General features: G+C 39.1%; 2 protein-coding genes across 10 annotated transcripts; both read left to right on the top strand.

The window, feature by feature from the left end:
* The first annotated feature begins 19,450 nt into the window (after positions 1–19,450).
* On the top strand, positions 19,451–52,720 carry NAP1L1 (nucleosome assembly protein 1 like 1). 9 transcript variants are annotated; one of them, XM_067697388.1, is made up of 15 exons: positions 19,457–19,648; positions 30,516–30,552; positions 34,830–34,915; positions 36,630–36,732; positions 43,471–43,612; positions 43,862–43,942; positions 44,677–44,805; positions 46,095–46,166; positions 47,003–47,142; positions 47,575–47,720; positions 47,814–47,833; positions 49,345–49,467; positions 50,227–50,256; positions 50,767–50,817; positions 51,832–52,720. In XM_067697388.1, exons 2-15 carry the CDS (start codon positions 30,536–30,538, stop codon positions 51,865–51,867), a joined length of 1,176 nt encoding a protein of 391 aa, XP_067553489.1. In that variant the 5' UTR covers positions 19,457–19,648; positions 30,516–30,535; the 3' UTR covers positions 51,868–52,720. The 9 variants fall into 9 exon arrangements, 8 of the variants coding, with proteins under 8 accessions (XP_067553492.1, XP_067553489.1, XP_067553491.1 ...); XM_067697387.1 differs by lacking the exon at positions 19,457–19,648 and adding an exon at positions 19,971–20,083; XM_067697384.1 differs by lacking the exon at positions 19,457–19,648 and having other exon boundaries at positions 51,832–51,875; positions 52,593–52,720.
* Positions 52,721–56,137: 3,417 nt separating this feature from the next.
* Positions 56,138–69,424, top strand: PHLDA1 (pleckstrin homology like domain family A member 1). The gene is made up of 2 exons (XM_067697392.1): positions 56,138–68,470; positions 68,913–69,424. Exon 1 carries the CDS (start codon positions 67,299–67,301, stop codon positions 68,442–68,444), a length of 1,146 nt encoding a protein of 381 aa, XP_067553493.1. The 5' UTR covers positions 56,138–67,298; the 3' UTR covers positions 68,445–68,470; positions 68,913–69,424.
* Positions 69,425–71,889: the final 2,465 nt, after the last annotated feature.

Below are 71,889 nucleotides of genomic sequence, written 5' to 3'. Positions count from 1 at the left end.
CCTTAGTCATCTTTTGGGTATAACTTTCTGAAGTAAGAATTAATTATTTCACAAAGGCATGATCTTTGCTTATTTCTAAGGCATGATCTTTGCTTCTAAACAGAAGGTTAGGACTCTATTAGTCTCTGTCTTCTCCAAATTAATAATGCAGAGGTTAAAAGCAATGACATCATTTCAACTCAATATCCATTTTTATTATAGTAAAATTGTTTTATATACTTTCCAAAAGAATTTTAAAAACCGGAGTTCTACTGAAAGAAAAATAAATTTGAGAATAATTATAAGGTACTTCCTGATAAGTAAAAGGGACATTTATGCCTCTTATTTATTTTTGTTTTTTCTAATGAATTGATTATCAAATGATGTACAATGAAATATCAGTGTATAATAGAATTGCTGACTAATGATCACAAAGTTTACTGGCAGGGACTTTTCTTTTTTTTTTTTTGTGGTACGCTGGCCTTTCACTGTTGTGGCCTCTCCCGTTGCGGAGCACAGGCTCCGGACGCGCAGGCTCAGCGGCCATGGCTCACGGGCCCAGCCACTCCACGGCATGTGGTATCTTCCTGGACCGGGGCACGAACCTGTGTCCCCTGCATCGGCAGGCGGACTCTCAACCACTGCGCCACCAGGGGAGCCCAGGGACTTTTCTTATTAACTGGCCCATGAAGCCAGGACTATTGCCTGGCCAGGTTATGCCATCATTTATTTACCTTTTGTGGCTGTAGTCACAATTATTAATTAATTATTTGTGTTATTCTTTATATAATCTCTTTTTTCCCTATTCAACTGTGGGCTGCCTGAGGAAATTTGTCATGTTCACCACCATATTTTGCATCCCAGCTGTGAACATAGCCCCCAGTACATAATAGGCCTCATAAATACTTTTTATTTACATAAATATAAATAATCGTATGTTGAGTAAACAAATAATAACACTAAGCACGTGAGGTAGGTTCATTGTGACAGTTCAGCAATGAATTTAGCCAAGTTTCTTGGCAGTTAAGACCCAAGTCAAAACATATTGGGCTTTTGTTCTAATGGAAAATAACATGTACATGAAGAGACACTTTTCTTTGAACTGAACTCAGAGGCACCAAGTAACAGAAATGACCACATCTGTGGTTTTGCAGAACAACCAAATGCTATTCTAATGTATTATCTTACCGATGCTCCCTAAACATTTATATTTTACTAATAAGAATGTTTTTGTAGATAACAGATTACATGGCCCAGGTACATTGATACCAGTTAATCAAAGCAGAATATAGTTTGGTGTTTAATTGCTCAAACTTTGGAGTCAGAAGGATCTGGGTATGCACACTGGCTGTACATACAAGCTGTGTGATCTGGGCAATATACTCCCTCTGAGCCTTGGTTTCCATATTGTATTAAAATGTAACACTAATCCCCACTCATAAATTTGTTGTGTGAATTAAATGAGATAACTTATGCAATCCTTCTGACAAAGAGTAAATGCTCAATAAACGAGAGCAAGTATTATTAGCTAACAATACTGAAGCAAAACTAGGGGAATCTAAAAAAATTAATAGCAATCATAACGATAAAAGTTTCTTCCAATCTCAGGGGCTTAAGTAAGTATTATGAATTGCATATCACAATCAATTATTGAGTGAATTTTTCTAGTAAGTGTAGGAAATGAAGCTATTTTATGTGGACGGTTAAAGGGAGTCATCTTTTAGATACTAGGTTGTAGAGAGCAAATTTGTTCTGCTGAGAATGAGAAGATCCCAAACCTGGTATTCTGACCCAGACAGAATTTCCACTCAGTTGATCAGAAGTGCAGATGGGAAGCGTGCTTGTAAATATAGTCAAACTCTTTTATCAAAAATTTAATTAAGTACTTGATTGAGGTTCCCAAGTTCTATACCACATAAAAAGAAAGGGCAGCAGAACACTATGTGATCCTGGACTGCAGGATGAGTCAGGTAAAAGTGGCACCTCCCATGCTGCTGAATGAATTGAGGTACCTTTGGTGTCTGCCTACGGGTTCTGTTAAAATGTTGCAAACTGCCACATTTTTATAGGCATAACTCTTTGAGTTTGGGGGTAGAGGCCACCAACTAGCATCAACTAGCCAATCGGTCTGATCGATTCTTAGCACAACTTTTTCTGCATGAAACGTAAGAATGTGAACAACACAGAGGAGTCCTCACCCTCCTGTTTTCTGTAGCAGGAAAGCATTTATTCCAATCACCTATTAATCATCAGAATAAAATGGGTCTATGACATAGCTTTTATTCCTAGCTGTATTCTCAATATGGTAGAATAAAGCATTATAGTGATAATACAAGAATAAATGTTTCTGAAATTTGTAAACAGATTATGCAAGAAAGCTGACATAGTTCAAAACACTAACTGGTCCACGATTTAGGGATGAGAACAGATTGCACCGTCATTCCATCTAGGCTATTCCTGTATGGCTCATTAGAGTAAATAGTTAAGCAATTTTATTTCCTATCTGGCATTTAGGACAGGAAATTTTAAAATTATAATGCCTAGAGATTTTTCTGGGGTGTTTTCTTCAGATGTAAGTAATTGATCCGATCATCTAGAGCAGCAGTCCCCCGCTTTTTGGCACCAGGGACCGGTTTCATGGAAGACAATTTTTCCACAGTAAGGGCGCGCGTGGCTGGGTGTGCGGGAGAAGAGTTCAGGCAATAACGCGATTGATGGGGATCGGCAGGTGAAGCTTCACTCACTCCCCGCCGCTCACCTCCTGTTGTGCGGCCCGGTTCCTAACAGGCCAAGGACTGCTGGGGGACCCGAGAGCTCCAGAGCTCTGCTGTCTAATTCGGTAGTCACCAGCCACATGTGGCTATCTAAATTAAAATTAAAATATCAGTTCCTCAATCACAGCAGCCACATTTCAGGTGCTCAAGAGCTGTAATGTGGCTAGTGGCTACCACATTAAACAGTGCAGATACTGAATGCTTCAATCATTGCAGAAAGTTTTATTGGAGAGTTCTGTTCTAGAATGACTAAAATCACTGGCTGCCAATTTGGGATGGTTCCTAGGACCTTACAAAATACCAAGATCATTCTAAGCTGAACTGAGGCAAGTAATTTGTCCAACTATCAATGGAAGTCTATACTTTTGTAATTCCTCTTGTAAATGTCATGCCCTAAGTAATTCTGTCCTGACAGCTGAGAACAGTTTCTCATCCCAACAATAATGCTATGTTACCAGGTCTCTACTAAGCACAGGTTTTTTTCATTAAATCTACACACTATTTCTATGAGGAAGGTATTGTTATTTTCAAAATGCAGCTGAGGAAAGTAAAGCTCAGAGTGATAAATTTACTTGTCCCAAATCATTCAGTTGGTAAAGGGACAATAGGAATTTAAACCCTATACTATCTTAAGTCCTGAGCCCTATGTATTATTCACCACACTCTCCAGTCTCTCTATCAGAGAAAATTGTAATAGTGCTTCCTGTATATGAGCCCCTTTAGATCTTTAGATTCTTAAGTCAGATTCTCACACTTAATAGTTGTATTACCTTGAGCAAACAATTTAACTACTCTGTGCCTCAGTTTCCTCATCTGGAAAATGGGAATGATAACAGTAGCTACTTCAGAGGGTTGTGAAAGTTAGGTAGGCATATGTGAAGCATTTGGAACAGTGCCTGGCACTGGGAAGAGCTCAATAAGTGCTAGTATTTTCTCATTCAGTGATTTCTTTTTAAAAGGAGATTGAGAAAGAGCTTTTGGTACTTTGAAGTGCTAATTATTTATAGGTCTGGAAAACTCTTTTCAAACAGTATGTTTTTCAATAAATCAAACAAAGAGATTGGAAGACATACCTTTCCTCATCTCCACCCCCAAAAGTTGGCTGATTTGGGCCAATCTACTAAGGTGTCAAGAAAAAGAGAAGCTTCTCCAAAAAGCCTGAGCACTACAGCAGAAAATCCTCAGAGTGCAGAAGGTTTAACCAAAGCCTAAACAGAGCCTATTTTCACTCAACTTTTTTTTTTTTTTTTTTGAGAATGTAAGAAAGGGACATAGGATTCGGAACTTTGGGTGGAAAGAATATTATCAGAAAGGGACCATGTAAGGATTGCCATCAAATGCAGACCTTATTTAGGACCTTTCATTTTGCAGTTCTGCATCTAGAAGACTCTAGGAGAGCCTTTCTTACTGGCACCTGGGAGGTAGGATTCAGAGTTCATAAACATAGAAAACCTGATGGGTTTCTGGGGCAATATTTTTCATGAACTGGGGCAGAAAAACAGAATGTCAAAGCTGAGCAGCCCTTTACTATCCGGGACAGAAGACTCTGCATTTTATGCCTAGAAAGAAGGTTGGAAGAAACTATGCCTGCTAGCGTAAGGTTATAATAGTGATGGCCATCCACTCCACATACACAGGCAACAGCAATAGCCCCAGCCTCAGGGAAGAGGGTTCTGAACCATTCAACTAGAAATAGGAAACAAATCAAGTTCCGATAGCAGGAAAACAAACACCAAAAAACCCCAAAACACACACAACAAAATAAATGTCCAGGCCTCTTCTTTTCTTTCTCCTTAGAAGTTGTGTGGTTGTAACCTTCTGGAGTCAATTACATTGTCCAACTCTTTGGATAATTCTAGGGAAAGGGGATGATGGTGGATTTCAGGCCCCTGTAGAAATGGAATAGCCCCTCACAGTAGGCCAGAGAAGGAGAAGGAGAATTTCAGAAAGTGGGAATCTTCTGGCAAATCTAAAGCAGCATTTCATTTTCAAGTAGGATTAGTTCTCATCATGTCATCCCTTCTGCAGACTTAGGCATTTCAGGCAGGAGGACAGGAAGACGAATCAGAAGCACCAGCCAAAGGAACCAAAACCACAGCCTCATTTAATGGATTGTCAGACACAATTTAGAAACAAAAAACAAATTAGAATACATTTCCTCCTTATTGCTTTTCCAGTTTTCTCCAAAATGCCCATTATTTTAAAAAATTAAGATCATTTCTACTTCTTTCTCCCTAAAACAGTCAGTATTTTATAAAAGAAAACAATAATAACCTTCTAAATGCCTGATACGTGCCAGGCACTGTGCAAGCCACTGAAGCATGATTTCATCTCATCATCACAAACCTTGAGCAGGATTGCTAGAAAGTGGCAGAACCAGGATCACAAACCCACACCTCAGCACCCTTTAACCAGGACACTGTTCTGTCCTATGTAGAATGTAGGACACCTCACAAATACATTAGTGAAGAGTGCATCTGCCACCCCGCCTTCCCCACCCCATTACCAGCCACATGAGGCCCTTGCTTCTAAAGAATAGAAAGTTTGCTTTTGAAGGTTTTCCTTTTGAACTGTTTGTCAGCGTGGGGTCCCTCCCTATCATTTTCAGTTCAAAGGGGACTCACACCACTGTCTCTCTCTCTCTCTCTCTCTCACACACACACACACACACACACACTTTGATGTTGGTCTCCACCTAAAATTCCTTGAAAGGGTACAGCTGCTCCTACATAAATGCCGGCAGAAGGATGAATGGGGATGTGGGTGGGGCTGGTCTCACCTTCTCTATTTTCCTCACTTTATTTTCCCCTACATCCCACTGAAACCTATATAGTTGTTTCAGGCTTTCCCTAAAGCTGGGGTTTCTAAAAGAAATGATAGGGTTCACAGGAAAATAATTTTAAACTGAATGCTAAATATCACTTCTCCCATAGTCTAGACCAGAGGTTAGCAAACTTTTTCTGTAAATGGTCATACAGTAAATAGTTCAGGCTTTGAATAGTTTGTGTCTTTTGCAACAGTTCAACTCTGCTATTATACGGAAAACAGCCATAGACAATATGCAAACAAACATACTTGGCCGTGTTCCAATAAAATTTTATTTACAAAAATAGGCATTGGGCTGGGTATGGCCCGTGGGTTAAAGTTTTCTGACCCCTGGTCTAGTACAGTGATGTCAAAAGATATGTAATGCAAGCCACAAATGTGATTTTTAAATTTTTTATAGCCACATTTTAAAGAAGTAAAAAGTAATGGGTGAAATTGATTTTAGTGATATATTTTATTTAACCCAATATATCCAAAATATTATCATTTCAACATGTAATTAATATTAAAAATCATTAATGGGACTTCCCTGGTGGTCCAGTGGTTAAGAATCCGCCTTCCAATGCAAGGGATACGGGTTTGATCCCTGGTCGGGGAACTAAGATCCCACATGCCGCGGAGCAACTAAGACCACATGCTGCAACTAAAGAGACTGCGCGCCTCAACGAAAGATCCTGCACGCGGCAATGAAGAGCCTGCATGCTGCAACTAAGACCAGACACAGCCAAATAAATAAATAAGTAAATATTTTAAAAAACATTAATGAAATATCTTAAATTCTTTCTTTGTTCTGTCTTTGGAATCTGATGTGTATTTTACGCTTAGAGCACATCTTAATTCAGACCAGCCACATTTCAGCACTCAATAGCTACACATGGGTAGTGGCTATTGCATTGGGTTGGACCACTCTAGACTCTTTGCAGGTATCTCTAGTTCCTCATCTGGTTCCCCTCTTCTTAGGTTTACCTGTCTGCTTACTCATTCTCTACACACAGAGCCTGTACCAGGATCCTCATTCTTTCCCCTGAGTTTGAGTTGTTCAGCATAGAATAGCATTCTGGGATGCTGCCAATGGTCACTTCAAGTCCCATAGAACAGTGTGTATGTCTGCGGAGTGGGGTTGGTGATGTCTTAGTTCATTCAGGCTGATATAACAAAAATACTATATACTGTGTGGATTAAAGAGCAAACATTTATTTCTGACAGTTCTGGAGACTAAGGAGCCCAAGATAAGGGGTCAGAAGATTCAGTGTCTGGTGAGAACCGGCTTCCTGATTCATGGATGGCCATCTTCTTGCTGTGTCATCACATGGCACAAGGGTTGAAGGAGCTCTCCGGGGTCTCCTTCATAAGGGCACTAATCCCATTCATGAGGGATCCACCCTCATGACCTAATCACCTCACAAAGGCCCCACCTCCAAATACCATCACACTGGGGTTAGGTTTCAGCATATGAATTCTGGGGGGACATAAACATTCAGTCTATGGTGGTGTACCAGGAGAATCACCCAGCAATCCAAGTTCTGAAGGACAGCCAAAATATGTGTGTATATCCCTGTGTGATACCTTTTGAGGTTTCTCCACCAGAATGAGTTTTAGACCCTCCTCTTTATTTTTTTGTCCCATTATCCAGAGAGTAACTATTGGATCTGGATTCTCTCTGACTCTCCTGTCCCTCTCTCTGTCTCTCTCTATTTCTCTCTATCCTGGTCTCACAGTATCTCTGCCTCTGTGTCTCTGTCTCTCTCTGTCTCACACACACACATAAATACTGCTAGCTTCCACCTCACCCTACACACACACACGTGAAGGGAAAATATTTGTTCTTGAAGAATATACCACGTAGTAAATTTGCAAGGCAGAAGAGAAACACATTTTTTTCCCCCTACTTGTCCCGTAATTAGCAATGCTGCCTCACTTACTTTGGACTCAATGCTTCACCACAGCTTAAAAGAATAGTATTCATTCCTTTCCTTCATCTTTTTACCTCTCGGTTTCCAGTTTTATCTGTTTAGGGCTGCCAGAAATAAGAAGCCAACTCATCACTGAGCCACTTACTTCTTATGGCCATACTCCTAGTTACACTAAGACACATCTGAAAGATGTAAGCCCAGCTGAATCCTTCGACCACAGCTGTATTGGCTTGGATGAGACCAAACCACTATAACAGAGGCACAACACTACAGAAGCTTAAAGAGTATAGAGTCTATTTCTCTGTCATGTAATTATTATGAAGAGGGTGATCGATCCAGATCAGAGGTAGGTGTTAGGCTTCTCCATCACCTCCTGGGGCGTGTCCTCATCTGCATTGCTGAAGACACTTAGCCACCAAGCCAGGCTCTATAGCTAGAAAGTCAATGAGAATATGGAGAAGGCAAATCAAATGTCTTAAAATCCAAGCCTAGAAGCAGCACATGCCATTTCTGCTCATGTTCTATTGGCAAGAACTTGGTAACACAGTCATAACTCAATGTGCAGTGGGCTGAGGAACTTAGTCTAGGACAGTAGCCATGTACCCTGGAAGGAAACAAGACTGGATATTCGTAGGTAAGGAAAAGTCTCCACTAAGGGGTATTCTCCTCCCCAGGCTGACTGGGCTATGAGTGTGGAAATCATTCTTCTAATTTCAACTTCATTATTTTATATAATGATTATAACAGTCCTATGGGATCAAAATTATCTCCATTTTACAGATAAGGAAATTGAGACATTGGGTTATGTAACTTTCATAGAATTTTATTCCTTATTATAGTACATTTTCCTTTTATTATGTTTATTTGGGATATGTCCGCAACTAGATCATAAAGTTGTATCCCCAGTGTTACAAAATTCAACGTCTAAACATACCAATTGCTTAGTAGAACTTTGTTAGTTGAATGACTGAATTAATGATTAACATATATTTATGTGCTGATGCTTGAAACTAAGAGAAGAAGACTTCTTGCTACATAGGTAAATTATTTTGACATTTAAAAAAATTTTTTTATTTTTTTGGTGGAGCCACGCAGCATATGCAGGATCTTAGTTCCCTGACCAGGAATCAAACCCTCACCCCAATCCCTAGTCGGGGAACTGAGGTCGCACAAGCTGCACGGCGCAGCCCAAAGTAAAAACAGACAAACAAAAAAACAGATGACAGATTAACAAGAAAAAAAAAGACAGAATTTTTATTATATTTACATGCACAGGAGTTTACAGAAAATAAGTGAAACTCAAAGAAGCAATTATACTCTGGACCTTTTATACTTTTCTTAACTAAGGAAAGAAAACTTGAGATTAAAGGGATGATAAATTGTGGGGAAGTGACTAAGTAATATATGGGGGAAACTAATAGAAGATGAGGGCTATTTTAGTAAATTCTGCTTATGCAAACTCATCTTGGTGCTGACTCTCCATCTTTGATGATAGGAGTCACTCTTCTCTCCCTGGATGCATAGGGGAGGTACCTTCCTCAAAGGGAAATTTATATCCTGCTTTCAGGCAATGAGGGGAGGGCAGAGAGCTCTCCCTGCATCTGTTGACTTTCAGTTGTCTCAGCTCAAAATAATCCTTTTGCCAAAGGGGCATATTTTGGGTGGCATAGTGTTCTGATCCTCTTCAGTGTTCAGAGAGATTAAATTACTTGTCCAGGTGTACTCGGGTAGTGAGTGGAGGATTCTGGGATTTAAATCTGCCTCTGTCAGCCTCTATAGCTCTGCTTTTATAATGTAAACATTCAGAAAAAGTCTGCTTTTCCAATTTTATTTAAGATTATTTAAATAATAGTTTCATTGCAAATAATTTGTCTTTTTTACAGTAGCATGATGCTGGTTCAAAGTGCTTTTATGAAATATCTCATTTGATGGTCTAGACAGTAGGATGGCAGGACTTGATAAACTAGTTTCACAGATCAAAAAACTAAGTAACAGAGAATTTAGTGATTTGACCATGGCCAAGCAACCATTTGGGAACATTGTTGCAACCATGATCTAGGTCTTCTGAGTCTCATTACAGTGCCTTTTTTGGGCTATATCATTACTGCCTCTTCTCTAACTGACCACCCAATGAATTTAAATGGGATTATTCAATTTAACCACAGACCTCTGGGGCATAGCCTTCAGGGTAATATGAAGGTCAGTGTTCTAAAATCCCACAACCTGGGACTGAGTCCAGGTTTAGTCATTTACTGTTCTGTGGGTATAATGGAACCCGCCTTGTGGGATGAGCTTGGAAGGAGATAAGGCAGAGTATTACAAAGGGGCCTCCATTTCCCTGGCGTCAGGTTTCCTTGTAGAAGAACCTCCACCAGAGAAACCTGCTTTATTCCTTCTGACTGGATAATTTATCCCCAGGGCAGAAGGCATGATGTACCTGACTGGGGAGTTTGGGAGAAGGAACTGGGCAAACAAAGCCCAGTCCCTTCTTGGGTTCCCTTTAATTCAGAATTCATTGTCCAGGTCTGTCTTCTACCTCGCTGGGGGTACAGGAGGGCCTGTGCCTGCAGGGAGGCGGGGGGCCTGTGTTAGAGGTGAGGTCTGAGGAAATCCACTGCAAGTACAAAGCCATGTTCTCCAATTTACCCTATCCGTACTATTTTGATCTCCCTTTGGTTGCCTCCTGCATCTGTCTTTCAGTTGGTTCTAAACTCAGGCAGGGAAAATGGGTTTTATTTACTGGCTCCCTGGAACTCAACTTGCTTTCCTTGTTATATGAGCAGGTGTCCTAAATTCATTGGGAAAAAATGTGTCTGAGCAAAGTTATACATAATTTTTGATGTGTGAACCAAGTTTTAACTTGTAGGTGTGAAATGTTTTTATGTAATTATAAATCTAAATGGGTATTGCTTTTCCACTAAAATCACAGTTTTTATTCGTGGTTCTGCTGCTAAGTATTTCAGAACTTTCAATATGTCATAAGAGCAAACTAGTTACTAGAAAAGAACACCTGAAGAAATGAAATAATAATTATAATACTAATAAAATATCACTAAAGTTGGAAAAATGGAAGTGAAATCCTTCTACCTTTTTTTTTTTTACATCTTTACATCTTTTTTTTTTACATCTTTTTTTTAGATCATTTTTTTTACATCTTTTTACATCTGTACCTTTTTTTTTTTACATCTTTACATCTTTTTACATCTTTACATCTTTACATCTTTATTGGAGTATAATTGCTTTACAATGGCGTTAGTTTCTGCTTTATACCAAAGTGAATCAGTTATACATATACATATACATATGTATACATCTCTCACTTTGTCACAACTTACCCTTGCCCCTCCCCATATCCTCAAGTCCATTCTCTAGTGGGTCTGTGTCTTTATTTCCGTCTTACCCCTAGGTTCTTCATGATTTTTTTTTCTTAGATTCCATATATATGTGTTAGCATACGGTATTTGTCTTTCTCTTTCTGACTTACTTCACTCTGTATGACAGACTCTAGGTCCAGCCACCTCACTACAAACAACTCAATTTCGTTTCTTTTTATGGCTGAGTAATATTCCATTGTATATATGTGCCACATCTTCTTTATCCATTCATCTGATGATGGACACTTAGGTTGCTTCCATCTCCTGGCTATTGTAAATAGAGCTGCAATGAACATTTTGGTACATGACTCTTTTTGAATTATGGTCTTCTCAGGGTATATGCCCAGTAGTGGGATTGCTGGGTCATATGGTAGTTCTATTTGTAGTTTTTAAAGGAACCTTCATACTGTTCTCTATAGTGGCTGTACCAATTCACATTCCCACCAGCAGTGCAAGAGGGTTCCCTTTTCTCCACACCCTCTCCAGCATTTATTGTTTCTAGATTTTTTGATGATGGCCATTCTGACCAGTGTGAGATGATATCTCATTGTAGTTTTGATTTGCATTTCTCTAATGATTAATGATGTTGAGCATTCTTTCATGTGTTTGTTGGCAATCTGTATATCTTCTTTGGAGAAATGTCTGTTTAGGTCTTCTGCCCATTTTTGGATTGGGTTTTTTGTTTTTTTGTAATTGAGCTGCATGAGCTGCTTGTAAATTTTGGAGATTAATCCTTTGTCAGTTGCTTCATTTGCAAATATTTTCTCCCATTCTGAGGGTTGTCTTTTCGTCTTGTTTACGGTTTCCTTTGTTGTGCGAAAGCTTTTAAGTTTCATTAGGTCCCATTTGTTTGTTTTTATTTCCATTTCTCTAGGAGGTGGGTCAAAAAGGATCTTGCTGCGGTTTATGTCATAGAGTGTTCTGCCTATGTTTTCCTCTAAGAGTTTGATAGTTTCTGGCCTTACATTTAGGTCTTTAATCCATTTTGAGCTTATTCTTGTGTATGGTGTTAGGGAGTGTTCTAATCTCATACTTTTACATGTACCTGTCCAGTTTTCCCAGCACCACTTATTGAAGAGGCTGTCCTTTCTCCACTGTACATTCCTGCCTCCTTTATCAAAGATAAGGTGACCATATGTGCGTGGGTTTATCTCTGGGCTTTCTGTCCTGTTCCACTGATCTGTATTTCTGTTTTAGTGCCAGTACCATACTGTCTTGATTACTGTAGCTTTGTAGTATAGTCTGAAGTCAGGGAACCTGATTCCTCCAGCTCCTTTTTTTGTTCTCAAGATTGCTTTGGCTATTCAGGGTCTTTTGTGTTTCCATACAAATTGTGAAATTTTTTGTTCTAGTTCTGTGAAAAATGCCATTGGTAGTTTGATAGGGATTGCATTGAATCTGTAGATTGCTTTGGGTACTATAGTCATTTTCACAATGTTGATTCTTCCAATCCAAGAATGTGGTATATCTCTCCATCTATTTGTATTATTTTTAATTTCTTTCATCAGTGTCTTATACTTTTCTGCATACAGGTCTTTTGTCTCCTTAGGTAGGTTTATTCCTAGATATGTTATTCTTTTTGTTGCAGTGGTAAATGGGAGTGTTTTCTTAAATCCTCTACCTTTTAAGTTAGAGCCATCAAAGTGATTAGCAGTAGGAATGTTCTGGGATCCTCTTCTGGTGCTAATTTTGATACCAGAAAGTCTTAGCCCACTTGGGCTTTAAATAATGATTCTTTGAACTTGTCATATCTCTTACTGAGGTCTGGGATCTCTTTCACCAAAGGGAGTAGTGCATCAACTCTGAACAAGATTAGGCTGGTAGAAATTGCCTGATTCACCTTCCTTCTTTGGCATCTCAGGTTCTGCTCTCCTCTCCCTTTCCTCCTTCTCTAGTTCTTCCTTGCTGGCTCTTCCTCTTCTGCCACCTCTTCAAATGCTGGGGTTCCTGGTCCTCTTATTTTCTTCTTACCTTGTCTCTGGGCATCCTCATCTATACTCCTTGCACTGAGGATTTCTAAATCTGTACTTCCCATTCAGGAGTTATTCTCCTGAGTTATTCTCCTGAACTGTGTGCACATTTTCAGATTTCTAACTGCTTGAGGCATCACAGCTGTCTGAAACACGGCATGTCCAGAACTGAACTCATTTTGTGCACTCATTCTCCTAATATTGGATGATTCCATATAAAAGTCAGCTTCTGTTGAAAAATTGGAAAATCTTATAATACCGAGTCCATGTGACTACAGCTGGCTGGAGCTGAGGAGTTGTTCACAGTCCCTACCTCTCCCTTTGTCCGATACCTGGCTGACTTCACACAATATGTTCTGGCCTAGCAACTGTAGATGTTTGAGTTTGTGACCATGGTGCTGAATTAAGAAAAATATCAAAGAATCAAATAGCATCACTCTTTTGATTTTATTAAATCCTGGTTCCCCCAGGTACTAAACTAATTGCATCTTTGCATAAGTTACTCAACCTCTCTGTACCTTGGTGACCTCATCTATAAAATAGTGATATTTATAGTAGCTACCTCACAGGGTTGTTGTGAGGGTTAAATGAGATAAAATATGTAGGTAACTTAGATCAATGCCCAACACAGAGTAAGCCACAGTGTTTGCTTCTCAGCCCCTGTTCTTTGTTATCTTTTCTGGATTTCTGTGACATATTTTTCAAAACTATTTGTAAAATTGATGGCTTCATAAGATTTCAGAAAATAGATTTAATTTGGCTCATGACCTGTAAAGACTCCAACCTTAACTGTGTGGAAATATGTAAATGCATTTTCTATTACTAAGAAATCACGTTTCTGGAGTTAAGTAGAGATTCAGTTTGACAACTGAAAGTTAGCCCAAATGGAACTGACAAATACCTGAAACGAACATATTTCATGACTACATGGGAGTTTTTCTGTTTGCAAAATCCATGCCTGGCCAAAGGCAGAAGTTCTTGTTTGAGCAGTTTTGTATCCATACTGTATTTCCTGTATGACCTTGAACAACTAGACCCAAACTTCTTCCAAATGGCTGTTCTCTTGCCAGGAGTGATGTCCTGCTTTCGTCACACAGGAAGTACTTCGCCTTCAAGATTGTTTTCAGTGTCGCTTCTGATACTCTTTTCTCTTACACTGAGTCACAACTACTTGTTTACATGTCTGTTTCTCTTAGAGTGAATTGCTTGAATTCTGAGACATCTTACGCGCTTCACTAGAAAGGACATGATGACTGGCTCAGGCTTTGGTGCCAGGATGCCTGGACTCAAATCCTGGCTCTGCCACTTTTGGGCTTTGTAGCCCAGGGACAGGTCCTGGATCCCTATGAATCTCAATTTCCTCATCTACAGTAACTCACAGGGTTGTTGTGAGGATTAAATGAGCAAATATTTGTAAAACTCTATAGAACAGTATCTGGCACATGGAAGACATTTAATAAATGTTAGTGATTATTATTGTTGTTGCTGTCGACTTGATTTTTCTTTATTTCCATATTTTGTCTCTAGTTTCCTCCAACTGCTCAAATTTACTCTGCTACAACTGATAGAAATCTAATTTTACTGCTCTTTGCTTCTTCTAGTTTAAGAAATAAGCTTTCAAAATATAAATCACAATTTGATCCTGCAGAGACAGAATACTGAGAAATGAAAAATATTGAATGTCTAGTTTTGGCAAAAGGTGCATAGCCACATTCCACTCCTTTAAAAAACAAAAAAGAAAAAACAAAAAAAACTTATCCTGTGGGCTTCCCTGGTGGCGTAGTGGTTGGGAGTCCGCCTGCTGATGCAGGGGACACGGGTTCATGCCCCGGTCCGGGAAGATCCCACATGCTGCGGAGCGGCTGGGCCGGTGAGCCATGGCCGCTAAGCCTGCGCGTCCGGAGCCTGTGCTCAGCAACGGGAGAGACCGCAGCAGTGAGAGGCCCGCGTACGGCAAAAAAAAAAAAAAAAAAGAAAAGAAAAGAAAAAAAGGATTATTTAATAAAGCATTATGACTTCTGGTTTGTTTTCAATAACATTTCTTTCCTTTCTCCCTCCCTCTCTTGCTTTCCTCCTTGCTTCTTTCATTTCATCCCTCAAAAAAATATTATTGAAGGTCTTTGCCTGTAGTAGTCATTGTTCAAGCCAAGGATATACACAAAGAAGGACCCGACCCTGTAGTAGCTGACAATCTGCTGTAGTGTGTGTTGGGGGAGAAGGAAACATGGGAACAGACATACAGACATACAGGAAAGAGTTGTTTAAAAACAGGCAAGAGAGTGCAGCCAGCTGTGCCCTGGTGAGATAGGGAAGGTTCTCCAGAGGAGATAAAGATTTGAACTAGTTGTTGAAGGATTAATAAAAGGGGAGAGGGACTTCCCTGGTGGCGCAGTGGTTAAGAATCTGCCTGCCAATGCAGGAGACACCGGTTCAAGTCCTGGTCCAGGAAGATCCCACATGCCATGGAGCAACTAAGCCCGAGTGCCACAACTACTGAGCCTGCGCTCTAGAGCCCACAAGCCACAACTACTGAAGCCCGCATGCTGCAACTACTGAAGCCTGCATGCCTAGAGCCCGAGCTCCATAATGAAGAGTAGCCCCTGCTTGCCGCAACTAGAGAAAGCCCGCGCGCAGCAACAAAGACCCAACGCAGCCAAGAAAAAGAAAAAAAAAAAGGGGGGGAGAACAGAGGGCATAAAAACACTTGTCATGTTGAGGGGCTGGTGAGTAGTTCAAAAATTATAAAATTTGGGGTCCATGAAAGTGGGTAGTGGGAAGTATGGCTAGAAAAATAGGATGGATTCTGATTGGGATGGGCTTTGCAAGTCTTATTTTGTCATGTAGACATCAAAGAGCCATTGAAGGTTTTATAACAAAGTAGAGTTTATTAGACTTGTATTTTAGAACCATAACTTTGGCATATAGGTCAGAGAGGAATGAGATTGGTAATAGGGAGACCAATTGCAAGTCTATTACAAATAGTTCACATAAGAAATATTGAACATAGGAATGGCTTGTTTTCTCCCTAAGTCGTCTATGTGTGAGAAACAAGGAAAAAAAGTAAAATCTGGGAAAGTAGAACTTTATTTGGCATGTAAGTTAGAAAAGAAAAAAAAACAACACAGCCATCAAAGAGCCACATAAGGGATCCTTGCAGTGAAGGAACTGTATCCTGCCTGACATGATGATACAGAAACTGACACGTGATAACATTGTAGAGAACTAAACACACAAACACACAAGAGGATTGAAGTAAGGGGAAATCTGAATAAGATTGTGGATTGTTGTCATCATTGTGGTAAACTGCGTAAAGTTTATGTGGATCTCTGCGTTATTTTATACAATCGTGTGTGAATCTACAATCATTTTAATAAAAATTTCAACTCAAAATGATCGCAAAATTAAGATATTTTCAAACCAAATATATATTTTATATATATATATATATATATATATATATATATATATATATATATATATATATATATAAATCTCCTTTTGGATGTAGAGGAAGAGATTTAAGGCAACTTTTCCACAATTCCTCACTGGAATTTTGATTGATTTTATGTTGCAGTCATATAATACTTTGGAAAAAAAATGGAAAAAAAGAAAACCAACCAGATTCAAAACTAAGATAAGGTATTTAAATGTGTAGTTTTTTAGATGATAATTATGATTGGTTCCATATTTTACATATTGATTAATTGTGAGGGGAGAAAATAAACATTTATTTACTTACTTACTTTAAATACTTATTTACTTAAATGCAATCACTGCTCTGGGGGCTTACATATATTTTTCCATTTCATGCTGCTGAAAAGGCAAATTTTATTAGAATTATTAATGCACTTTTCAGACGGGGAAGCCTAAGTGTCAGAATGTGTAAGTACTTTTGCAAGGTCACAGTGTTAGGACTAAGCTAAGCCTGTCTGACTTTCAAGCCTATGTACCATGTAAGGTACATGTAAGGACAGTTTTCTTTCCTACCATGTAAGGACAGTTACAGACACAAGCATACTTAAGACAGCATCTCTGTCCCTGACTTCTCTGGTTGAGCTCTACAGTGTCTGTACCCAATACTAAGAAATGTGGAATATAGTACTTTTGTGGTTATCAGTGTGGATTATTTCAGCTCAGGAAAATACGTTTTCAAATTTGTGACAAGATAGCTTTGATAAAATATTTCGCAAAAAATAGAGTCAGATATAATTAGACTTCAGGGCAGTCCCTTCAACCTTTAAACAAAACAAAAACAAAAACAAAACCTCAGTAAGAGGGTTATAACATTTAACTATTATGGAGTGTTTACTATCTGTCAGGTGCCAGGTTAAGCAACTTACGTGCTGTTTAACATCGCACAATGAAATAAGGATGAAACTTGGGCTATTAGACTTCAAGGCCACACTGCTAAACCACTGGGCTATAATGCTGTAAGCATCTACCAGATGAAATTAATGGGGAATGAAGAAAAAAGGAACTCTAACGAAAAGTTTAGCATGATCCACGATCAGTGACCAGAGCCACCATTATTGTAAATTAATTACATGAGTTAACTACATTGTGTGATTTGGGGGCCTAAGGGGGTCTAAGCCATGAGAAAATCTCAGTGCTATGCTCAGATCGGTCACCTTCTACCCCTTCATGTGATTTTATTTTCTCCACAGCTCTTTCACTTACTAATACCGAAGATTATTTCATTACTTGTCTATCACTTGCCCCACATCACCAGAACACAAGTTCAATAAAATTAAGAACCATGTCTTTCTTGTTCAATGCTGTATTTCCAGTGTGTCAAGTTGTTCCTGACATATAAATATTTGTTGAATTAATGCATAAATGATTGCCCTTCCTGGGTCTTAAATGGTAGAGGTTTAGATTTACAAACTGTGGTTCAAAAGATCACATTAAAAGGCATGCCTTATTAGCAATTTATTCGTGTTTCATTCCTTAAATTGGCTAGGATAATTGAAAGAAAGGGAGGAGGAAGCCGGAGGAAGGAGCTGGAGTAAAGGAAAGAGAGAATATAAACTGGTAACGATAAAGCCTTTAAATATGGCAGTGGGGGTTGAAGAAATTAGGAGCCTCGGATCAGTGCCTGAAATTGGTGGGGCACCCTGGAGTGGGATGGAAACCATCATGAAGGCTAACTTCTTAATTTGGTCTCAGATGTTCAAACCACCAACGTGTATGGAAAGGAGGTGAAAGTTATTTACCTTTGATTAGACTGCGGTGCTCTTGAGGACTCCATTGAAATTAGTGCCAAGTGTACTGACATTTTGGGCACTGGTCTACCTAGTTTGTGTATTGTAGATTCTTCAGGAGGAGCCATTATTTTTTTTTAATTTTTAATTTTTTGCAGTACGCGGGCCTCTTACTGTTGTGGCCTCTCCCGTTGCGGAGCACAGGCTCTGGACGCGCAGGTTCAGCGGCCATGGCTCACGGGCCCAGCCGCTCCGCGGCATGTGGGATCCTCCCAGACCGGGGCATGAACCCGTGTCCCCTGCATCGGCAGGCAGACTCTCAACCACTGCGCCACCAGGGAAGCCCAAGGAGTCATTATTGATGTGATTATAATCCTTATTAGCCTTACATCATTGTCAAGTAGGATGTATATGAAGACAGAAAGTTGAGAAAAACAAAATAATCACATAAGAAAACCCAAAATGAATGGATAAACTCAGTAGCACAGAGTGGAAAAGGCAACTAATTTCAATGAGGTTGGGGAGTGCCGAGGGAAAAAACCATATCCTCTAAAATGGATTAGGGGTTGCTGCTAAACATGAGAATTACAATAGATGACTCTAAGCAGTTAGAAGTTTCAAGGAATACAAGAGAGAATAGTTCTCAAACTTTTTAATCTCAGGACCCCTTTACATTCTTAAAAATTGAGGACTCCAAGAACTTTTATGTGTATTATAGATACCTATATTATCATATTTGAAATTAAAATTAAGAAATTTTAAGAGTAGTTATTCGTTATTTCATTTTAAACATTCGTTATTTCATTTCAACAGAAAAGAATCTTTTATATGAAACGTAACTACTTTTCAAAACAAAAAAAATTGAGTAGGTGGCATCGTTTCATGTTTTTGCAAATCTCTTTAACATCTGGTTGAACAGCAGATGACTGGATTCTAATATTTGCTTCTGTTTTCAGTGTTTCCATATCACATGTCATGTAGCCTCTGTAAAACTCCACTCTACACTTATGAGAGAATGAGAGTGCCAAGGCAAATAACATTTTAGTATTATTATGGAAATACTTTTGACTTTCCCCTTCAAAGAGTCTGGGGACCCTCAGACCACACTTCGAGAACCACTGTTTTAAGAGTTAATATTAGTCAATCCAGCTTCAACTGAAAAATAGCCATGAGGTTTCACAGGCCCTGAGGCTTTACATGGGATTTACTTTTTCAAAAAGATGAAACAACACTGTCCTCATTATAAAGCATCCAGACAATACACAAACATGCTATTTTCATCCATCGAAAGTCCTAAAGGATCGCAAGTCTGGTAGAAGGATGGAGAGGTAGTAATGAAGAGCATCCCCGGAAGCCACGGATACCCACTGAGTTAGGAGAAGCAAAACCAGTAGAAGACGCCGCCGAAGTGGTTAGAAGGAAAGAACTGTTGTTCTGAGGGGGAAAAATGGGCGGGGAGAGAAAATGGTTACCGGGGACCGGAGAGTTGCAGGAATTAGGCCGTGACAGCGTCGGGAACTAAGGAGCGCTCGCCGTTAGGATGCGGCAAGCCGGGACCCGGTGGCTGGCCCCCTGCCCTCACCCTTCCCAGTACCACGCAAGGGGGACGAGGTGAGCGGGGGGCGAGGCTGGCGGGTCTGGGCCCTTCCCGGGAACGGAAGGGGTTGCGAATTCCTTTCCAGCGAAGCGGGTAGAAAAGAGATGGCTGGAGGCGTAGTAAGGGGCGGAGGCGGGAACCCGAGGAACCCAAGCTTGGCGCGGGAGGTTTGGAGGTCGCGGGGGGGGGGAAAAGAAGGACGGTTCTGTTGCTAGGCAACCCGCCCTGGACCCGCCTCCCGCTCGCGTTGCTAGGAGACGGCGAGGCCAGGGGGAGGGCGGTGGCGGGGGCCCTACGTGCTGACGCTAATTGTATATGAGCGCGAGCGGCGGGCTCTCGGGTCTTTTTTAGCGCCATCTGCTCGCCGCGCCGCCTTCTGCTCCTCCCGCCGCCGCCCTGAGTCACTGCCTGCGCAGCTCCGGCCGCCTGGCTCCCCGTGCTACCCACCGGTAACGGACGGGAACTCGAAGGGGAAGGGGGGACGTAGAGGCGGCCTGCGCGGAGGGAAGGGGTGAAGGGACGGGGAACCGCGAGCGGGGGCTGCTGGCCGCCCGGGCCTCCGGGGCCGTCCTGTGAGGCCAGAGCCCGAGCCGTTTGCGGAGTCTCGACCCCGCAGTCGGAGAGGGCCCTTGGGATCGGCCGGCGCTTCTCTGGGGAACCGATCAGGACACGCGCGGGGGTCGGTGCGGCCCGCGTGCTAGTCTGCACCGAGCTTTTGAGCTCCACCAGCTTCTCAGCGCGGACGGGAGCGAGGCCGCGGCGACGCCCGGGCGCCCGGAGGAGGCGGCGGCTGCGCCACTAGGGACCGGCAGGCGCCTGGGGTGCGGCCCGGGCCCAGGTTTGTAGCCCACCGCCGCCTCGACGCCCCCGCTCACTCAAAAATAATACTCGGAGGGAGGCCGCTGGGGGATGGAAAGAACCGCGGAGGCTGCGAATTCCGATGGGAGGGAGGGGCTGTGAGGGGACGAGGCCCCTGGGCGGGGAGGGGGCGGGGAGGCAGCGAGGCTCCTGGGCTCCCCGCCCACTGTAGGCGGCGATGGGTCTGGGAGGGGAAACCCCCGGCGGCTTCCCTCCGCACGTGGTCGCCGGCGGGGCCTGATTGGAGACCCCTGTCTGGTTGTCCCTACTTTACTGGAAGTTGTGGAGCTGGTGGGACGTGAAAATGAATAGTGAGCCAATAAGTCCAGCCCTTGGGTTTCCAACTCTTCCCTGCTTCTCTTTGGTCTTAGTCTTTTTATTGGTACCGGATGAAAGTGTGAACGTTAGGTGCTGAATGATGAAGCAGGACCTCCACTGCTAGGATTTTAAAGAATTAACACGTGTAAAGCGCTTACGTTAGCTGTTATTAACAAGAGATTCTTTTGTGTGTCTCAAGTACAAATTAGAATTAGGATGGGTATCTTGACCAGGGTTTTTTATTTGGGGAGAATTGATCCTAATCAGTCTAAGCCTGAACAGTTCTAAGGTGGAAGTAAAGGATTTGGCCTGCAATGTCTTTAATTTTTCTAGGACTTCTATTGCTTTCTTACAAATTAGTTCCTTTGTTCACGTTCCCAGTCTAAGATAGTTAACCAGTTGTTTTGTTTTTAAGGTGAGTGGGGTTATGGTGGAGGAGGTATTACGGGGTGGAATGCGGCGTCAATGTAAACGTACTGAGCGAAGTGTGTAGTCTGCTGCCTTGTCAGTGCGCCCGCTTTGCCCTCAAAAAAAGAGGCAGGGCAGGGAGACGGGTAATGAGGTCCTTTAGGGGAGGGCTGGGTTTTCCGAGTACAAGAACCGGGCACATGATGTCCTCAGGGAGCCCCAATTTTATTCTCTCACTGTCTGATTATACTGTAAGGACTGCACTTTAAAAGCTCACAACTTCAAACTGCTTGCCTGATTTCAGGAGAGCTGAGCTGGAAAATGAAATTTGCCATTTTTGAAAATACGTAGCATCAAAATACCTTTCCAGAATAGTATTTAGTTCCTATTTTCTTGTCGGCTTTAATTAATCCTACTTCTATACGTACTTAGTAATACACCTTTGGCTAAGGGAAAAACCTTATATTTAGAAAAACTTATTTAAAGCTGACCGTTGGTAAATGAGGTTTACAGTGATCTTCTGGGGCTAAATCTCATGCTTCTTTCTAAGTTTTCTGAGTTCAAATTAACGGCACAAATCTAAAATGTGCCATTTACTTTTTAAGAAGACTGGTCCTTTTATATCACTCTGAAAACTTTGATAAAATGTATATGTTGCAAAGTACCTATTTTTGATATAGAACCTATTGACAGGGAAAATTACTAAGCTAATACTAAATGTGACACCCTTGTACTCTAGAGATAAAAAAAAAAACACACCCAACACTTGTACCAGAACTAATTTAATCCAGGTGCTATTTCTTTTATTACTTACTCGCCCATATTGCCTCGAGATGACTGACTGATTCTAAACTCCCCAAAATGTATTCATACAGCGTCCTTTTGCAGGAAAAGGGGCTAAAAAAGGTAGAATCTGATTGACTTAAAGGTATGAAGATGTCAACATACTGCTTTGCTTACTTTATTTTCTGCTTGATTGTAAATTTGAAATATTAATGAAAGGGGATGAACCCTGATCAATTTAGAAAACTAATGAACAATCTATTCATATTCTCAAGTCTAATCAAACCTGTAATTACTTGTGTTCTTAGTTGATTCTTTGAGTAAATATTTTAACTCCTGTTTGGACATACACCTTATTTCATGAGCCAAACAGGCAAATTGGTTGTCTAGATATAAAGTGTTGAGTTGTGATGAGTGCCCTGAAGAAAAAGAAAGTGGGGGAAGTGGGAGATAGTGTAGTATCTATAACCTTCTTTACATGAAGGAATTTGTTAAAACGGCAACATTAAGACCCATTTCATACTAATTTCATCTGAGTAAGTTCTCTCCCTGTTGGGCAGAGTAGGGGTTAGAAGGTGAGCACGGTTGCTTTCACTCATCCTTGTAAGTAAGTTGCTTAGTACTCTGACTGCAGCCCACTAGATCACATTACTGGGCTTGCCATGGAAAGTGGCCTCTACACTTCTGGTTACCAACTGTGCCTTTTACTGCTACATAGTTTGATGTATTTTTTACTTGCTCAGAAGTTTTGTACATTGTGATTTTTTTTGGGAAAGGAGGCTATAATTTTGAAGAGTTTATTAATTTGAATTATTTTCTCAGGTAAAGAGGGTACATAAGAAGAGCACAACAGGCAGAAAATATTCTTGCATGATTATTCAGGCAATGTTTTACTCTGTGTGTATATGAACACATTTAATGCTCCTGGAGATAGCTGGTATCAACATTTTGATGAGGAAACTGAGGTACAGAGCAGTTAAAGAACTTATCCAAGGTTACATAATTGAACAATGATGATTTATAATAAGGATTTTATATTGGTTTAAAGGGAGTTCCCTTGACTTAAATTTACACTATACATCTGCTGGGAATTTAAAAGCACCCGGCTTGGATTCCAATGGGCTTCAAGGGAAAGTTCAAGCACTTACAATCCTGAAGATTTCTTCCAACATATGTCTGATATGTGAATAAATTGTTTTAGTTTGTTAATGCTGAGTGAATTTTCAAGAAATATCAGTATGTTTCTCTGCTGTTGGGTCAGATGATCCCTTGATCCCTTGAACAGAAGACAGTGTTCTCAAATAGGAGTTCATTTGGCTTGGGAGTGTAATACAAAAGTCACTTCTAGGTTGACTTTTGATATCCCTGAAGTGAAAAAAGCATAAAGAATGAGATGTGTTGTGCTGGAATCAAGTAAAGTACTGAGCCCCTGGACCACCGAAATTGTTAATAGAACAGCATTGTCCAAAATACAGATTTGTTTAAAATGCATTTGGAATGAGATATGAGGTCTGAAGTAAAGGGAAATGTTTTCCTTGGGATGTTACTGGCTCCCTTGAACTCTTTTGCTTTAAAACATTTGTAGTTCTTTTTTTTTTTAATTCTTTAAAAATTTTTATTTTTTAATTCTTATTTTCTTACTTTTGTATTTTTGGCTGTGCCGCATGGCTTGTGGGATCTTAGTTCCCCAATCAGGGATCGAACCCACACCCCGGGCAGTAAAAGTGCGGAGTCGTAACCAACCACTGGACCGCCAGGGAATTCCTAAAACATTTGTAGTTTTTAATGATTGGCTGTTTCACCATGAAGTAGTCATTTTCTGTAAAGGAATATAACTATAGGTTACTGTATAATCTATGTAGCAGTAGGCTGATAGGGGAGGCCCCTTGGCTTTTGGAATAGTGGAATTGGCATGGGTATTGGAAGTCAGATTTTAATTCCTAGTTTTTTCACTTGTGTGTTGCTGAGCAAGTTGCTTACTAATCTGCAAATAAGAGGAAAGCATGTAATAATTTTCTACAGAGTAAGCTCCATGAATATTAGCTTTCTTTCCTTCTCATTGAAAGTAAGGAGAACAGAATCAGGTACACTGAAATGGTAGGTCATTTGATGTCTGGACATCTAGCTATTATAAGACCACAGAATAATCAAATGATGGTCTGATTGAATCACTTGTTTCCCCCTCTTTCTCCGATGGAAGATTTTCTTCATGTTCAAGTTCTTGGGTTAAGATTTGCCTTCAGTCATGTTATGAGCTGTCTTTCCATTGAGATCTTCTGTAACATATATTGTTTGGGTAGTGGGTTGAACCTTTTGTCGTAAACTTTAACCTCTTTAAACTTTAAAACAGTGATACCACCTTTTGGTTAAGGATTGTATTCTACTTTGAAGCTTTTTGTATTCTTACATTGTAGATGTGTTTCTTATAAGTGGGATGCAGTTGGATTTTGTTAAATCTAGTCTGACAGTTTTAAAAGGGAGACTTTAGTTGATTTATGTAATCACTATGATTAGGTTTAAATCTGATTTTTGTGTGTGTGTGTACTTTTTATTTGTCCAAAACCTGTTTTTCTTTTAGGTTGATGTAAAAATAGGTATAATTTACTTGGTGTTCCTTGTACTTCGGAAGCTACATGTTCTCTTTCTGAAATTTTGGAGTCACCTTAGAAATTATAACATGCTTACTTAACATTAGAATAATCCATTTCCTCCCCCCCCTTATTCTCACCACTGACAGTGTTATGGTAGTTTAAATTTAACACTACACAGTGGTGATATTATGTCTTTTAAAATATTTGTTTAGGTATACGCTGATAGCCTTATTTCCTCTTATTTCTTCTTGTATCTTTAGATCTCGTGTTTGGGATCACTTGCCTTCTGCCTGAAGAATATACTTAATAGCATTTATTAATGAGAGTGCTGGAGATATTTAATTGAAGGAAACTTTTTACTTTTATTCTTATTTTTATATTTATTTATTTTTGGCTGTGTTGGGTCTTCGTTGCTGCGCGCAGGCTTTCTCTAGTTGCGGCAAGCGGGGGCTACTCTTCATTGTGGTGTGTGAGCTTCTCATTGCAGTGGCTTCTCTTGTTACGGAGCTTGGGCTCTAGGTGTGTGGGCTTCAGTAGTTGTGGCACATGGGCTCAGTAGTTGTGGCTTGTGGGCTCTAGAGCACAGGTTCAGTAATTTTGGCACACGGTCTTAGTTGCTTCTCAGCATGTGGGATCTTCCCGGATCAGGGCTTGAACCCGTGTCTCCTGAAATGGCAGGCGGATTCTGAACCACTGTGCCACCAGGGAAGTCCCTCACCTTCATTCTTAAAGGATGTTTTGGTTGGGTGTAATATTCTAAGATCCGTAGTTATTTTCAGCACATTGAGCACACAGTACGTTCTGTTGTCTTTTGGTGTCTATTGAAGAGAAAACAGTAGTCAGTCTTTTGTGCCTTTGAAGTTAATCTAAGTCTTTTCTCTGTGTGCTTTTTGAGGTGACTTCTGTCCCTATTGTCTTACATTTTCACTCATATATCTAAGTGTGGGTTTTTTATTTATTCTGATTGGAATTTGTAGGGCTTGTCTTTCATTACTTCTGGAAAATTCTTAGCTATTTATTTCTTCAGATATTCTGCCCATTCTGTCCTCTACTCCTAGAACTTGTATTAAATCTTTTTTAGACATTATTGTGTCCTAAAATGCTTTTTCAGTATTTTTTATCCTCTAGTCTCTGCCATACTTTGGAAGATTTCTTCTAAGCTCACTTCCAGCTCACTTAATTCTCTCTCCATCTGTGTTTGGTTTACTGTTAAACCTGCCCATTTAGTTTGATTTCTGTTATTTTTATTTCTAGAAGTTCTGTTTAGTTCTTTGCCAGATTTGCTCTATCACCTTTATTTAGTAAATGACTGTTTCTTGTAGGTACTGCTACAGACACTGTATTTTCAAACTTAATAAGCATGATTGTTTTTTCTGTGTGGTCTTTTTGACAATATTTAAGTCCATTCATAGGATGGGCTTCTGTTGTATTCTTTTCTGTTGCCCCTGTTGTTCTCGAAAATTACTTTATGAATTATTTAAGGTCTAGGATGAAGGCACCTTTCATTTACATTTGGATATGCAGGTGCCTAGGAATGCTGAGATGGCTTTAAGCTCATAGCTTAAGGTTTTGGGTGCAGTGCAGATGAGGTGAATTTGGGCTTTTGAACAGGAGGACTTGTGTATTATCTCTGAGAATATAGCACTTTGAGGTTCCTGCTTAATTTGGGAGGTTTGCTATAAAGATTTCCTACCTTGAATAAGTCCAGGGCTTTTGGTTTCACCAGACAGTAGTTCAAATTTGATTGGCAGTTGCCCTCAGGGCAAAAGCGGCTTCCTTCTACTTATCCTTTTGCTTCCTGTTTTGCCTTCAGTTTTGTGTTAGTAATTTCTTACTATCTTATTAACATTTTCCCATGCTTTTAAGATTTTAACAGATATTTTATTCTGTACTTTTAATTAGTTTTCATTGGTAGAGTTGGTCTGAATAATCTAACTTGTCACTACCAGGAGTGGAAATTCTTCAGAACTCTTAGAAAGCAATTTCATGTCTGATAAATAAAATTCTCATTGATTTTACTTAATGTTGTTGACTGCAATGAAAAAAAATCAATGCAGGTGTTAACCTAAACTTGTGTTTTTCAGTGTGATCTGAATGTCTGAGGGCCACCTGCCTCAGAAGCTGGGTTTCTTATTTCAAATGCAGATTTTTGCGTCCACTCCTTGGTTTTGAATCTGGGTATGGGAATAGCTCCTTTATTTTTAGTTTTTTGATTTATTTGTAATTCTAGATTTACAGAAAAGTTGTAGTTCAGAGTTCCCGTATGCCCGTTACCCAGTTTCCCCTAATGTTAACATCTTATACTGCCATGGTGCATTTACTGGTCAGTCTGCATTTGTCAAAACTGAAAGAAGCTGTTTTTAGCCATCATTCTAGCTAATTATTTTGCAGGAACACTGACCCCATGTAAAGGGTAATTCAAAATGGACAATGAAAAACATTGTGTGTGTTTATTGAGTGTTAACTAGGTGTCAAACACGAATCTTTTACATGAATTTGCTTCTTAATAAGAGAAATCCAATGAGGGAAAAATTTTCTCCTGCTTTTTGAAGATGATGAAATAAGGCCAGAAGTTGTTTGCCTGAGCTAGATTGCTACAAAGCTGGTGTCAACCCAAATGATCTGACTGCAAAATTTGGCACACTTTTCTTTAAAACACAAAAGTGTATACAACCAAGAAACCTAATTTAGCCAGAATGCGCAGATTGGAGAAGGCATCTCTGAAGAAGTGAATGCCATCTTGTTGTATCTTGAATCCTCTGTAATAAAGAATCAAAAGAATTTCATTATAAGAGTTTGAATTCTAAATGTAATGCCACAAGGTGGATACTGAGGGTAGAAGTGTAACCATTTTTCTGTGAACATGTTAAAATGATATAAAAATTTGAATTTAGAAGTTTTGGGTGTTTTTTGTTTCATACTTTTGATAATTGCTGGATTTACTACACTGTATATTCAACCCGGCAAATTCTAAAATGTTATTAAATAAGTATCTGTATAGGAAAACCGAATAATGCAGAATGAAACGTAAGTTCTCATTTACTTCCAATCTTTTCTCTCTTATAGGTAGCTCCTGTTAGGTTTCTGGTGTATCTTTCCAGAAATGTCTTATTCACAAGAAAGTATGTACATGTATGAGTATGCACATTCATATATATCCAGATTGGATTTTGCCATACATCCTTTACCCCTGCTTTGGTGCTCTTTCCATATCAACTCAGATCTGCTTCATTTTTTTATTGCACAGCATTCCATTGTATGCACATTAATACTAAGGTTTTTTTTGTATACTGCTTTGTATACTTTCTATACTCCTCTGAAGGATATGATGCAGTGATTGGAAAAAGCAGATATAATACCTGTAATCATGAATTTTATGGCCTGGTCAGTTGTGGGGAGACAGACATTAGTCAAATAATCACAATAATTTATAATTACAAACTTGAGACATCGTATGATGGAAAGAAATGGAGCTTTATAGGAGTGTGTACAACCCAGAAATCTTACTTAGCCAGGATGTACAAGTTGGAGAAGGCATCTCTGAAGAAGTAAATGCCAGCCTGTCCTGTCTTGAAGAAGTAAATCTTTGAGCTGAGAGCCAAAGAATGTGTAGGACTGGCAAGAACCTATTAGGCGAGCATGAAACATTTACAGACCCTGAGACCCTTTAATTTTTTTCAAGGTAGGTTCTCATAAGTGAATAACCAAGGCTGGAGATGGACATATTTAAGGCTTTTGTTATTCCCATGGCCAAAGTGCTCTCCAGAAAGATAATGGTTTAAAGGAACACTAGCCATATTTAAGAATGCATATTCACCATAATTTTCCCTGCATTAAAAGAAAATCCTTACTCTGATTTCGTAGACAAGTTTGAATCCCGCTTGTGTTTCTTTGACTGATTGAATATTTTTCTTATTTTTGAATTAGTATCTTCATAATTTTTTGATAAATGTTTTGTTAATGCTAGCTAATTAACCAGCATCACTAGAGAAATTTATCAATGCTGTTAGAAATTATTTACAGCAAACAGAAAGTGTAAAAAATAGATTAGGATACATTAGGAAGAAATATTTCTAAATTGTCTAAAGGGTGGATGTTGGATCAGCAATACTATTCCAAATGAAAGCACTTCACTGCTAAAATCAGTAACTCTTAATTCTTTAAGTGAAAAGCATATTAAGCATGTTGGTATGAGGAATCACATCTTGTAGCATCTTGTGAGTTAAACTAAGGTTTTAATTTTTAAAAGATTAAAAATTGATTTTAATGTGGGATTCTAACCTTAATTTTTTAAAAAGTAATCTGTGCATTACCTATGGCATTCAGCCATTTTTCTGGCTCAGTGTAACACATTTTGTCTTAGTTTTGGCTTTCCTTTTTGTTTTAATTTTATTTTTTGTACAGCAGGTTTTTATTATCTATTTTATAAGGTTTTGGTTTTCTAAAAGCAGTATTCTCTAAATTAATACTAATCTTATAGTACAAAAGAACTTAGGACATGCTCTGATCAGTCCTAACAGTATTCAGGTCTGACAACCAAGAACATTATGGACAGTGTGCCAGCGTATCCGGGGTAGGCTGGGGGTGTGGTGGTATTCAGTGATGTGACATGAGGTACATTCGCGGAGATGAGGAAGGTTTACTTGACATAGATTGGGACCAGAGCTTTTTATAACTGCCATTAAATAGTTTAAAGGGCTGACATTTGATAACAAGAATTATTAAACTAAAAAAAAAAAAAAAAGATCTCCAGGGGGAGCATAATGAGTACAGTACAGCATGTGGCAGATTTTAACTTTTTAACATGAATTTGATAAAAATTAATACTGTAAAAATCAAGTGGGTTTGAGAGAGGTAAAACAGTTGTCCACACAAAGACTTTTATACACAAATGCTCATAGCAGCTCTATTTATAATAGCCCCCTGCCAAAAGAAAACCCAGATGTCCATCAGCAGCTGAATATTTAAACGTACAATAGAATATATGTTTTCTATGGAATACCATTATACAATAAAAAGTAATGAGGGCTTCCCTGGTGGCGCAGTTGTTGAGAGTCCGCCTGCCGATGCAGGGGACACGGGTTCGTGCCCCGGTCCGGGAAAATCCCACATGCCGCAGAGCGACTGGGCCCGGGAGCCATAGCCGCTGAGCCTGCGCATCCGGAGCCTGTGCTCCGCAACGGGAGAAGCCACAACAGTGGGAAGCCCGCATACCGCAAAAAAAAAAAAAAAAAAAAAAAAGTAATGAATATTTGATAAATACTACAACATAGATGAATCTCAGAATAATTTTTCTGAATGAAAGAAGCCGGACTGGGGGGAAAAAAGTACATACTGTATGATGGCATTTCTATAAAATTCTAGAAAGTATGAACTAGAGTGACAGCAGAGCAACAGTTGCCTGGGGTGGGAAGCAGGAAGGGGAGAAGGGAGGTGTTCTAACAGGGCAGGGGAAAAACTTTGAGAGTGATGGATATGTTCATTATTTTGACTTTGATGATGGTTTCACGGGTGTATATATATGTGAAAACTTGTCAAAGTAAAAAAAAAAATCAACTGGGTTTGATCTGTGAGGTACTAAGCAGCCCAGAAATTTAAGCAAAAATTGACCATTCATGGTTGTTAAAGGAATTTGAATAAAGACTCTTTGTATTGTTCCTTTCCTGTGATTCTAGCATACATTAGATTTTCACCAACAGTGCTATTGTAAAAACCCTTGCCCAATAGATTCTGAATGCCAAGTAGTAACTTGTAAGCAGCATCCTCTGAAAAATTACTTCAGTGACTAGTGTCTGTGTTCCGTGTTTTTTCTTGAAATAGTTTTAACGTGATATTCATTTAAAGGTTTTGGTTTCAAATGTTTTTATTGGTTATAAATAAGTCGTATGCTCTTTCTTTTTAACATTGATGTTTCTCTCCATAGATATTTGGCGTTCATACAACATGGCAGACATCGACAAGTAAGTGGCAGATAGTTGGTTCCTTTTTCAGATTTGGCATCACTTTGTACCGTGTGATGTAGTTAACAGCAGTACAAATTATGTACTATGAAAATGTATGGTAATGACATGCTTTAGTGCCTGCTATTTTAAAAGTTGGGTACAATGTATTCAAGACAAAATATAGTATACATAATCACTGTCATAAATATAGTAAACCGTTTGTCAGTATTTATTCTTAGGGAAGTGCTGAGCACAATAATGAGTCATAAATATTTGGAGAATTCATTTTTACCATTTCTCAAAGATTTTACTACTTGCGTTGTAAAGTATCATACATATAAGATAAAAAGTGTGTGAAGCTTATGTGTAGAATTTAAAGAATAACAGTACACTTGTGTACAAGTTTTTAAAAATGGATCATTACTTTTAGAAGCCCTGTGTGCCCCTTCTCAATTGCATCCTCCTTTTCTCTCCAGAGGTGTCAGTACTATCTTGCCTTTTGTCTAATTCACTTCTTTGTTTTTCTTTAGAGTTTTACAACCTACAAATTCTTAATCAGTGTTTACTTTTGAAAATCTGAATAGCAGTTACAAACTTAGCTGTGTAAAGAAAAAAGCAGTGTCAGTTGAAGGGTCCAAGGTAGGAAAATAAAAAGTAAAGGAGTATCTGGGTCATGGACTGGCTTCAGCTTTCCTGAGTCTTTACAAGGGCTTATTTTGGACAAGTCATTGGGCAAGGTCATACATCCTGGAAACATAGGTTTATTGAAGTTGGCATCTGTCAGGGTTCTAGTGTGGATGGATGTCTTGCAGAAGTATGGTGAAGGAGAATGAGGTGACCTGCACTATTTGTTGCTGTTTGTAATTTCACAATAGTCTGCCAACTCAGGAATAGGTAAAACAGAACATTTCAGGATGAAGGGGTTATGATGTGATTATCCACAGCTGTTGTAGGCAGCAGAACATGGAGGTGGGAGGGCAGGAAACTTATATCATAAGGGCAACACATTCAAGTACTTATACGAATTTGGCCAATCCTCCCATGTATACTGTCTTCAGCGTAAAAAGAAGAGTGGCAGCAGACATTTTAGTGATAATGGCTGTCAAAGTGATTGTCTCCTGAATCACACTGCTCCAGTGTGGATTGCTTGACCTTGGTTGCCAATTGTCATTGTGGATTTATTTTATCTTCCTGGGGTTTCCTTTTGTCTCTCCTCTCTTGGGTGCTGTTTGCTATATCCCATGTTTTCTTTTTTTGGTTCTTTGGTTTAGTACCTTGGAAGAGTACAAGGGAAGTAAATTCTTTTGAGATGGCATGACTGAAGATGACTATTTTACCCTTCTGCTTGATATTTGGGGTGTAGAATTGTAATTTAGGAATCACTTTTCTTTAGAATTTTGAAGGCATTGCTCCATTGTCACCTTGCTTCTAGTGTTGCTGTGTTGAAGTTCAAAATCGTCATAATTCTTGATCATTTGTATGTAACACTTTTTAAAAAACGTAGACATGTATGTCTATTTCTGGAAGCTACTCTGGCTTTGGAGTTCAGAAATTTTTACATTGTTAGGTCTTTTTTTTTTTAATCTCTTGTTAGGCATTCAGTGGTGGACTCTCAGTCTGGCAACTTGATAGCTGTCAGTTCTAGGGAATATTCTTGACTTATTTTGTTGATTGTCTTGTTCCCATTTTCTATTTCTGGAGCTTCTGTTATATGTTGGACTGGTTCTTGTGATTACCTTTTGTCCTAGTTTCCATCTTTGTCTCTTTGCTCTTCTTTCTGGGCAAAGCTGAAGAAACTTTATCTTTTAACTCTTGTATTGAGTTTCTAAATTTCTGTTTTAGTTTTCAAGCGTTCCTTTGCTCTGTGTTCCTATTTTTATAGCATCTTGTTCTTACTTCACTGATTGTAATATCTTTTCTCTGGATGTTCTTTCCCCTGTATAGTCTGTTTGGTCTTAAATTTTTCTTTCCTGTTTTGGTCTCCATGTAGGAGGCTTTCCTCAAATAGGAGGTAATACTTGTTTGCTCTTTAAGACTGGGTGGGGGAAATGCATAGTTGAAGGATGTTTTTTAAAAGTTAATTGGCGAATTTGACTGTTGGGAGGGGGGGAGTGCTTTCAATTTAGGATTTTAATGTGGGCTCACCAGGGCAGACATTTGTTGTGAGACTCCCCACTGTCAGAATGGCATTTTTTTCTGGGCTGGTCACATACCCCAGTAAAGAGTGTTGGGGTAAAGATACGGCTTCCATACATTTGGGAACTAACTTGGGAGAAGGCAGCTGGGGAGGGGTCTCTGCATTCAGCATTCTATCAGTAGTATGTATATATCTGTGATCCTCTAGTCTGAGCTTCCAGTTCCCTGTCCAGAGAAGAAACTGTTCTGCTAGAGTGAGAAAGAGGATCTAAGGATTTAACTGTTTATTAGTTTTTGCTTAGTTCTCCCTATTTTATCCACCTTCGCCCCCAAGCCCTAGTTCTAGAAGTGTCCTTTTTAAGATTCTGTGTTTAGGCTCGTTCTCAGCTCTACCACTGCTGACTTAGATTTCAGTTGTCGGTGAATTTGCTGCTTTTTGTCTCCTTGTCCTTCAGTATTTGTTTAAAAACCCCTTTGTCATAATTTTAGTGGAGATTTTGGAAGGATTAAGATCAGATGAGTATGTGCAGTCTGTCATCTAACATTCATTTTGTCTTAAACTTCGAAAAAAGAGTAAGTTGGTTGTGGTAGCTTGATTCTGCCCTATGCTTCCCACCCCATTATTTACTATTGGATGCCTGTGAGCTCTTAGGAGGGTAGGAGGAAGAGGAAGATCCTTGTTCTTTAAAGCAGGAGTCCGCAGACTTTTTCTTTAAAGGACCTGATCGTAAGTATTTCAGGCATTTTGGGCCATGAGTTTTCTGTTGCAGCTATTCAGCTCTGCCGTTATAGTGTGAAAGAAGCCAGAGACAATACATAAATTAATGTGGCTGTGTTCCAATAAAACTTTATTTACAAAAATAGGACTGGGCTGGATTTGGCCATATGACACAGTTTGTGGACTTCTGTTTTAAAGCTTTAAGTTTTAGATGTTCAATAAATGATTGAATGAGATGGCACTGGAGGAAGAGCTGTTCCATGTTGTCTTTATGCTTAACTTTATAGTGAATAAAAGATATTCCCAAAATAATCTGTATTGTTTCTGATGGGAAGGCTGTTTTTTTTTCCCTTTGTTGACAGAAACAGATTTTTCTAGCAGAATACAGTTGACCTTTTTTATAGTTCCTATATGAAAAATTAATTTTTCAAATGCTATTTCTAGACTAACCAAATACCATACTAAAATGTAAAATAACACAAGGAATTGTATGATGATCTGTATGTTGAGTTAGATATCCTAATTCCCCATTTTAATGCTGATTGTAATCTCATGTTCAAAAACTAGATTTTTAAGATGAAATGGGAAGAATGTTATTACTTTTTACCTTCTCTTTCAATGGTCCATCCTCCTGGCTTTACTATAAGCATGAAGTAGACTCAGGTCTTCTTAACTTTTACTGTTCTTCCCCATCTCCCCTATGAAGTGAAGAAAAAAGGAAGGTCCAAAGATAGTAAGTACAGGCTGATGTGGTTGTTCCACAGCCACCAGGGATCCAGGATCCTTCTGTTTTTCCAGACTCCTTAATTTATTCTTAGCTGGTGAGTTCTGTTCTCTAGGATGCCTCATGGTCCAACATGGCTGCTGGAGCTCTAGCCATCATATCCCTGTTCTAGGGAGGGAGCAATATCGAAAAGGGTTCCAGCTGTTTACCATTCTATTAAGGAGGCTTTATATATATATATATATAAAATTCTACATTCCTCTTTTTTTACCTTACTGCCAAAAGATGGTTATATAGCCACATCTAGCTGAAAGGTAGGCTGGGCTATGTAGACTTTTTAGCTTGGTTTATTACCATCTCATATAAAATCAGAGTGCTGTTACTAGGAAGAATGAAACCAATGGATTTGGGTAGAAAGCACATACTTTCTGACATTACATCCTCTGAATCACAACCTGTCAAACCACATTTTTAAAGCTTAGAGTATAAACTTTATATTAGACCATATGCTTTTAAATGAAATTTTAAGTATTTCCAATTTGTCCTTGTTTACATATGAAGTTAGAAAACTGAATCACCCTTTGGATTTCCTACTTCATATTTTTGAAAGAGGAATATTCACCTAGAAAATGAACTGAAGTTTTCTATAATTTTTTTTTTTTTTTTTTTTGGGTAATTGGTATATTTGAACCTTGGTGTGATACTATAATATTATAGCAAAGAACAGTCTGAACTTGATCAAGATTTGGATGATGTTGAAGAAGTAGAAGAAGAAGAAACTGGTGAAGAAACAAAAATCAAAGGTATTATTTTAAATTCCTTCAGGAGCCAGTGATTGCTGGCGCGTGTCTTCTGGAGGGTAGTAGTAAATATCATTCTCTTTTTGGATACTTGTCCACTTTACTGACTAGCCAAACCTGCAGTAACAGTTTTGTGTGTAAATGTATGTTTGGGATGGGGAGGGGGAGGGAGGGAGGGAGGAAGGGAGGGGCAGAGGGAGCTGGAGATGGAGAGGAGTGGTAGTAAGCGAGGAGGGAATGGATGTAGTGACCTAGCAGAAGTCACTGTGTGTACGCTCTACTGCTGGAGTGATGTCATAGCAAACAGTTGCCTGTGAGATATGTCTCAATTTAGGTACGTTATAGGTGGTGGTAGGAGTTGTTTCTAGTGGTGCTTCTAAATAACACTAGCTTAGACTTATTTGAAAATGTTTAGTATTTAATATGTAGAAAATACGTAGTGTGTATGTCTGTTTTTAATCCATTCCAACCGATCAAAAAGAGACATTTATTAAATGTAGACAAAATCATTTCAAAATTTTCTTTAGCAAATTATTTTTAAAGGGGGTAATAATGGTAGTGGGGAATTATACTGCTTTAGGATATGCCCTGTAGCTTAGGAGCCAAGAATATCAACGTACCAGATGACTCAACTTCTCAATTTTTTTTTTTTTTTTTCGCGGTACTCGGGCCTCTCACCGCTGCAGCCTCTCCCGTTGCGGAGCACAGGCTCCAGACGCGCAGGCTCAGCGGCCTTGGCTCACGGACCGAGCCACTCCGCGGCATGTGGGATCCTCCCGGACTGGGGCACGAACCCGTGTCCCCTGCATCGGCAGGCGGACCCCCAACCACTGCGCCACCAGGGAAGCCCCTCAACTTCTCATTTTTAAGACAGAATGAGGTTTATTCTGAAAAGACTGCTGAACTTCTAGCTTCAGCTTTCATTGTGCAGCGTTTTTTTAAAAGATACAGAACTGTATCTTTAGTGGCCAGTATTGGTATTTCTGAAAGCATGTTGGTTATCACAGCTGTACATCATCCAATAATAAAATCAGTATTAGAAGTAAATTGATGTTTAAAAACAAATTGGGAAAATTAATCGTAATTTTTTGGTGAAGTCTGTATTGATGGAGGAAATAAGATAGCAAAATAATTTGTTTTGCATAAATCTAGGTTATTTTTAGATTTAATATAATTTTTAGATGCCATTAATAACCAAATTTTGTTTGGCTTTAGTTACAACTTTTGACTATCTCAGTTGTTAACTTTCTCTGTTCAGATACCCACAAGCACATTATACAAGCATCAACGAAACGTTCAGATTCATTTGACCATCTTTGTCCCAGGCTTGAAACTGTCACTGTATTTGCAGTTTTCTTGTATGTGTTGTTTGACTTCAAAGGGTTATCAAGGATCATAGATAGGCATCTGGATGAATCTTTGAGATTCCCAAAACACAAGGTGGGTAAAACAAGGTAGTAGGAAAAGAAAGGATAATGTTCATAGTAGTTGTGGCAGTGGCCTTGAGAAATGGTGTACGTTAGACATCATTAGAATCTGAACTTTTCCTGTACACTGGGTTTTCCTAGAGTGAATTTTCTTTAGCTTGCTGCTCGTCTCTACTCATACCAGCGATTTATGAGCTAGTCAGGAAAGTTTCATGATTGGATTGTCCTATTCAAATAGCATGATACATTTTCATAAAATCCTTCTTTCAATGCCCTTTTTTTTTTCAAAGCGCGTCAGCTGACTGTTCAGATGATGCAAAATCCTCAGATTCTTGCAGCCCTTCAAGAAAGACTTGATGGTCTGGTAGAAACACCAACAGGATACATTGAAAGGTACAAGTTCTTCTTTTTCATAGTCCTTATTTATCTTTCTATAATCAACGTTGCAGGTGTATATTTTTAAGGCCATCTGGGACTTAATGTATGTCACAATGGAAAGCTAGTGTTCATTAGTATCTAGTATAGGATTATTGGGAGTTTAAAATTTTGCTGAGTACAGGTTTAGAGTTGGTCTTTTAAAGTTTATTTTGGTTCATCTCCGTAGGGAGTATACTGATCTTAAATCATTTCTGAGATTTGTTAGAAATGCACAGAATTAAAAGAAATACAGATTTCTTATTTATTTCATTGGTGATATAAATCACTAATAATAGCCCAAATATCTTATTCTGCTTATAATTTTTTACATAACTTTATAATTCTAAGATCTCTCCACATTGCTGTCTATATGTATCTCTCGTCATTAGTTTCTAGCTTCTAAATGTTTCCTGGTACTCTGTGATGTGTGTCCACCATGCTTTATTATATGCTTTTTCCTTGATGGTCATCCAGTTTGTCTCCAAGCTTCATCAACACGAATTCAGTTGTGATGTTGTTCACGCTTGTGTATGTCCTCTTAAGGAGCTGTGTAGGAATTTCTTGGGATATGTACTTATCAGTGCAATTGTTAATTATGGGATATGTAGACCTTCAGTACTTCCAGGTGCTTTCTGCAATGCCTATATCCAGTATGTGAAGGTCGCTTTACCCTTGTGTCCTTGCCAACAATTGACATCATTCAGCTTTATAGTTTTTCTGTTTTTACCAATCTAAGAGGTGCAGGCTCATTTTGTTTTACTTGTATTTTCTGATTTCTAATGGGTTGAGCTTGCTTTCATAATAATTGCGAGTGAGCCTTTTAGGTTGCTCATTTTGTACCCTTTTGCCCATTCACATTTTGGGGTTTACTATCTTTTTTTAAAAATCAATTTATTTTTGGCTGCGTTGGGTCTTTGTTGCTGCATGTGGGCTTACTTTAGTTGCGGTGAGCAGGGGCTTCTCTTTGTTGCCATGCACGGGCTTCTCATTGTTGTGGCTTCTCTTGTTGTGGAGCACGGGCTCTAGGCGTGTGGGCTTCAGTAGTTGTGGCACTCGTGCTCAGTACTTGTGACTCACGTGCCCAGTACTTGTGGCTCATGGGCCCTAGAGCACAGGCTCAGTAGTCGTGGCGCACGGGCTTAGTTGCTTCACAGCATGTGGGACCCTGGACCAGGGTTCGAACCTGTGTCCCCTGCATTGGCAGGTGCATTCTTAACCACTGTGCCACCAGGGAAGCCCTGGTTTACTGTCTTTTTCTTGTTTTGTAGGAGTCCTTGTGTATTCTAGGTTTTAATCCCTTATCAGTTTTAGACTTTGTAAATAATCTATTGTCATTTCTATTAATTTTGTCCATGGTGTCCTCTATTAAACAAATCCTTAATTTTTATGTTTGTTAAATTTTTTGACATACGGCTTGTTCTTCTGAAGATAAGTCTTTCATTACTCCTTCTACATTTCCTATTGACTAGTTTTACCTTTTACCTTTAGGTCTTTAATCCCTTTAGAGATCACCTTTGTATTTCATATTCAGTAGGCATCTTTCTTTCCTTTCTTTTTTGGTGAGCTAGTTTTTATAATGCTTCACTAAACAGTTCATGCTTCCCCCCATTTATTTGTGTTACCACCTTTATTGTATATCAAATTCTTACAAACACCTTTGTCTCTGAGCAGCACTCTTCTTCATTGGTTTTTTGCTTGTTCTTTTGTCATTGTCCCACTTAATTACCCTGGCTTTATAGTATGTCTTAATATCTGGCAGGGTGAGTTGCTTTCTTCTACCACCCCTCATCCACCATGGAACACACTTTTAAGGTTGATCTTACCATCTGTAGCCCTTTATCCCATGTATGGTTGAGAGTAAGTTTATCAGGGTTCTCTTAAAAAAACAAAAACCCTCAAAATAACAAAAAACTAGAATTTTCTTAAGAATTCCGATATCTTTTTAGTATTAGATTGTCTCATCCATATCCTTGTATTTATTCAGATCATATTCTGTATCTTTTATTACAAAGTTTTCTTCTTGGTTAATTCCTCTATATTTGTGTTGCTGTTGTGAATAGTATTTTTTATTGTATTTTCTGGTTGGCTGTTCTTGATAAAGGAGTACTACTGATTATTATTTTTTTAAAGTTGATCTTGTGTCCAGAAACCTTGCTACTCTTATTGTATAGTAATTTGTTCTGTTATTTCTCACATAGCCCCAAAGATCTTATCTGCAAGTGGCAGTTTTAACTCTAATCTTCCACGTTACACCACACTGCGTGTTTATTTTTCTTTCTTTGTAACATTAGCCAGGACTTTCAATACTGTGTTAAACGTTAGCATTAAAAATGGGCATCCTTGTCTTATTTCTTATCTTAACCAGGAATGAGTATGTAATCTCTTCATTAATGTGTCTGTTTGTGATTTATTATGACCTTTTTTCCTTTATCAATTCAGATGGTCTTTTGACTTTTTCTTTGAATCTACTAATTGTATATTAAATATGGTTTTGGAAACCTCAGTTGGGCAGTTAATATTTTATTTAGGGTCCTTATTTATTAGTGAAAAGAGCTTGTGTGTGCCTGTACACACACACACACACACACACACACACACACACACACTCACTCACTCACTCACTCACTCACTCACTCACTCACTCACTCTATCCCTGATTTTAGAGTCAAGATTTCAACTGCCTAGAAATGAACAAGATAGCTTTTACTTTTTTCTTTGTTTCCTGGAACAACTTGTATAAGATAGGAATTCCTTGAACAGTTGGTGGAACTCTTCTAAAAATTGACTTGGGCCTTTGGGATTTGGCAACTAGAGGTCCTGGGGAATTTATCCTTTTCCTTTTTTTTTTTCTTTTTTTATAACGTACTAACTGACCTCTTCAATTTCTCTTGTGCCAATTGTGGAGTTTTATGTTCTTCTGAAACTGTATGTGTTTTATCTAGGTTTCAAATTGATTAGTGTATAATTCATATTTTTAAAAATCTGATTTTTCCCTTTCATATTCTGTATTTTGTATCTGCATTAGTTTTGCCAGTTGTCTCAATCTTAATGTTTTGATTTTCCATTTGCATTTTTTTTTGTTATTGCTTTTTTTTTCTGGCTTTAATGTTATTTCCTTATGTGGGTTTGCTCTATTTCCTTCCCAGTTTCTTAATTGCCTGCTTAGTTCATTTAATTTAAAAAAATTAATGTGTCTCTTTTACGGCCATAAAACTTTTTATAAATGCTGTGTGAATAAGTATGAAAATTTATATGCCGAAATCAATAGCTTAGGCATATTAGTTGTATTGTTCAGATTCTCTTTATTTTTGCGTATTGATTGACTGCTTGATCTAACAGTTTTTGGGATGAATGTATAAAAAAATCTTCTTAATTTATCTTTCTCATCCTATAATTCTGTCAGTTGTGGATTGTGTCATAGATTTTGTTTTGTCTGATACTAAGATAGCTGCTCCAGCTTTGTTTTGGTTTTTATTTATCTGGCATGTCTTTTTCCATCCTTGTATCTTACTCTAGTATGATCGTGTTCTTCTTTATTAGTAATTTCAAACTTTACATTTCTTAGAAGTGGTATTGTTTTGGAGTTAATTGCTCTTCTCTTTTCTTATTATCTAATTTATGGTACTTTTTTCTCCTTTTCTGTTTTCCATTGAAAAGATCAAGTTGTCTTCTGCTGGTTTCAAAGTTAATGCATTTTGTTTTTTGTTATTATGGTAAAATGGATCATAACCTAATACCTCAGTTTATTTACCCCTATTGATCTGTTAAATTCACCAATAATATACTTCCTCTAGGCCTCTTTTTTTTTCTTTCAAGGCAACAATAAAATTTATCAAGATATTTTTGATTCACCCATATGTTATATAGCATCTGGGTTTTTTTTTTACTTCCTCAAAATTATTTTTCATGAATATAATATCTGTGGCATACTTCCTAAAGCCTCATATACATTATACAGTTTTTATTTTGCCTTCATATCTGAAAATTTTAAGTTCAAAGTTCTTAAATATCTTAAAAATTCAGTTTTTCTTGTCTACAGTGTTCTCTTTGAAACCCAATATCCCTCTGATACCTTTTCCTTTGTAGGTTGTTTGCTTTTTCATTGGATATCTTTAGAATTTTCTTCTTTCTTTGATAGTCATCAATCTCATTAACGTGTCTAGTGGTTCGAATAAGGGCTTTCATGTTTCTGTAACTGAGAAATTCATTACCCTCATTTCCTCAGATATCCACCTCCCTTCTCTTTTTCAGCTATTGTTTCATTTGGCACCAGTGCCTCCATGTCTCATAGCTTTTCTGTCTGTCTTTCCTGCTGCCTTTCTGAAGAGGTTTTAAACCTCATGGATTTTTTCTTCAGTTGAACATACCTTGTTTGTCCAACTTTTGGTTACTTTAGTTAACTGTATTTTTCATACTTAATATTCCCACCTTGTTTTAGCTTTCTTGGTCTTGTTTCAGAGTTAAGATGTATCTTTCTTCAACGCTTTAAATGTATTTACATTCTTGTTTAAATCCTTTGTTTAATAATGCTTCAGATGCTAAATATTTCATTCTTTCATAGTGCTCTTCAAGTGTCTAGTTATTTTGGCCTTATACCTCCAGCACACTGGGCGATATCAGTTGCTCTAGTAATAAGTATTAAGGGAGGAATGGAGATTAGACTTCCGTCTGTAACAGTCTCATGGCGAAAGAGAAAGGGGACTGGTTGAGCCTAAGGAGAGCTCCAGTCACCTCAGACTCAGACTTGGCTGACAATTACAGGCAGTTTTCTTGGCTGCTTTGGGAGGAGCCAGTCTCCTTTGGTTGTAATCCATTGTTCCGGGATTGGAGGAGGTGGAAGAGTGAGTGCTTATGGGCTCTGAGCCAGTCCAGCTTTCATCAACTCTTCATGTTATCCTAGGAGCAATGGCACTGGGCTCTGTGAAGGGTGAAGGGGACAGGCAGTGAGTGTTGAAGGCAAGTGTAGAACTTTAAAGCTTTTCTGCAAAAAGCTTTCTTCCACCTTGTCCTCACTGCTGCCCACTCTGGTCACCACCACCCACCTACCCCCATCCCTGCCTTCCAAGTTGCAGCTCACCCTGTCTGTACCAGTGAAAGACAACCTTCAGTCTTACTCAGAAATTGCTCATGGTGTGATGGTGTGTGTGAGTGTGTGAGAAGTAGTTGTTTGCTTCATGGTTCTAAAGTTTCCAGGGTTGATTTTTTTTTTTTTTTTGAGATGTGGAGTTGCAGGGAGGCTAGCTGACCAAGCTATTTCACCACCTTGACAACATCTTAATTTTAATTGTAAGAAATAAGAGTTTGTATTTTAGGTTTTTGTTTTTGTTTGTTTGTTTTTACTTCTGATTACCTTAACTAAAGTGGTTAAGTAGAGAATTAATTTGCTTTACACTAATCTGTGTATGGCAGGAAATTCTAACCTGGATTTTGGATCTGTTGTACAGATTCCCTGAACTTACGGAACTTTTGAGTGTGAACATTTTGGTGTGGTAGAGGGATTCATAATTTTAATCATTTTTTGAGGGGCTCATAAACTAGGTGTGTATAACCTTTAAAAAAAATCTATGCCCTATAGTGAATTGTATATGAATTATATCTTAGAAAAGCTGTTATTTTAAAAATGTACGTCCCCTCTTCATAAAATTTTACATACTTATTTAATGTAATTTCAAATTCCAAATTAAATACTGAGACTAAAAAGAAAATAACGGTGTAGGATACCATTCTTTTTCCAAAAACACATATGCTCCCCTTCTTTCCCCTAATAATTGACACAGGTGAATATGCAGTTGACCCTTGAATAACACAGGAGTTAATCAGTAGTCATCCCCCTGTGTCTGCGATTCCTCCATCCATGGATTCAGTCAAGCACAGACTGTGTAGTACTCTAGTATTTACTATTGAAAAATACCTGCATATAAGTGGACCCATGCAGTTCAAACTTGTGTTTCAAGTGTCAGCTGTACATATTTTATTTATTTATTTACTTAATTTGGCTGTGCTGTGCTACTTGTGGGATTTTAGTTCTCTGACCAAGGATTTGAAGCTGTGCCCCCTGTAATGGGAGCTCGGAGTCCTAACAGCTGGCCCTCCAGGGAATTCCCTCAATTGTACATATTTTTAAGAATTATTCAGGTTATTGTTAGGATGGTTAGTCCATGACTTTTCTTTTTTTTTTTGGCGGTACGCGGGCCTCTCACTGTTGTGGCCTCTCCCGCTGCGGAGCACAGGCTCCGGACGCGCAGGCTCAGCGGCCATGGCTCATGGGCCCAGCCGCTCCGCAGCATGTGGGTTCTTCCCAGACCAGGGCACGAACCCGTGTCCCCTGCATTGGCAGGCAGACTCTCAACCACTGCGCCACCAGGGAAGCCCAGTCCGTGACTTTTTAACTTTTAGACTGCATTTTACAACTGAGATGCCAGCACTGACGAGCCCAGTGCTGAACTTAATTACGATGAAAGATTTAGGGTTGGTGATACGGTTTACATTTTCTTATCAATTTACTGTACCTGGTTAAATTTCCTCTTTTGAAATGTTTTATGGTCAAGAGGTCTGTGTATTTATATCTCTTGAATTTTAATTACTTTGAATGTACCTTTTGCTTCAAATAGGAAAGCTGTTACTAACTTTTATGCTTCAATTTCAGTATGCTAAAAGAAGTGTTACTTGGGTTTTACTGTGATGCTATATAACTGGTGCTTTCTAACCTTTCAGCTTGCCTAGGGTAGTTAAAAGACGCGTGAATGCTCTCAAAAACCTTCAAGTTAAATGTGCACAGATAGAAGCCAAGTTCTATGAGGAAGTTCATGATCTTGAAAGAAAGTATGCTGTTCTCTATCAACCTCTATTTGATAAGGTAATGCTTTCTAATACTTTGTTTTTTTAATGTAAAATTCAAGAAGATAATAAAGCTCTGGAAATATAAACAAACTTTTGTTAGAACTGTCAGCAAAATGGTTATTAGAGGAATTTGGGAGAACTATCGATAATAGCAATTCAAGTTGTATGAATTAATTAAATCTTTAAGCATTCTTAATGAGGGACATCTAGTTTTTAGCTTCGATGCCAGTGTTTTTATGCAAGTTTTTGTTTTTAATCATTTTAGCGATTTGAGATCATTAATGCCATTTATGAACCTACAGAAGAAGAATGTGAATGGAAACCAGATGAGGAAGATGAAATTTCGGTTGGTATTAACTTAAATTTAGTGTGTTTTTATACCTTGGAAATAATTATCTTTATTGTGAGATGGATAGTGAGTGCAGATGATCCACTGTTAGCCCAACTCCACCTGTACCCAAATTCACCTTTTCCTTGCATTTTTATAGCATTTAAAGTTTATAGATTCATATAAACTTTTCGTTTGAACTTCATGATGACATACAAAAGGATTGTTCCCATTTTTAAAGTGCAAATGGAGGTCTCTAAATGTCCTGCCCACAACTTACAGATGGCAGAGCTGTGATACAAATCCAGTGCTCTGTTACATGACCTGTTTCTCCAGCATTGATGTTTTAACATTGGTGATTAAGAGAATATATTTTGATTAAGAGCACCAATGGGTGAGGCAATGGACAGGGTTTATATTTCTTTTGCTTTTCCTCTTTACTGTGCTTAAGTCTTATTTTTTTTTCCTCTTCTCTCCCATGAAGCTGAATTTTTTTTCCCACAGCTCATGGTCCTAGTGGCTTTCTTTTTGGAAGGGGTATGGTAGTAGAAATATTATGGAAGTAAGGTCTGGTATGGGTAACAGCAGTGTTTACACAATTAGACTAGAACTTCTTTGGCTAAATGTTAAAATTAGTCACTGAGGGTTTGTTGGGTTCTCTGCCACTGCATGCAAGTTAAGGGGATGTGAAAAATTTTATCAAGATGTCTAATCTGGGTATCCAGTAATGATGAATGCTGTCTTTTATTAAGGAGGAGCTAAAAGAAAAGGCCAAGATTGAAGATGAGAAAAAGGATGAAGAAAAAGAAGACCCCAAAGGAATTCCTGAATTTTGGTTGACCGTTTTTAAGAATGTTGACTTGCTCAGTGATATGGTTCAGGTAATTTTATTCATAAAAAACCCAGTTTACCTCAAAGGGTAAACCTTTGAAGTTTAAATGGCTCTGATGACTAGTCTCTTTATTATTGATTTTTATAGAATGATTGCTTTCTTCTTCTTTTTTTTTTTTTTGGAGAGGGCCCATGCCACGCCATGCGGCTTGTGGGATCTTAGTTCCCCAATCAGGGATCGAACCCGGGCCCTTGGTAGTGAAAGCGAGGAGTCCTAACCACTGGATCACAAGGGAATTCCCATGATTGCTTTGTTTTGAAAGAGCTGTTACTGGTAGAAGGAAAATTGCAGCTCTGATTAATGTAATCAAATAAATTATAATTTGTTTTCAAAAATTAGATAATGAAATAGTCCCTTTGGTAATTGCTTATCTCACTGTATGATGCTTTCTCATATATCCCTGTGCCTTCTGTTTTTAGATGTGGAGTGTGGTGGTAGGATGGGGGAGTTTCAGTTGTCCTACCCCAGAGACCTTTTCAGTCTGAAACAACTACTCCAAGGGACATTTGTATTTTAAAAGAATACTGTAAAAATATTTACCTATTTTAACAATTGTCATTTTCCCTGGGAAACTGACACAGATGTCACCTTCTCTGGGAAACTTTGCCTCTCCTAATCTGAATCATTTCTTGAGCCGCTATCATCTGCATTGTAGTACTTGTTACCTTGTATTGTGATTGTTGGACGTTAATGTCAAGAAAAAGAAACTGTCTCAGAACAATGACTGCTTACTGCATTTCTACTTTTTAGCAAAGTAGAAAAGGAACAAGCAGCTGGAAAAGGCAGCAATTAATGATTGGGGAAACTTTTTTTAAAAAATATTTTTGGCTGCACCACGTGACATTTGTGGTATATGCATCTTTAGTTCCCCAACCAGGGATTGAACCCGTGCCCCCTCCAGTGGAAGCGCAGAGTCTTAGCCACTGGACCGCCAGGGAAGTCCAGATCTGGAAACATTTTTAAAGCAAACATGAATTATTTAGACTTGATTTTGAACTTTTCAGCCCATTCAGTCTGTATAATGATGTAGTTCTCTATTTAGTCACCTTTTTTCAGCCAATGGTGATAGAAAGTAGAACTAAGTAAACTAGCTTCAGTATAAGGCATAACCTGGAGAATTAAGTCTTTATGGTTCATAATAGTACATAAAACTGAACAATAAAATGTCTGTCAGTTAAGTGCTTATTGTCTAATAACAGAACACTAGTATGCCATTCAGATACTCATTTTAATTTTTTTTCTTATTTTTATCAAATTAATTTTTTTTTTAATTTGAAGGAACATGATGAACCTATTCTGAAGCACTTGAAAGATATTAAAGTGAAGTTCTCAGATGCTGGTCAGCCTATGGTAAAAATTTTGAAATATTTTCAATTTTGTAGCATTAGCTGTTTACAAGTTGATAAATGGAACTTTCTAAAGAAAGGTGACATTCAAGGGTTAGACATGGGAGTGGGAAGAAATTAAAACTGATACTTAATTGATGGTAGGAAATAAATGTTTGGATGTTGACAGTTGTGATGCAGTATTTATTCCTTTTCCTCCCTCTGTAAACTATTTTTGAAATATAGTCAATTTTTGATCCTAGATTAAAATGTATATAAAAATAATAGCAAAGGAACATGAATAAGAAAATGCTTATTCTGTATTAAAAGACATGTGTCTGGGAATTAAATAAAACAAAAATGTTAGAGGGCTCCCACTTACCCATTATGAAAGATCAGCCAACGGCTTCTCTCCAAAACCATCAATATTATGTAAAGCATGGGCAAAGGCTCTGTAGGCTATTAGTTCTTATATTACATGTGATATGGTTGGGCTTTTTCTCTGTCAAGCTAGGTTCTAGTCTAAGGTTTAAAGCCCTCTCTGTGGAGATGGGGGGGGTGGGGGGTTGGTCAGTTTATTCAGCTCTACCTAACCTATGTCATAAACATGTTACTAAATAGTAGTGTTAGCTGAACTAAGTTTTATCAGTTTATTTTGTGCCACATTTTGCTTTTAAGATACTTCGGGATTTATCTGACCCTTTCTTTCCCAGAGTAGGACTTTGTCACTTAAGATTTTATATGTTTATAAAAATCATAGATTAAGCTTTATTTACTGAAGCATTGAAATTTATCATGTAGGAATTTAATTACTTTTTATGATTTTTCTTTTTTTTTTTCCTTTCTTTTTTTTTTTTTAAGAGTTTTGTCTTAGAATTTCACTTTGAACCCAATGAATATTTCACAAATGAAGTATTGACAAAGACATATAGGATGAGGTCAGAACCAGATGATTCTGATCCTTTTTCTTTTGATGGACCAGAAATTATGGGTTGTACAGGGTAAGTTTAATTTTATTACTTTAACAGAGTGTTATATCTGTTTTTACTTCACTTACGATTTGTGATATTTGGTATCTTCTAGTGTGTCTGCTTAGTACATACATACATTTTTATCTTCAAACATTTCAGTAAAACGTTTGCTGAGAAGGGGTTATTCATTTTCCTAGAATTCTCCATAGACCATTACAGATATTTTTCCAAAGGAGTGTACATTTAAATTTATTGTGAGTTTGTGGTAATTGTAAATATATTTATTGAAAAAGTTTGTTTAGAAATAAAAATTTTCTCTTTGTACTGCTACAAAAAGCTGCACAAATTTCCCCTCTAAATTTGAAATTAAATAGAAATTTAATTAGAAAAATCTCAGCTTTCCTAGCAATTGAAAGTAATGTGTTAATTGTGATAGACCATCTCTCCCCTTTGTTTTGGAAGGTGCCAGATAGATTGGAAAAAAGGGAAGAATGTCACTTTGAAAACCATTAAGAAGAAGCAGAAACACAAGGGACGTGGGACAGTTCGTACTGTGACCAAAACAGTTTCTAATGACTCTTTCTTTAATTTTTTTGCCCCTCCTGAAGGTAAATAGTGTTTTACTTTGGGTATTTATGGTTGTTTTATTGTAAGCTTTGTTTACTTTTTATTCATTTGAATTTCTTTTCTCAATTTTGCAGTTCCTGAGAGTGGAGATCTGGTAAGCTGAATTGTTATTTATTTGTTGAATTGTTTACTAAATATGAAATTAAAGGACTGGTTCTTAAATGTAGGGAGTAGAATAGTTGCTACTAGTATTTTGTTCTGAGGCTTGCAATGCATAGAGGAAGACCTTTACGCATGTGAAAAATTACTCCATTTAAAATGCTTTTGAGGCTTCCCTGGTGGCGCAGTGGTTGACAGTCTGCCTGCCGATGCAGGGGACACGGGTTCGTGTCCCGGTCCGGGAGGATCCCACATGCCGCGGAGCGGCTGGGCCTCTGAGCCATGGCCGCTGAGCCTGCACGTCCAGAGCCTGTGCTCCGCAACGGGAGAGGCCACAGCAGTGAGAGGCCCGCGTACCGCAAAAAAAAAAAAAAAAAAAAAATAGCTTTTGGTGCTTCTACTGAGAAATGGTGAAAGGCTAAAGAGAGTCCTTTCTTCTGAGACTTGCAAATACTGCTGTGAGGGATTCAAGTTTTCAAGACTAGTTTTCTTCCTTATTGAAAATAGAATGTATTAAATCATTTATACTATTTACTAAACACTAACCAGATTGTACTTAGAGTTCTTTGTGTGGTTATTATTCCGATGGAAATTTGGTTTTATATATGTGGTCATATAGCCGAAAACTGTGAAATGTGCCTAGCACACAGCCAGGAATGAGGAACAGCCTTAAAGAAATCTACACAGGCAAGGTAGGCTAGTTCAGTTTTGAATTTGGCTTAAGTCTGTTGCGAAATATTGATGGTACCAACACAATCTTGAGTTATGGATAGAACACCTCTGCCTGTGATTAGAATTCTTTCCTTCAAAGTCTTCCCCCACGACCCTTTGGTGTTTTATTGTTGTTGTTGTTAGAGTGGATTATGTTGATGAATCAAAATAAACATTCAGGAATTCACAGAATAGTTAACTCAGTGTTTAGTATCACAGAACTAGAACTTTAGTATCATGGAATGATTTTAATTTTGAATAATATCAACAGCATTTCTGTGCTGTACTTTGCCATTAAGTAGAAATCCTAGATTGACTTAGTCTTTATCAAGTAGGACAGTATCTCACTTGGCATTACACAGACGCTTGGATGCTGTCTTTTAGGAAGTGTGAAATGATCTTCTCTGGTCTTATGTGCCATATACATAATGTTATTTGGAAAAGCCTGAGATTCTTTCTTGCTGTTATTCCGGTTGGTGTTTTCAGTAATTAATATTTTAAAAAGAAAGTTGTAGTCATATAGCAAAGTTGCTTTTGTAACTTTTAAGCTAGAGAAAACTTAAGCGATAACCAGTATGTATACTGGCCTGCTTATTTTTATTAACTTCTTTTTATTAAAAACCTGTAAACCTAGGGCATATGTAGAGACTGTTTGATCATGCACATGTAAGATAATTTTAAAAGTTTAAAGTTAAAAGTGAAGTTGAGAGTTTCTGCATATGATTTAAATCCAAGTCTCGCATATGCCAAATTAAATAAGTTATTAAATTCTGTGCTTTTATTTTTCTTTAACAGGATGATGATGCTGAAGCTATCCTTGCTGCGGACTTTGAAATTGGTCACTTTTTACGTGAGCGCATAATCCCAAGATCAGTGTTATACTTTACTGGAGAAGCTATTGAAGATGATGATGATGATGTGAGTGAATTTGAATCCAGCAGTGAAATCGTTTGGTGAGGGTGTGATAGTCAGAATCGGTGAGAGGTTTAATGAATAGATGCAATTGTTAAAAAGCAAGACAGAATAATTCAAAATTAGGCTGATTACTTATGTCCTTTTAGATAACCTCCTTGAATTAAGTAGGTCCTTTTAGGATCTTTGGGTTCATTTATTGTAGTTTTTATTTTCCTGCTATTAGGAAGGCTACTTTCTCTGAAGTAGTAAAACTTTACTATGTTGGGTTAGTGTTGTAAATCCATTACACATCTTTGACCAAACAAAACGTAACCTTGTACATTTTCTACTACTGATAAAAATCTTTATTAGGAAGCATGGAATTTTTATCCATAGGAATATTAAGTAACGATTAAGGTAAAATTAGGCTGCTCTCAAATATTTTGTATATCTTTCTTGTTAAATGGCAATCATTCACATAGCCTTTAGGTCCTTTTTGTACAGGCAAGTAATATTTACAGTCATAGTTATCTGATCATACTTCATCCATGATTGTACTGTGTTCTTTATTTTAATTTTTTAAAGTGTCAGGTTTAGATAATGGCACTGAGCTGGGTGATTCCTGAAGCTGTTGTCCTTGTTTTAATTTATAATCAGTCACTATAGGGAATGTATTTTTTCCTCTCTTTAGATATTAGGGGATACAATGGTGGATATTAACTAAATGCTACTTTCAGATGTTTGTTAGTGTCATTCAAATGTCTCCTTTTTTCCCTTTTTTAGTATGATGAAGAAGGTGAAGAAGCGGATGAGGTAATGTTTACCAAATGAGCAAATAATTCTGTTTAACACATTGAGAAGCAAATTGAGTGACTTATGTATTCCTTTGCTATAAATCATTACTCTGTGATATGGGATAAAAAAGTTTTTGGAAAAAAATATGGTTTTAGAATTCTACAGCCAAACAATGTATGTATGAGGTTTCAATAAATAAATTGCAAAACTCAGAACATTTTTTTTATTTCAAATAATTCTGTTCTGCTGCAGGGTTATCAGCTCTTTGAAGAAGTCAAAAGCTGCAGTAAACTTTTTCAACGTTGGCTGCAGTAAATCTTTTCAATAAAACCTGTCTGGATGTCTCAAGTTGTGTTGGGAAATCTTTCATATTAGAAGCTTTCAAATTAAATTGCATTGTCACCAAACTCTGTAATCATGAAAATCTGTTGACTTATAGAGTAACTTGTATTAAATTCTCCCTACATTATGAGCCGTTTCTTCCTATTATGTACCTACTTCATGGATGCATTTTGAACTTTAATATAGGAAGGGGAAGAAGAAGGAGATGAGGAAAATGATCCAGACTATGACCCAAAGGTGAGCAAAATTAGTGCTGCTTTCTGTTAAATTTAAGGCAGGTTAAATATGAGTTAGTGTTTCTTAATGTAAAGTTTATTTTAGTCTATTAAAGTCTTTAATAAATCTCTCCTCACTGGCATTTCAATAGTACATGTAATTTCAATGCACCTTTCCTAAGAAACGTTTATTTTTGGTTCTGACCTTTATTTTTCCTAGTTTCAGGCGAAATAACCCTAGGTTCTATTTTAATGACACATTATCTTGGGCATTTTTTTTAAATGTTTTTTTTAGAAGCACTTAAAATTACTTATTGCTTGTGTTCTTTAGGTTGTTTTCTCCCCAAAGGAAAGCTTATAATAAACATAGGTCAGTTTTTAAATCATCTGAATGCAGGAGTGCACAGGAATAGGGGAGCAATACTCCTAGGTTCTCCCAGTCATCTCTTTGCTCCATATCTGAGAGTCCCAGTTTCTTATTCCTGGGAAGTTGTCATGTGGACTTTATCTCCCACAGAATGCTTAGTATGTTATCAGAATTCATTTGGAACTTCTGGTTTCTCTTTAATGTATTTATTCATTTGCTTGTGCTGTAAAAATATCCAGAAGATACTTTAACCTAGTGAGCAGGTAACAGAGGGTAGTTAAAAAAAAATCAAATATTCTAACAGGCATGAATTGGGGTTAACAGCTAAATATGAATGGAATTAGTATTTTAGAATAACTGATCTATTAAAAGGCAAAAATAATTGGTAATATGACTTAACAAATTGCTTGGCTATTTTAAGATGATAGCTTAATGTTTTCACTTTATGGAGTTCATTCTACAATGTAAAATTGGGGCTTTTATTTTTTAGCATTTTTGTGACTTGGTAATATTTGAATAAATAATTTGCCATCATTTAGTTTTTTAAATTTGGCAGAAATTTTGACAGAACAGTGAGATAATGTGATAATTAAGATAGTTAACTACTATTGAAAAATAAATTGAAGCAGGTAGAAAAAGATAGATTGACTTGTTGTTTTCCTTTAACAGAAGGATCAAAACCCAGCAGAGTGCAAGCAGCAGTGAAGCAGGATGTATGTGGCCTTGAGGATAACCTGCACTGTAATAGCCTAAACACAACTATTATTTACTTACAGCCTTATGTTTTTGTATTTTCTTGGTAGACTCAAGTTTTTTTTTAAAGGAAAGGAACTGATATTTTAAAGACCAAATTTGTTCTACTTAGCATTTTAACTAGTTTTTCTGCCAGATACATTGAATGCACAAATTCTCTCACGCATGTTTGTTCATTGCTACATATTTGGTTCTTCCTGGAGTATTTTTATCTTGTAACTACTAGATTACAGTTATGAAAATGAACAGAACTGTGAAATGAACCAGATTTTTTGTCTTGCTAATTTTTTTCCTGAAGAACCAAAGTATTTTTTCAGCGGGTAGTTGAATGGGTTTAAGTTCGCTTGCACTAGCTGTGCCTTTCATTACTTTGTTACAGAAATACGGTGACTTATACTAAGACAATTCATCATTTAAAAAACAATACTTGTCAAGACAAGTATATGGTTAAGAATTTCCAGTAAGACCACACCTGATAACTTAGATTGTTAATGGATTTTTGTATTTCAGGTGACAGTTACTATAAAGAAATCTTATTAACTAATAGTATGGTTATTGGTTACCACAGGGAGGTGAATAAAACCTAGTATTTTCAGAAGTTAAGTCTCATTATTTTTATTTTAACTGTACTTTTAAAATTTAACCTCCATTAACTAAGCATCTTTTCTTTGTGGTAGGGTCTACCTTCTGCTTCCCTGGAAAGGATGAATTTACATCATTTGACAAGCCTATTTCAAGTTTTTTGTTGTTTGTTTGCTCGTTTTTGTTTTTGCAGCCTAAAATAAAAATGTCAAATATAATTTTAGTTCTCCAGAGATAATGTCTTAATTTTGTACTAATTCAGGTAGAAGCAGAGGCCTAGCTTAAATTATGTACCCAGTTTACCGCATTATTGAAAAGGGTGCCAACTTTGGAAGAGGTACTACATCTACTAATGAGAGAGTATTAAAAAAGAAAACAAAATCTTAAATGATTTAACGTTTTTAATAGAAAGATTAAAAGGGTAAATTTTATTTCCTTTGGTCAGAACTAGACAAAAGGCCCCAAGCCTCTACAGTTAATTCCAATTCTTATTCCTTAAAGTATGAGTGTGTCATTTACCCACGCCTTTTGTTTTACTATCTATTAAAATGGGTAGTAGTTTACTTAACTACCTCACAGATGTGTTAAGGCATATTAAGTTAAATTTTATGAAATGTTTCTCAGTCTCATCAAAGCTCAAAAGTTTGGACCTATTTGTACCACAAGTATGTGATATTCAGCATTTTATTTATACCAAGGTCTGATAGTTAAACTGGAAAACAAAGATTAAGGACCTTTATTCTGGATCCGGTCAGGCAACCCTTGCAGATCTTTGTGTGGCTCCTATTTTAATAGAAGTGGATGGATGAGCAACTGTTTGAAAAGGTCCAAGAATTTTTTTTCCAGCTCTTTTAATTATGACCATATTGTAGTAAATACTGTAGATATCATGGGACTAAAGTAGAAATAAGACCATTTTTAGACGGGGGGAAATGCCATTAAATTAGAGACTGTAGAGCCACGTTTAAAATACCTCAGGCTAATTACTGTTACTTTTGCGGATGAACTTTAAAGCTTTGACAGTGAGGATGGACTAATTGGGTTGTAATTATAGGAAGGCCTTAGAGTTCCTTCTATATTATTAACTACTGGAAATCCTTAACCAATTGCAGTAGCTTATGGGGGGGAAAGGGGAAAATGCCATGAAAACACCTGTTTTTCCTCTTTATTTTCAAAATGATTTTGGTTGTTTTGATTAGACATTCTGTGACTTTTTTTTTTCTTTTGTACCCATAGCTCACCTGAACACAGCTTTTTCTGAACTTAAAATTTTTAATCTAAAGATAGAATCCCATTTTTAATGAACTTAAAGAAGTAGCAAAATCACTATTTTTTTTTTTATTCCTTTAGGAAATAGCTGTTGCCAAAGTGAAGAGGTAGATACTATTTCATCTTGTTATATAAGGGGGAATATGGTTTGCAGAGGAATTGTTTTTTTAAATAAAGTTGGAGTTTCAAGGGATATCAGTGTTCATCTATGCCATCTTTCCAGTTTCAAAATGGTTCTATTCCATTCTAGAAATTTGACGTATGTAATTTGAAATCCTTAATAAAACTGCATTTAATTTTATAAAATGTACTGGTGATATTTTGGGTGGTTTTTAAAAAAGAATGAGTATATACTTTTTTTTTTTTGAAAGAGTGGAGAGTAGAGATGTTTTGAGTAGGCTATTCAATGCTTAGGCCATGATGGCCTGTAAAATGTGTCATTTTAAGAGCAACCTCCCAAGCTCTGCTAAATCATGTTTGTTATTGGAAGACTAGACAGAAAGGAATTCCCTAGTTCTACAGATTATACTCTGAGTTAACTATAGATGTTTTTGAGGCCCTTCGAATTTTGTCTTAACATTTTCAGTTTATAGTATTCTCTAGCCCAGGCAGTGACTACCAAGAAATTCTCTATTTCTCTCTAGAAATGGTAAAATCCCATATGATCACCTGTAAAGTAATGCTTAAATTTTTTTTTATTCAAATATGGTTATAAGCAGAGAACAACAGTTCCATAAATTGATTGGTTTTTACATTAACATGGATCTCTGAACGTTATTTTATCTAGTTCACTGAAGCTGTATTAGTATTTATGTGACATAAAAATGTCTTAATTGTGTGGAATTGGCTTACAGAGTAGTGCTTTAAAACGTGGGATTCTACCTCTGTTTCCTTTTTAACACATTTAATAACAACACGTAAACCTTAAAAGGACACATTAGCTTTGATAGAAACATTTTAATTATTCTGTGAACGGGTTAATGGTATTCATTGGTGTATTTGATAAGGCCCTTAAGATAACTGAATTAACTGTATATTTCTGCTGCTTGTAAGACAGTGAATTTGTGGGTTATCTGAGTTGTAGGCCATTCCCATCATTGAAAATAAAAATAAAACTGAATCATTGTAAAAACCTTATTGTACCATGCAGAAATATTAAACTATTTAATATTCAAATATTCTTTGCTTGGTTTTAGGGCTTGGTTTAGAATTTGAGTCCTTTTTTATGAGTTAGTCTTATAAAAATTTTAGCCTTTATATTTTTGACTAAGTCAAGCCAAATGTTATTTAAATGTACAGAATTAATGGATAGTTTTGAAGAAGCATACATTCTTTATAGGAACCTTAGGAAAGAGAAATCAGATGCTAACATAGATTTTAATCTTCTGCACTGTATATATACTTGGTAATTGTGAACTGGATTTTGTTTTGAAAATCCGTGTTTATAATTTAGGTAGTTTGCTACTTAAAGCACTAAGTTGCTAATAGCTGAAAAATAAATGTAAATGATAATGGTGAAATTAACTGAGATTAACTTATATAGTGGTGATTTTTGTATACTGGTTTAAAAATCCAGATGCTAAAATTATAACTTGGAGAAAGCCAAGTTTTTGGATTAATTAAGGATTACTTCAGAGAAATGGGAACATCTTTGTTGGAGTGTAGAATTATTTAAGGATAAATGTTTATTAGAAAACTTAAATTGTATTCAGTTAATTTTATTTTCAAAAAATACAATATACGTGCTATCTTGTGTTTCTTCCATTTGACATTATATACCATACTTTTTCAGTTTTTTAAAAAATTGAGGTATTGACTAAGTGTAAAGTAAACGAGAAACGGAGCACAACAATTTAGAAATAATGAATTGCCAGCAGGAAACAAGTTAATCAAATTGCTTACTTTTCGTGTTGAGAGTTTATAGCTTTTGTAGATCTCTTATTTTGAGTTTTATTATTCTGAAACTCGGGGATGTGTTAGTTAAAAGCAGTACTTTTTAGTTCTTCATCTGTGTGGGTGCTTTTTGTTTTTAAAGAGAAGTCTGTGTCTTCATTGGCCGGCAGGCTATTTGAGGCGGATGGAGCGGGAGGGGTGGGTGGCCCCGTGCTGCACGGGCTGGCTCTTAGGTGATTGAGAACTCGCCTCGGTAGTGCCCAATCATCACAGGCTTGATTTCCACCTGGTTGAAGGTCTTGCCATTGTAGACGCCCACCATGCTGCCCGTCACGTTGGGCTGGATGATCACATTGCGCAGGTGCGTTGACCACCTCGGGCGGTGCCGCTTACTTGACCTTGCGCAGGCGCTTCGGCAGCCATTGCTGTTTCCTCCGCAGGCGGCGATGCGGCCGCCGCCACTGCCTCGCGCGCCCTGAAGCTGCCTTAGCTGCTCCTAGGATATGTCCAGCGGTTGGTCGAGGTCCAGGCCACAGTAGGTGAACTCGTGGAAGGTCTGCTGCTTTCCACTTCTGCTGTCTTGTCGGTTCTTCAGAAAGGCTAGGTCTTCATGTATTTTACGTTTGAAAATAAGGAACTGGGGGATGTGTTGAAAAATGCGAGTGCCAGAAGCGGACAGATTTCATAGTATTAATATTCATTTTTCTTTCGTAATGAAGTTAAGCAGTTGTTGCTCGGAAATTTTCATGGAGTGGTGAAAGTTTCTGCCAGAATACTCAAATCTTATGTAAGAGCTTTTAGCTGGGAATTCACGTATGAGTAGGAGTTTGTGTAGCGAGGATGGAGCCTCCGAGCAGAGAGCAGTTCAGGTGAAGGTTTTAGAGGAGACACACCATGAGGGTCCTGAAGTAGGACAATCCATGGCACTTTCAAGGCAGTGAAAGAATGGATGACATAAGGGGCGAAGCCATGGAAGGCTTAGCTGTAGAAGTCCTTTCAAAGGGGTTTTCAAGTGATGATGACCTTTCCATGAAGATAACTTTAAAGTAAGACATGATTAAGACTAAGAGGCAACCATTCGTAGGTAAGAACATTGGGGCTGGTTAGAGGCTGGGTCTAAAAGTAGGGTAGAATGTCAAAGTAAGGGATGAAGGTTTTTGGGTTTTTTTGTTTTTTAAATAATAGATTCAAGGTTATCTGCAATGAATCCTCTTAAATTCCAGATTGCTTTTTGCAAGGAAGCCCTTATGGATATTGCAACTTTTCTCTAACTCTAAAATTACAATAGTTGAAAGAATTCCTGTACATCCTTTGCTCAAAATCACCATTTATTGTTTTTGCTACATGATTCTATATTCATGCATATATCTTTTTTCTATAGTACTTGACAGAGTTGGAGACATTGTGCCCTTTTAGCCTCTAAATGCTGTATTTTTTCATTAGGAAGACATTCTTACAGAATCACAGTATGATTAATCAAAGTCAGGAAGTTTTACTGTGTAATCATAGTTCATTTTGATGCTTCAGTCATCTCAGATTTGATCAATGGTATCCTTTTACAGTTGGTTCCTGTGTGCTTTTGGTGTGTCCTGCATCATTTGAGCTCTTGCATACTTTATAGCTCAGAAAGATTTTTTGGGATCATCTTAGGCTTTTTTGTACCAGCTCTGAAACTGGCTATTTCCCCAAGGATCCCTGGTTCCCTTTAATGGGCAGTGGTACTTAGAAATCAAGTCTGGGTGATGGGTTTGCTTGTTCTTGGGATGTTATTATTTCTAGGTCTTTTCAGGTGACAGACTTAGGAAATATATTAAAAACTGAGTACACACTGAATATTTCAGAGTTAATCCAACACAATAGGATTTTTTTTCCAGCCTTACCCCAGTACATATTTGTAACTACCTTCAAACAGGTGGGGTTAGTAGTAGCTGATCCAACTGAGAATTGTAGGTGAGGTTGCGCTATAGGAATAAGAAACCATGAATAAAAGTGGAAAAGATTTTAGACTGAAACTTTGGCAGCCCTAGACAAACGACCCTTACCATCTGTTTTTAATGAATATGGGAATAAAATAGTTGATACATTGGATAGTAGAATGGTTAAATATAAGCTTTGGAGTTAATCTACCACTTGTTCTTTTAGCTTCATTATTTTGATGTCTTGTGAAAGATGGTAGTGGGCACTGATGAGAGAACACATTAGTTCTTGAAGTAGTTGAGGAGTACTTAGAACCTGATATATATAATGAGCAATTAGTAAACATGCTTCCTAAACATAAGAAAACCTGGAATTTGTGGTTGGGATCACCTTTTATAATAGATTCTGGCAGTTAATTTCAGAATTAGTTGGGGGTTTTTTGTTCTGTTTTTGTTGTTGATTCTAAAGGCAAAATGGCTCCTGGCTAAGAGGTGTCCCTACTTGGTGTACAAAAGAACCCTGAAACTAAAACTGGATAATAAATATAAACCTATGCCCCCATTTTGAAGGTTTTTGATGTTTTTTATAAAGAGATAAAAATAGAAGAAAAGAATAATTGATCCCCCTTACCTAAAATCAGTCTTTAAAATCTGATTTCATTTTTTAAAAATGCTGACTTATTTCCTTTTGTGAAGTCCAGAAATCATCTAGGGAAAAACTAAATGACGTTTGACTGTATTTAGATACCTCATGCTCCAAAACTTCCAAGTTGTCATTACTTAGCCCATCCCTTTCCATCCCAAACATTTATTAACCTGGATCCCTGGACATTGTGGGTGGACCGTCTAGGGGTGGACAGTGAGACGTGTCAGTCTTCAGGCCAGATGTGGGTTTAGACCTGGATTAGGCTAGTTGTCCTTTTGCTGTTGAGTTGGCTTGGTGAGTGGACCCAGAACCTTTAGAGCAACTTGCACATCTACAACCTGCCCTGTTTAACCTACATTTGTACTGTTTCAGTTATGCTTGGCTGTCTTTTCTTTCACTTCCTTCTCCTGGGTCTTTTGTGCACATACCTTATTAGCTCAAGTCTCTTTTTCATTGAATTAACACGTACTTTTTTTTGGTTCTTTAGTTCTGAACTGGTATTGCCAGTTCAAGAAGGACTCTAGGAATGCTCGTTCACTGCTGGATTCTCTGATTTCCAGTGTGGAGCCAGGAAGATGGTAGCTATACAGGAAATTTTTATACAGCCAATGCGTAGATGGAGTAGGGTTTATCTGGACTCCTTCCAATTTACCAGCCATAATACTGTATGGGGCCATGTAACAAGTGACTGATTCTCATTATTTCAATCTCCTAAGTCAACCAGGATGCTCCAAGTTCCTTTGTAGTTGTCACATTTCTGCATACTGAGTTGCTTATTTTGGGAAAACTAATAAAACCACAAAACTGGACCGTGTATATTGTTCTGTGAACTCAGTGGGGCTATGAGAATGTGGAGAGTTGAATCAATTGTTGCAGTTACCTAATATTGCATAAAAAAGCCACTCCCCACACTTAAAGCATCAACAAGATTTATTTTTGCCGACTGTGCTTGGGTAGTTCATTTCTGCTCTACTGAGCATCATCGGGGCAGCTTTGAAGGATGGGGCCTAGAATCATCTGAAGGCTCTTCACGCACAGGTGGTCAGTGCTGGATGAGACTTCAGCTGGGCTGTGGCTAGAGCTCCACCTAGACTTTGTTTCACAGCATGGTGGCTGGGTTCCAAGAATTAGGCAAAGTTTTATCCTACCCTGGGAGGTCATCACTTCTGTACTCTGTTGGTTATAGTCAAAGCCACCAGGGTTTAATGGGAGAGGACTCTGCATCTTGCTGGAGGAATGATAAAGTTTGGGGAAGGTGAGAGGAACTGGAATCTTGTAGTGGCCACAGTTTGTCTTTGGAAAATACAGTTAGCTATAATAATATTGATAAAACAAAGGCTACAATAGTTTCCCAAAATGAAACATCAGGAAAGGTTAAATTATATATTGTATGCCTGTTTATGGAGAAAGAATGTTTTACTTTATCATACTGGAATCTTACCATTTGAATTTGTCTGGACAATTGAGATTACCAAATGTACACCTAATTGTCTCACTCTGGTCGTTAAAATGTCAGGCTTGATTAGTAAAAGAGCCTTAAATGGTAAGTATACGATGACCATTAAGTACATATTTCTTTTCAAAGGTTGGGTGTATTACATAGTTTGGGGTTCAGAAGAAAGCTTCATTGCTGTACTGTTTGTATTTCAGACTAGATGGGACTTTGCATTATAAATCTTAATCAGCATTAAAGAAAAACACCCAAATGTGTATTCAGCCATTTAAGGTAATAGAAATAATGTTTTATTTAATCTTAATACTTGTTTGAAAATGGTAATTATTCCCTCTCGTCATGTAAGGGTAAAAGGTAAATAACAGGGCTGCCCAGCTGATCTTTGTTGGAGTCAAGTGTTTGATGTCAGCTGTTTTGGCCTCTGTCAGTGCTCGCACCTGCTCTGAGAGCTTCATCCTCTGCTTTGTTTTCCTTGACATATGGCTTCCACCTTTAAAGTTGCTTTATTGTCTGAAATGGCTGCTGCCACTCTTACCCATTATTTGCAGGTTTTAGGCAGCAGGTGGGGCTGAAGGACGCAAAAGACTCCTGGCATCCAACCATCTTTAGAGATGGGCTTACGATTTGTGCTTTCAGCACAAAAGTGGGGCTGCTTAACGTAGTAGACCCTGGGTAGAACAAAGGCTGGGATCACAGCCACATCAGCCATGCATGCTGAAGAACTTCAGGTTTAGAAAAGGGTTTAGGATATCCTGGAAAACGGGAGGCAAACAGCTGCATTTCAGAAATAAGTAAACCAGTTCCAGAAAGGTGATTTAGGAATACAACCTGAAGATGAATTCTGATTGGAGTCTTATCCATCTTCCGGGTTTTTCGCTTTTCCTTACATGATAATCTTTCCCAGAGCCCCTGCATACACAAGTGAAGTTGAGACAATGACTTAAGCAAAAGTGTAAATAGAATCTCATTAGAAGCAAGAACTGCTAAATGTTCCAGTTTCTGATCTGTTAAAGGGTGCCGATTGTTGAATAGTTTGTAGTCATGAGTTGTGTGGCGATTTTGTTGCCTCTAACCTGGGGCCTTGCTTTTCCTGATAGGTTTAGTGGCAGTGTGGAAGCTTGCCATAAAAAGGTTTCCTGGGTTCTATCTTTGGTAAGAAGTGTTCCTCCATCTTTCTGGGCCTGGCCACCCTACAGAATTCTTTTATTCCATCTCTTTTATTCCTTGGTTCTCTGTCAGCTGTCATCTGTGATGCACCCTCCACCCTGCAATCTTGGTCTTTGAAACCTGAGTTCCTCTTCTTAAGTAACCTTGCCATTTACAGCAGCACCCAAGCAAGTTTATCATACCACCTGTTTTCCTGTATCCTTGAATTTTTGGAAGGAATTCTCTATACTCACTGCTTTTACTTTTCCTCCTCTACCACCTAAAAAAGGCCTTTGCTTATTTACTGATTTATTCATTTTTTTGCAGGTGTCAATGATCAAACTGAAGTCTGTTCTCAGACTGTGTGCTATGTTGTAAAAGAAGACTGCAAAAGAGGGAGTTTCCCCATGTATTCTAGTCCCTTAAAAGGAGAGATTTGCCCACTGGCTATCCGTCAGATACTTGAGTTGCAAGCAACAGGAGCATTTACCTAGTTTGAGTAGAAGTAGATTTAGGATATTAGGTGTTTATGGGCTCTTACTGGAAGGCAGAGGCTTGGATGCTAATCTGCCAGGGCAGTGCTCAAAGTAAACCTGCAAACGAGTTTACCAGTGCTTCCACTGTCAGTCACTGAAGTACCTGGTGTTTCTCTACTGCCATCCCTGAAGGCCTGGAAGTCAGAGTATCAGTGCAGTGTTGCCTGCTCAAATGTTACTGAGGTTTAGGAAAAGCAAAAACAGCACAAAGTAGATAAGTGACGAGCTCACTTAGGGTTGAGTGGAAGGAGCGTCTAAATTGCAAGGGCAGGTAGGGCTTTACATTTCTGTGGAGGGCTTTTCATGCTAGAGTTGAGATGTTCTCTTATGTGAATAGGAGGAAACCGAAAATTTTCTGTCATAATTTAGGAATGGAAGTGGTAGCAGTGCAGTGTATTAGTGTGGATTCAAGTGGTTGGGCTGTTACAAGAGCACGAATGAGAGAAATGAGAACCTAAAGTTAGGCTGTTGGCACAATAGAAAGGACAGAGACAGCTGATTGACAGTGTTTGATCTGTAAACGGGTTGTAATAGCCGTGTTTTGAACACTTCTCAATTCTCAGTTGCTCTAAGCTGTGTTATACAAATTGGTCACTAGGAGGCACAGTTCATCAACTTCAGGCGAAAAGGAAGGCAGCTAGAGGGACGCATCTGTGAAGAAAAATAGTTCTGTATTCAGTTGAAGAGTTGTTAACCTTTTCAACTCAGCATTTTGGAAATAAGAATCTTTATAAAATATGTTTACTGAATAGAATTTTTAAAAATGAAGAGATGAATGGCTAAGAAGTCTAAATTGCAGTCTGAACACAGACCTTCATGCACTAATGAAGGTGACCTGACTTGTATTTTCATGATTACTTGGCTTTTAACTATTTCTTTAAAGACATTTGAACTTTATCCAAATCTTTAATAATGATATTTTTCATGAGTTTCTACTTTATATTGCAAATTAGGAAGTTTATAGATTAAAAGTTTTATAATCTTGTAATCAAGTTGTAAATGAAAGTAAACACTTTATAACTTTCTAACTTCTGTTCAATGTCTTTAAGCCAGTATTAATGAACTTCTAAGCAGGTATCGGCCAACTAAGAGAAAATTCTATCAATTCAGTTCCATTACTGTGTTTTTTTTTTTTTTTTGATTACTCTTACTAGCAAGCAATAGGATGATGTATAAATACCTCTCAATATTAAGCTGCATGCTGCTCAGGAAAAGGAAGGTTTGTAGGACGTATTTTTAGATAGCATTTATAGACTATAGTAGCATTTAAAGTTCAGAGAGGCCTAGCATGTATAGTTGTTAATTCAATTTTTTAAAACTATCACCAGGGCTTCCCCTGGTGGCGCAGTGGTTGGGAATCCGCCTGCCAATGCAGGGGACGCGGGTTTGAGCCCTGGGCTGGGAAGATCCCACATGCCTCAGAGCAGCTGGGCCCGTGTGCCACAGCTGCTGAGCTTGCGCTCTGGAGCCTGCAAGCCACGGCAACTGAGCCTCTAGTGCCACGGCTGCTGAAACCCGTGCTCCTAGAGCCCATGCTCGCAACAGGAGAAGCCACCTCAGTGGGAGGCCCACACACCGCGGCAACAGGGACCCAACGCAGCCAAAAGTAAACTTATTAAAAAAAAAAAAACTATTACCAAATACATGTATTGGTATGGCAAGTTTTAGAAGTCTTTTCATAAATTCTTATTACAGTTTGAAAACTTTAAAAAGTAGGATGCATTATGAAAAATCTGTCAAGCATTTGAAGACATTGATTTTCTTTTTATGACAGATGTGGGCTTTTGAGTCTTAAAATTTCTACATACGTTGAGCTCCTGTGTGCCAAGAAATGTATTAGGTGATCGGGACACATCAAAACAATGATTTTTGACCTCTTGGAAGAACTGACATACTCCAGTAATGGGAACAGAAATAAGCAATAGGAATTATAAATTATTCAGTTATGTTAGGAGGTAATACATGCTATGGGAAAAATTAAGGGAAATTGGGTGGTTGCAGTTTTAGAGTGATTAGGAAAACCCTCATTGAGATGACATTTGAGCAGAGACTTGAAGAAAGTGATTGGGATGTCTTAAATAGATTATAATATAGATGATAAGACAACGAGGGTAGAATTAGGGAGGCAAAGTTCGGAGGCCATGGCAGTATTTCAGGGGAGAGATTATCAGGGTGGTGATGAAGTGGAGAGAAATGGACAGAATATAGATATGGTTTGAAGGCATAACCGTTGGGATTTCTTGACTCAATTTGTGGATTGGGTACTGGAAAGCGAGTAAAGGATTTTTGCAAGACAGGCATGCTTCTAAACATTTGCCGTCCTGGGGTAGGAGTGCAATGGAGACGCCAGTGATTAAATATTTTAAAGTTTTGTTCAATGAAGATACGTCCCACACTACTATCCTGCCAAATACACCTTCACAAGTACCTGGAGGTCCAGGTTTGAAATTCAGATCCTTAAAACTCCTGTGCCAGAAGCTTCCTTGTGAGGAAGCTGATCCTCTGCCTGTGTCCCACTTTCCTTGTCTTCCCATTCCTGCCTCTGAATTATATGGCAAGGGGCCTCCTGCACGTTTGTGTGGACATTCCTAGCCTGCATGTTCAAAATCTGTCCACCTGCCTTACACGCCAGTGCACACAATGGTCATGTAATACTCTGAAATAGCCAAGGTCATTTAGGCAGGGTATTTGGAGTGAGTACCTGGAGTATAGTCTAGAACAAGTATGAGTTCCAGATAGGCATGTAGTACTGGCTCTTCAAAGCACAGGGCTCCTTTTGTCTTGTTCTAAGGGCAGTACTGCTGCAAGGGTTTTGGCCTGAACAACTGTACAGATAGAATTGCCATCACCTGAGAGGGGGATTGCAGGTAAGTAGAACAGGTCAGGGTGAGGAGGTAAGTTTGGGAGTGCGTATATTCTGGTTCTCTAATAGACACCCAAATAGTACTGTAGAGAAAGGGAAAAGGAAAAAATTGAATTTACAGTAACAGTGGCCTGGAATATATAAAAACTGAAGGGTATTTTTCATTACAGCCATTCTAACCAGCTAAGGCTCTTTAACAAACCATGAACTTTGACTTCAGACCCTTACTGAACCAGTTCTACCCAGGCATTTGTTTTAACCAGTCATATATAAGCCTATGGACTCCATCCTATCCAGCATGCTATTTTTTATTCGCAAAAGCTCCATGAACCCTGCTTTCTATGATCGAAAATCCCCTCAGACTTCTCCCTCTAGCGAACTACTCAGTGCATGTCTTCACCAGTATGTGTTCCCTTGCCTGGGGGTGTTATTATTTTTTAACTTTGGTAGTCTGTTTTATTCTTTGGCAACAAGCAGCTGGATATAAATTTGGGAGTCTTGGGCATATAGATCTTATTGAAAATAATAAGACTGGATGAGATCAAGGGAGTGAGTGTAGATAAAAACCAAGGGCTGAGCTTTGGGGCACTCAAAAGATTGGAAAGAGGAGGAACCTGTAGAGGAGACAGACAATGACCAGGGAGGTGGAAGGAAAGCTAAGTGGTGTCCTCGAAGCCAGTGAAGAACTGTCCTAGAGCAGAAGATGATCAACTCTCAGATGCTGCTGATAGACAACTTGATGCAGCTGGCCATAATATACACTTTGACTTAAGCCTTGTTAGTGACTTGTTAGCTAGCTTTCTAAACTTTAGTAATTTTTAAGTGACATTTGTAGGTTTTCATTATCTACAACTGAAGTTGTGGGGTTTTTTTGGGGGGGCAGTCATTTCCTGTAATTCATTTTCTGCGAATTTGTCTTAAAAATGGTAATATGGCCATTTTTGTGAGTTGGTGGTGACTGGTGAAATTAAAAGCAAAGTTGTCACCTATCTACAAGATTCCTATATTATACTACTGAGATTTCCAATAATCAGTTGCACTATGGTTGGAGAAGGCAAACTGTATACTTCTGAGCTGTTCACAAAGTCACTAAGTTGTGAAATACCCAACTGGAAATTCTGAGTTTTTAAGTCTCTAATTATAACAAGTGCTTTTGAAAATCGTGCTGCTGGTTGTTCAGACATTGTGAAGTAGCTTAGATAGAATGCATTTGTTGCGTCCTGATAAACTGCACAAGGATAGAAACACCAAATGTTGCGTTTCTCAAGAAAATGGCTTGGGCTTCCAGAATACATCTTAATGTTTTACCCAGTTTGGTTTGTATAGTATCAATTTTCCATATGAAATGTCTTTCCCAACTACACCTGCCCTCAGAGACTCTGAATTACACATTTAAAGGAAGTATCCTTTCTAAATGAGCTGAAGAATGGCATTCTGTTAAAAAGATGAACAGCTGGTCATGTGGAAATTCTCTGGAATGCTCACTTGTCCTGCAAAGGCAGGGGAAAAACTGAGACGTTAGGTGCAGTGTTTGTCATTCATTGGTATACAGAATTTTTTAAAAAGTCACCTTCTTAAAATGTAATCATGTAAAGAAATCTTTACATGACTTTGCCTTTCTCCTTAAAAGATTAATCCATCAACAATGTGAAGGCCCTGAGAGCCCACTAAGTGCAATTCAGTGGGTCTCAGGATTGTGCTGGAATTGTCCCATTTGCTGAAACATTGTTCCTTATATTAAGATTCAGGACCCTCCGTGTTTAAAAGTTATCCTTTGTTCTCGATTACCTTGGGATAAACCTGGAATTTCTTAAGCGTGACATACAAAGAATTTGAATCTTGCTCTGCTCTCCAAGCTCGTCTCTCACTTCTTCCCCTTTGAATTCTTTGTACCAGCCTGATGAAACTACAGATGAGCTCAGCTCTCCCTTCTTCCTTCTCGAGTTCAAGTAGCAGCCTTTCCTCTTACCTTGGCCAACTCTGACTTATCCACCCCTGCTTTATTTCTTCTTTGTGTAATTCTTCGTATTTTCAGGGTCGGTACATAGTTGGGGTTCTCTGTTTACTTAATACATTTCCCCCAAGAGATTTGGTCTCGGCTTAGGCTCTTTATTCTGCCTTGTTTCCCAGAATTTCTGTAGAAATTGTTTAAATGGAGTAGGAGGGAGCTAGGGGCGAGTACCGCATTACTTTCCCCAGGTTACAGATAAATGAGATTCCAAGAGATCTGACCCGTTTGGCGTTTGCAAAGAGAGGGACCCGCGGAGGCTAGCCTGCCGTTTGGAAGGCTAAACTGCCTTAAAGTGTTGGGACCGGGCATTACCTGAATTTGTCGTTAGAGTTGAATTACTGTTGTGAGCTATTGCGGGCTGTACGGATGGGTCAAGAAGGAAGCTAGAGCGCTCGTGTCACGGGTAAAGATAGGCAGTGCCTGCGCTCCTGGCTCGAGAAAAGGAAGGCGAGATGCCATCCGAAGTGGTCCTCTTCCTCTATCCCTTCCAAACGGGACAGACGGTAGCGCTGTTGCTTTAACAATCGCCCCTTCGGCTCCAAGAAGAGCTAGTTAGTGACCGTAAGCGAATGTGAGTGTAAAGACGCCGTGTCCTCTCGGCCTTTGTGGACTAAGATGTTTACGTAGCGTCCGGAGGAGGCACGCTTCCACGGGACTCCGCGGCTCGCGAGCCTCACCCCCAGGCTCCTTGCTCGCCCAGGCAGCGCGAATCCCCAGGGCTGGGTTCCCGAGGGCAGAGGGTCAGCTTGGCGTACCAGGCACTGTCTGGTAGCTGTACCCGTCCTCGCAGCCCCATCCTCATTTTCTGAGGCTGTTAGCAGAAAGCCCCACCGGGAGGAGAGGCGGGACGGCTGGGGATGGCCTCTCAGCGCCCTCTGCGCCTCGGCATCCTTTGCTGGCCATCTCGGGCGCCCTCGGCTGTGGCGCCCGGCGGAGGAGAGGAGTTTCCGGGGCTCGGGTCCCTGCAGCCATCCCGGGGAAGGAGCGCGGAAGCGAGTGGGCGGCGAGAGGCGGAGCAAGGGACGCGGGGGGCGTGGACGCGGCCGGCTTTGGAAAGGCCCCAAGTTAATGAGGCGTGCGCCGGCGGCGGAGTGCCTTTCGGAGCTGGGCTTTCCCCCGCGGCGCGGGCGCCAGGAGCCGCCTTTTCCGCTGGGTGTCACTCGGGGGTGGGGGGGATGGCCCATTCAAAAGCGCCGCGAGGGGGCCCGGCCAGAGCCCTTCAGTGAGCGCTCGCAAGAGGACGGCAGAGGCCCGGCGGCTCGCAGCTCCCGGACCTTGTGGCGCATCAGGACGCGGCTGCCCTGCTGCTCGGACCCCGAGGAACCGCCGCAGCCGCCGCCGCCGCTCTGCTTCCTGCGCGTTAGCCTCTTCTGCGCGCTCCGGGCGGGCGGCCGCGGGAGCCTTTGGGGCGAGGACGGCGCGCGGCTGCTGCTGCCCCCCCGGGCCCGGGCGGCTGGAAGAGGAGAAGCCGAGCCGAGCGGCGGTCCCCCCTATGCCGGGAGGATGTTGGAGAGCAGCGGCTGCAAGGCGCTGAAGGAGGGTGTGTTGGAGAAGCGCAGCGACGGGTTGCTGCAGCTCTGGAAGAAAAAGTGCTGTATCCTCACTGAGGAGGGGCTGCTGCTCATCCCGCCCAAACAGCTGCAACACCAGCAGCAGCAGCCCGGGCAGGGGCCGGTCGAGCCATCCCAACCCGGAGGCCCCGCTGTGGGCAGCCTCGAGCCGCCCGTCAAGCTGAAGGAATTGCACTTTTCCAACATGAAGACCGTGGACTGCGTGGAGCGCAAAGGCAAGTATATGTACTTCACTGTGGTGATGGCCGAGGGCAAGGAAATCGACTTTCGGTGCCCGCAGGACCAGGGCTGGAACGCGGAGATCACGCTTCAGATGGTGCAGTACAAGAATCGTCAGGCCATCCTGGCGGTCAAGTCCACGCGGCAGAAGCAGCAGCACCTGGTCCAGCAGCAGCCGCCGCAGCCGCAGCTTCAGCCCCAGTCCCACCCCCACCCCCAAGCCCCGCCGCAGCCGCAGCCCCAACCCAAGCCCCAGCCGCAGCCGCAGCCCCAACCCAAGCCCCAGCCGCAGCCGCAGCCGCAGCCGCTCCATCCGTATCCGCATCCGCACTTGCGTTCGCACCCACATCCGCACCCGCACCCACTACCGCTCTCGCAGCCGCACGGCCACCGGCTTCTCCGTAGCACCTCGAACTCTGCCTGAAGAGGGCAGCACCCGAGCCAGACGAGGTAAGGTCCCGGCAGCTCGGCTCCCGAGGGAGGTTCCGAGGAGTGGGGCTGGGGGTGGTAGCAGTAGGAAGCCTTTTCCCTGGTTCGGATCTTGGGTGGAAAAATGAGAAATTAATGCAGGTTTCTGGGAGGCGGAAAGAAGGGAACAAGCTGGAGCCAGGAGAGGCGGGGCAGAGAGGGGAGGGTGCGGGGTTCGGGCCGCGCAGGAAGTTCTCCTGATCGCCCGCCCGCCCGCCCACGCTGACCCACGCGTGTTCACTGGTGCGCTCCCCAGCGACGCCGCAGCTTCTCTCCTTGTCACCAGCGCCACTTGAGTGTGTCTGGGGACTCGAGGGAGCGACCCCGGTGTCCTTCTGAGCTCGCTTTGTCCACGGGACAGGCCCGAAGAGAACTGGGTCTTGTAGGAGTCCGAGCCACTTCAATCCTTGTCATTTCTTTCCAGGTTGTGAGGACTTGAGGAAGTGGGACAAGCACCTTTCTATTGTCTTCACTTGGATCGAAAACAAAACAGTCGCCCCGCCCGCACCAGACCAAGTAGTTTGGACAGAATACGACCGATAACTTGGCGATTCCTCTTAGTTTTTCTGCATACTCTTCATCACAATGCAGGAAATGATTTCGAGTCCAGAAGGCTTTATTTATGAACCTTTGAGAGGATCTTCCAGTATGGTGGACCTTTTAGGAGCGATGATGTACTGTAATGTTATTTTAATGTATTTTGATTTATGATTATTTATTAGTTTTTTTTAAATGCTTGTTCTGAGACATTTCTGAATGTAGGCCATTTTCCAAAAAAGAAACTTTATTTTCAAAAACCTATTCCCTAGTAAGTTCTAATCTTGGGAAAGAAGAAAGTAAAAGGGCGGTGAAAGGGAACGCATCAAGAATTCATTTTCAGAAGGTCTGATACTTAAATGTTATACCAGGTGGTTGAAATTAAACTCTGTGATACTACGTGGAGTTTTCTTTCTTCTTTTTTTCTTTTGAGTTTTTTTTTTCCTTCGACATATATTTTGTGTAGAATGGAAGTTTAAAGAAGCTAAACGTTCAGAATTGTGTAATTATAAAAATCGAATTGCTTTTTCTAAAAGGAAATCAGTAGTAATGATAGCTGATTCAGAGTATTTCAAACATAACCCAACTGATGGCAAGATGATCATATCCTGAATATACAAAGGAGGGCTGGGTCTGCTGTAGGAAAAGGCTTTCTTAGATTATCTATGTGTGAAGGGTTTAATAAGGAGTTTTCTATGATTTCTGAGTATGAATGCATTAGGTGTTTCATTTCAAAAAACATAGTGGGGGAAAAGAATTATTCCACTTGTTTGAGAGAACATTTGTGCTCTTAGCCACAATAGAGATTACCCTTCTCCAAGAGCTTTGCACACTTGATGTGAACCACATTTTCTGGCCCTTTTACTTTGTTCTAGAATCATATTCTATCTAGAATCTCATAGTTTAAATAAAATACAGTTTGTAAATATTTCAAAGGACTAGGAGTCATAGCTTTTTGTTTTCATTCTGAGAATAATGTTGATCAGAGACATCAGCTGTTTTGCTTTTTATTGCTCTGTGAGAAATCCAAGGGTTATATGTTTTGTTGTTAGGTTAGCTAAACTCAGAAATTGAAAAAGGAAGGACTGGATAAACACTGGATTTGCAGTAAGAAAACAACCCCAGTCTTGTTTTAGCAGCGACTTGTTCAGGAGTCTGGGGGGTTGTTGGTGGGGCGGGGGGAGGTGGGGGAAGAGCATGTGCTTTTAAAGGTAGAACAAACCCTCTTCTGTGTTAAATGAAAAGGATGGTCAAAGTCCACGAGGGCAGATGCTACTTAAGTTTAAAAAGAGCCCATAGATGCTACCAAATCCTCTTACGGCTGAAAATCACTTCCTATCTGCCTAGCTTTACTAACGGGTCTCTTGTTTTCCATCATCTTTTCTGCAAAGTCTTGATCAGTATTTTTCCAGCTTCCAAATTGGAATGGTCAGTATTGGGCCACTGCTAAGTTCTGTAGTCAAGAAATGAAAATAGAATTTCATGCTAGAGATATCTTTATTCTCCCTCCATCTGAAAAGGAGTTTCAAGGTCAAATTACTTCTCAGTGCAATATTTAAATGATGAAAATTTGAGATCATAACTCAAATCCAAAAAGTGGTGGGGGAAATAAAAGTCAACCAAATGGCAAGCAGAATTTAAGTGGACTCCCACTTGCAGAGGCTAAGTTGCAGTTGTGAAAAAATGTATATATGATGGGCATCTCAGAGAGCAGATCTCAAGAGTTCTTAAGTTCGGTTTGATTTCTTTGGAACCACTGCTGTGCTTTTTAATAATGCCTCATTGTACTGTCATTTTAATACATGCAGATCATGTAACCCCAATTAACCCACAGCTTTTTTTTTCCAGATGGTAGGATTTTTCTTTCAAATTCTCATGCTATAAAAAAATTAAAATCCGTACCAAATACTTTTAAAATTAAGATTCTTGTAGACTTTTAAAGGCACTTGTATGTTGTTAGCTTACATACCGGCTAGGTAGTGTTGTCAAAAAAAAGTATGCCCAGGCTCCCTCGTGGCTGCTAGAATTTTTTTCTTTCTCACAATGGCTCTGGTTTGTAATGTGGCCACCGGAATCATGGTTCCTTGTATTATCTTTCCACAGCCCTTAGTCCTTGCTCTGCTGTGATATTTATACTGAGTTGACCCTCTTAGTGACTCTCTAGTCTGAACCCCTCTTAGCATTTAACTGTGAAACCTCAGAAATTAGAAAGGAGAGGAGTAGGATGGGATTTTGTTTTTATTTAACACTTATTATGGCTTAATAATTTTTCCAGCACAACAACAACAAAAAACGAGCATACTTAACAATACTCAGCAAAACAAAATACAAATGCAAATCATTTAATGTGTTGGTGGCTCTATTTTACCTGTAAGAAAATGATACAAACCACCTAGGGTATTCTGAGGCCTGACAAATCACCTCATGGAGAAAGGTGATTCTTCTTTCAACCCAAGAAAGGGAAGAAGGAGAGGAGAGGTCCAGTAGAAAACCCACCCGTTAAATAAACATAAAATGTAAAAAGTTGGACAATTAAAAGGAATGTCCCATCTGGAAACTGAACTTTTTGTCTTTGAACTTGTGTTGGCACCAAGCCTCTTACACAGTGAGTTCAATGACTATCTGTTGGGACAAATGAAAGAAGGAAAAAATGTCTAACTCCCCAGCACCCAGGAGGGTGATTTCTGTGGCCTCACACAGTGCTTCCTTCTTTACTTGCTCTCATGCCGTTCCCTGAGGACAGCTACCACTGGGACCGGCTGTGCATCATGACGGAACTCCTTGGACATACTTTCTTAGTGGAGATCCACATGGATCTGCGTATGCCCTACGGGGAGTGCTGAGGTCAGAGAGCAAATGGCTAT

Source organism: Pseudorca crassidens, chromosome 11, assembly GCF_039906515.1.
Source record: "Pseudorca crassidens isolate mPseCra1 chromosome 11, mPseCra1.hap1, whole genome shotgun sequence".
Taxonomy (NCBI): domain Eukaryota; kingdom Metazoa; phylum Chordata; class Mammalia; order Artiodactyla; family Delphinidae; genus Pseudorca; species Pseudorca crassidens.
Note: the sequence above shows the minus strand (reverse complement) of the source record. Positions and strands in the feature narration are given on the sequence as shown.

Excerpts from the sequence above, each read along its gene's own strand:
- NAP1L1 (XM_067697388.1), top strand. Across the intron at positions 43,613-43,861 it reads ATCAACCTCTATTTGATAAG|CGATTTGAGATCATTAATGC; the intron begins GTAATGCTTTCT and ends TAATCATTTTAG. Across the intron at positions 47,721-47,813 it reads TTTTTTTGCCCCTCCTGAAG|TTCCTGAGAGTGGAGATCTG; the intron begins GTAAATAGTGTT and ends TCAATTTTGCAG.
- PHLDA1 (XM_067697392.1), top strand. The coding sequence starts at position 67,299 with ATGAGGCGTGCGCCGGCGGCGGAGTGCCTTTCGGAGCTGGGCTTTCCC.